At 39.5% G+C, this 72,089-nt stretch overlaps 1 long non-coding RNA gene across 4 annotated transcripts; it reads left to right on the plus strand.

The window, feature by feature from the left end:
* Positions 1–6,532: 6,532 nt before the first annotated feature.
* On the plus strand, positions 6,533–32,244 carry LOC127129851 (uncharacterized). Of its 4 annotated transcripts, none has more exons than XR_007806396.1 (4): positions 6,533–7,089; positions 7,169–7,286; positions 7,484–7,618; positions 32,226–32,244. It is a non-coding gene; the product is annotated as an uncharacterized LOC127129851 (long non-coding RNA). The 4 variants fall into 4 exon arrangements; XR_007806395.1 differs by lacking the exon at positions 32,226–32,244 and adding an exon at positions 9,446–9,464; XR_007806394.1 differs by lacking the exon at positions 32,226–32,244 and adding an exon at positions 7,732–7,838.
* The last annotated feature ends 39,845 nt before the right edge of the window (positions 32,245–72,089 follow it).

Below are 72,089 nucleotides of genomic sequence, written 5' to 3' on the forward strand. Positions count from 1 at the left end.
TGGGAGATGAAATGTACATTTCATCAATCCTCTAAATCCAATGATTTTAATCCAACAAAAGTCAAATCAACCTTGACCAAGGCCCAAACAAATAGTTAAACATCACAGGACCATAAAAACGGCTCAACATAATTTTTACACAATTAATCAATTAAAAATCAATTTAAAAATGCATCAAAATACAAATTAGTTTGTTCAAAACCTAAAACCTCTTCAAAACACCAAATAAATGGCCAAGAGATTTATCCTAGGTCAAACAAGGTCAAAGGACCTTAGACAAAAAAATTCATTATTTTTGAAAAGTCAGAAGTATTTTTGAACAATTAAAAAAATACACAAAATATTTAATTCATGAAAAATATCAAAATTAATCCAAAAAATAATTTTAATTCAGAAAATGAAAGAGAAAATATTTAAATATTTTTGGTGAAAGTCCCATATTTTTTGGATTAAAAATGAAATTATTATGAATTAAACAAAATAAAGTATTTAAATGAAAAATCAGAAAATACAAAAAAAAACAAGGGCCATCAGATCACCCTCATTAATTGAAGTGACAGATCTGATGGCCACACGCGTGCGTTCCATCATGCTCCTTGGTCAATGCAATGAACGCGTGGTAATCAGAATGAACGCTCAAGATTAAAATATTTGAACCAGATCAGATAGCTTGGGACTTGCCAACGCACCACCTGAGCCCTAGCTCCGGTCATCTTCTCCGGTGATCACCACCGGACTGGTCCAACCTCAACTTCATGAAAAATGAGAAACAATTACACTATTTCAAAGAGAAAATGCTCATGAGCTCAAATTTGGCCTCATTTTTCTCCCATTCCAAGTATATAAAAAGATACAGGGATTTGAATTTTGAGGATCATGAACTGAGTTGCTTCGATTTGACCTCAAAGCAACTCAATCTTGTTGCCTACATTGGTAGGACTTCAGCCAACCAAAAATCAACCAAAACAATTGAGAAATAAGGGAGGATCGAAGAAGAGAAGTTTCTGAAATTTCACCTTCGAGTAGCTTCAATTCAACTTGCTCTTGATATGGATTTGCTTCATTCTTCCTCCTTTTGATTACAGTAATCAACTGAGATGGAAAAGGCAATGAATTCTTGGAGTTTGAACTTTAAAACAGAAAGTGAAATTCAAACTCGATTTCAAAGAAATTCTATGGTGTGAGGGTCTGAGTTCTCTTGGAAAAGCTTGGGCAAGGTGTTGATGTTAATTCTGAGGCCATGAACTTGTTTAAATAGGCAAGGGAATTGATTTTTGTACCACTAGAAATTTTGCCAAAATTGGAAACCAAGTTGCATGGATGCATGGGCAATGGTTTGGGCCTAAAGAATGATGCAATCTATCTCCAATTCGTGCACAAAGTGTACTAAAGTCATCACATGGAAGCATACAAAGAAGAATGATCATTTGAATCCAAATCTTGCCAAAACAAACCCAACGAAGGAGCCATGTGCAATTCCCTCAAGGGGAACAACTTTCATGTTGAACACATTTCCATTTCAAGCTTGGATTATGATGCATTTTGAGGTGGAAGTTTGGAAAATCAAACATATTTGAAAAAAAATTAAGTACCAAGTCAAATGTTCACTTCTTCCACCTTGAATAACTTTGGAAAATCAAACATATTTGAAAGTTTTCTAAAGTTGTAGCTCTTTTAAATCCCTTAAATTTGGTCACAAATTTGGCCTCATTTGGATTTGGCATGAAGGAGTTATGCATTTTATAAGTTGAGGAAAATCACTTGTTTAATGGTAATGGTCCAAAATGACCTATAATCTTTCCTCTTGGCACATGCATTTGCAAGTTGAATTTGAACTTCTTCCAAATATAAAAGTTGAAAAGTACATCTTGAATTTGATCATGGAACTTGAATTGATTTCATATCATAAAAATTGAGTAAGTTATGGTCTTTAGAAGTTGACCTCCTAACTAGGCTCCAAACAAAATGACCTATAATCTTTCACCATAAAAAATGACTTTACAAGAAAAACTAGATCTTTACTTAAACATGAAAGTTGTTTGGAATGTAATAAGGAGTAAATTTTAGCTTGGAATAATTTTCATATTACAAAAACTGTAGGAGATAGGGTCTAGGGAACCCCAGTTTTGGCTAGTTGACTTTCTCTGGTCAACCACCATGAACCAACTTGCAAACTTGACATTCTCTTGATATTTGGGACTCATGGAGGATCATATATGTGTAAGATGATGTAATATGAAGTATCCTTTGATATATTTGGTCAAATGTTGAAGAAACTTGTTGAGGAAGTCACACAAGATACCCAGATGAATTAGGGCTTCCAAGGAAAATAAGCTTCAAACTCTTGATGAACTCTTGATCAAAATGATATGTGAAGACAATGGGGATCCATATATTATGTATAGAACCAATGTAAACCAATGTAAACCATATATTGATTGATCTAATTGCATTGATGGAGCATGGGTGAACACACACAATACCTACAAAAGTAACAAACTATACATAGACATATTTTTAGCATTTTGGTTAGTAAATAATAAAAAATAAAGTATGATACAATCAAATGTGCTTGGTGACCTCTCCCAATGCAAACCAATGAATGAGGGGTAAGGAGGATGCCAATATGTGATCCTAAAGCCAATGCAAATGATGAGATAGCACGAGGGATCTTAGGGTCAAAATTCGGGTCTTACAAGACATCACCTGTGTTGAATATGTGACTTCAAACCTTTCCCTCACTAAATATGAAAGCCTTTATCATATACAGAGCCTCCAAACCTAAACAAGGGTTTGATCACACAATCCCAAAACCAAATCCTTTATGGGTTTATATTCTAACCTAAACAACTCCTGATTTGATAAAATGTTCAATTATTGTATAAATAAAAGTCCCTTGGTGAACTTACACCACCTCCCTTCCAGAATTACAACTTCTTACTCACAAAAAAGAACTTTCTTGAAAAGCAATTCGGCTAAAACTCAGTGATAAAAAGTAAAAGAAAAGTTTAGAGAGAGAGAGTGTGAGAGATAGAAAGATATATATATATATATATATATATATATATATATATATATATATAGAGAGAGAGAGAGAGAGAAGTATGAAATGAAACTCGTTCTAGGTGTTTTGAAATGAAGGAAGGGACCTCTATTTATAGGCTAGAGGTTGGCTAAAAAAGGAAATCTTTTTTAATGCGTTTTATGACTTTCCAATTGATTGTCAACATGTCCCAATCAATTTGTTGGCTTCTTTACAATCAATTACTAAGTCAAAGATGGAAAGAAAGTATCTCTAGCTATTACCATTATTAATATGCTATCCTGATCGATAAAGGCATATTTTTTATACCTCCCAACCAGTTGCGATAAAGTGCCAATCATTTGGCAAAGACAAAAAAAATTCCAAATCTTTTCAAATAACTTCCAACTCATTTGACATGACTTTAATAAATTTTTGAAAGTTACTTTTTGATAAAAATCAGTTTAAAAAAATGTTTTTTTGTGTGTATGATTTTAGCTAAGCACCTTTACGAAAACTCCCTTTATGCATTACAAAGATTTTACTTAGGCCACTTAAGGCAGGGCTTCCTTGCACTTCAAGACTTTGTCAGATACTTTCATTTGTGTAGACACTTACTTGAGTTTATTTGAGATGAGGTTTAAGTTAACTTCCATTAGGTTGACATCATCAGATATCTAGTCCAACAAACCTTAATTCTTTTGTTTGCATCTTTAACCGCTTAACTGCTTATGCTTGACTTGCCATCATCAGTTGTTATCAAAGATTTTCATCATAAAAAGTAAAATAGGTGTCCTTGTTAAAAGCATATCACATGCAAAACAATGTTCAATATCTGGGGGAAAACGTTTCCTTGTAGCCAAGTCCGTAAAAACCAGGAGCACAATTCCTCCTTCATCACCACCTCGTATAGGGAAAGAAGACCTAACCTAGTGCAGTAGGAGTGAACATCCCATTTTAAGTAAGATGAAGACTAAAACTTAATAAATGAACTCCTGCAGAAGTGAGAAGACTCGGTAGGGGAGTAACATAAAGTGCGATGGCCTCTAACGTAAGGGGTCTTTATAACTCCCGAAAACCCCACGCTTGAAATTATAAGGAATAAATCAACTATAAATAAATATTTCATATAGGGTATCACACCATCTCCACAAACAATTTTCTCTACAACATTTATTAATATAAAATAAATTCAAACATCAAAGCGGAATTAATCATTAAAATAACTACTCTATCAAATAAGTTCAAACATAACTTTCATTTGAAATTAAACTCATTTAGGGAAATATTCCTTCAACATCAAAGCAACACAAAAATAATAGTTATAACAATTAATCTCTCAACAACAGTGTAGAATAAAATAAGACATAACGTTCATCCACCCAGTGTTATAGGTTAGATCAACGATAATATAATAACACATAAAAACTGGAAAAGAATAATAAGCCTCAACAACGTCTTCGGCCTCTAAAACAACTACACATCTACCTGCTTATCTGTACCCCATGAAGGAGCACAAAACACTAAAAACAAAGGGGTGAGAGTACGCTCAAAATATATAGTGGTGCAAGAGAATGCAAAGGTAGCCTAAAGGCAAACAACCAACTTTCATGCATTCTAATTACATACATCATTACACCAATTACCCAACAACACCCAAAAAACTCATGTGCACAACCTTTATGTAATGTAATATAACAACGACTCAACTCATGCATGTGGTACCAAATCAACGAATGTTCTTCATATGAACCGGGTCTTAACATCTGAACCCCGAGCCCTAACATCTGAGCTCCAATCCCTAATATATGAGCTAGAGACAAGTCAATATTCCCAACATCTGGACTCGTGACTCGTATCTTTCACAATAATGACAACATATGATGCATGTATAATATAATGCAGAACCACCACAACTCAATAACAAAGCTACAATCCACATCTAGCTGTAAACGCACTCATTGACATGGTGATGGGTAGCTCGTCCATAGGGAGACGTTCGTCATCACTCTTTTCCCTCACTCGTCACTCCTATGACGATTGGAGAGGCCTCACGCTTGCCTAGGGACCGTGACGGTCTCCCTATCAGATAGTTGTCGCCCGTCAGCGCCTGAAAGTGCATAGTGACCAGGTCGTCGCGCATGTGATGCCCATCACCCTATTAATAGAAGCATAATTTGTTTTCTGCTATGAATTTCAGTTCATAACTTCGATTTTTCCCACCAGACCCTCAAATCGACCATAAACAACCTCACATACCAATCAATTATTACTCAAATTAATCAACTAATCATAAATTTTAACACTTTATTCAACATATTCATGCCAAACATATGAAAACAACTCATAGCAATATTATGATATTAAACACTTAATTTTCATGGTAAATTAGTATACAAAATTCAAAATAATTACCACAATTACATCATATTATAATAATGATTTTACCCATATCATCAAACATTCAATCAATGGAGTAAAATAGAGAAAAACTAATGGAGATTAAGGACTTTTTCTTATTCATCATGCAATTTACACCATAATTAGAGTAATCCCCCTTACCTTGGATATCTAGCAACAACTATAAGTTCTACGACGATAGTGGTCTTTTACTCTTCCTCAAGCCCTAAGTTTTCTCTCTTACCTTTTCTCCCAAAAAAGACATGTATTGATAACTCTTAGGTTTGTAATTCTTTTTTATTAAAAAAACTAATTTTATCTCCTACTATTTACAGTATGGTCCAACTCCTCTCGTTAATCTCACCACTTCCCTTATTTCTCTCATAACTTATATTTTCCATCAAAACCTTTATTCTCTATTTAATTTAAATATTATTTAATTATCTAGTTATTTAATTAAATAGCTAACAATTTTCTACCAATCCCTAACATATCATAAACATGTCAAAACACTAGTTTATCAATCCAATGCATACAAGATTCATTTAATTAAATAAATAAAGCATAAATAAAATAAAATAAATAATATAAATAAAATAGAGTGTTACAATTCTCCCCCTTATAGAATTTCCGCCCTCGAAAACTACCTGAAGGAAACAGAGTTGAATACGACTCCGTCATCTGACTCTCCAGCTCCCACGTCATGTTGCCTCCAGGAGGTCCTTCCCACATCACCTTCACCAACATAATCGCCTTGCCTGTAAAGTGTTTCACTTCGTGATCCTCTACTCTCAAGGGAGATGCTTCAACAGTCAAGTTCCCTCTAACTTGAACATCGTCCACTTGAAACACATGAGAAGGATCCGGAATATACTTCCTCAGCTGAGACACATGAAAGACACCATGAAGATTCAAAAGAAACGACGGTACACTATAAGAAATTATCCATTTTGCGTCACAATTTGTGACGCTTGTGTAAAAAGTGGCCTAATTCCCTATTTTGTGACACTTGTCACGACAATTAAGTCCAACTGCCTTTAAATTTTTAATACAAATGAATAACTCTTAAAAAAGAAATACAATATACCCATTAAAAAAGTGACTACGACGGCTCAACCCGCCCCCTATTTTGGAATGAGATATTTTATTTTCAATTAGCTCTATTTTTATGTCCAGACCCAAAAACTCATTCTCTGTTGTATAAGAGCATAAATCATTCTCCTTCTGTATGAGTATGAAACCATCTCACTCTCATGAAAATGGAGAATACATACTCACTTGGATTCAGCTGTCACCGCACGTTCTCCATGTCTTTCAATCTTCGGCCACACATTTTTCTTATCTCTCCATCTTCATTCACATATTCTCCTTGTCTATCCATCTTCAGCCAACCCTTCCTTTTATCTCTCCATCTTCGGCCACACCCTTCTCCTTTTCAAAAACACAAATTTGGTTTTCTCATGATTCTAACCATTCTATCACAAAACCCTTAGTGATTATCGTAAACCCTAAAATTTCATCGTTGTTCGAATCGTCACTCATCTCCAATAGATCTCGCTTCTTCAAATATTCATTATAATCATGTTTTGTTTTACAGGTTAAGGAAAGGAGGCAAGAGATTTTATAACTTAGAGAAGGTCTGAAGGAAGCTTAAGGTTCGGATCTAGGTGAGGTGCTCGTTGATTTTTCGAATCTAGAATTTTTATTATTTTTGAATCTATGTTTTTTATGCTATTTTGAATCTAGGTTTTTGGTACTGAAGTAGTGAGGTCATTCTTCAATGTTTCTAACTTCACCGAAGGAAGGATGTTGAACGTGTTTGTCAAAGCTATTATGTTGAATTATCGATTTTGATTTCTATGAGGTTAGCTACTCAATTGTTTCATAACTCTTTAGCTTTTTATGTTACATGTTTGTATTATTTTATTAGCTGTAAAACAAGTTGATACAACTAAATGTTATCCCTTTAATTTGATAATGTAAGGTGTGAAAAAAAGGGTATTCTTTTACATTATTTTAATTATGCTAACTTGTGGGTTTATTTTGTTTTTGTTATATCAGGGAGCATAGTTCTTTAGGGGAAATTTGGTGTTTAATCTCTTTGAGAAACAAGCTGAACCTCTTCCTATTTTTCTTCTTCAGATGCAACATTTTAGTACTCTCCCTAAGATGCCAATTAAAGATATGACACAACAGGTAGAAAGAGACTTTCTAGTGATATACTTATTTTAGGGTCTTCTTTGTTGTATGAAGTTTTAGCATTATTGACTCTGATTTAGATAGTTAAATGATGTATGGAATTTATATAGACTACTCTACATGCTAGAAGGGTTGTATGTTGGAAGACTCTCTCCGACAGCCAATGAGAAAGTATAAGGATTTAACAAGCCATCTATAGTATCAATATTTATGACTATTCGCATCATACCTTATATATTTCTTTGCTGCCTTTTTTTGGAAAATTATAACTATTGTGTCAAATAGGTTGTATAGAATTGTTCATATTTTTCAATGATCAAATTTTGGATTTGATTACAAATTTTGGATTTGATTCACATCCTCCTTAGGTATAAGAGAGAATTGGAATCAATCACTCATGAAACTTCTTTCTTTGTATCATGTGATATTTCAAAATAAAGTTTGATGCTGGTATTATTGTTGATTATTTGTATGTTTGTGGTGTTGATGTTCTATGATAAAAATATGTACTATATGTCATGTTGTTTTTTTAATGTAAGTGTGTCATACCCTAAATTTCACCATGAGTTTTTCACTCGTATCAGCATAGCATGAACCGATCCATTTTGTCGTGCATTTCATTAGTTAAAAAGTACTTATCAGAGTTTATATAAAAAAAGTTAGGAGTTCTGGCATTTTATCTGATCTTGATAATATTCATTCAGTCATATGTTTATTGAGAAGTCGAAAGACTTTATTTCTCTATCTCAGTGCATAATTTATTCTGTTGCATCTCGTTTCAGAGTTTCAAAGGGTGACAATCATGAGTATTATCATTTTCTGAATCTTTGTAGAATTTTCTTTGTGATTAAGAATTAGAAGCAAGTGGTCCAAGAGCAATTCATTTGCATCTGGTTATCTGTTCACGAGTATTAAATCAGCAATTTAGTTCATTCACCAGACATTTGCATTTTATACTTGTTACAACATGAATTTTGTTTTGCATGTATCTTGAAATGTCGCTCGAAATAATTTTTCAGATCTACAGACGTCGAATTGTTTCTCAACTATGTATCAAATTGGCGGGCAAAAAAATTTCAAAATTGAGCTTTCTGACGTCAGTTTTATTGATATATGTTCCATGTAGTTTAACCAGATGCGCTCGTTTTAATTTTTCGACTACTTTTTCATTCGTGTTTTTATCAGTCTGGGCTTTATTCCGGTCAATTTTTATTTTAAAATTTAATTATAACATGTATGTTTCCAAAAAGTTTATTTTGCGCTAATCATTTTTGATGCATTAAAATTTTCTTTCGAACATTTTCGCGTTCGATTTTTATTCATTTTGAGTAATTTTATTTTTATTTTATCATTAAAGTGTTGATAATATTTACATAGAATTTTCTTTATTTTTATTTTGACTTTATTCCAATAATTTAGAATATAATATTTTTATTTGATTTTAGTTTTTAAAATTTTGTTTTACACTAATAAAATCATTAAGGGTAATATTGTAATGCATTCACCAAAACAAACCCATAAGTCCTTAATTGATGCTGAAAGCTGAGTGACCATTTTGAAAAAAAGACAAACCGACAGCGTATGATTTGATTTTTCTCTTTTCCAAAGTAATCACAACCCAAGAAATAGAAAGAGAAGACTGATTGAAAAGAGGATTGTCTGCTAAGAATATCTTCATTGGAGATTCTCTAGATTTGTAAAAGATTGAGACTTGTTATGATTTCTTTTGGGCTAAGCTTTTTATTTTTTTCATCATGATTATCAACTTAATATATTAATAAAAAAAGGAAAAACCATATAGCTAACTCTCATATACTCCTTCAGGCTTCCATTCTTTCCATCACAAAAAAACCACCGAGCTTTTCAAAACTACCACCACCGCGACCCTTCCTTGATCGCTCAGTTCTCCGTCGGCAACCCACTATCAACAACCGTCAACTATTGTTCAACACTCCCTCTGCTCCAAGTTTCGTTCACTGTTCCGACCCTCTTCCACCCTTATTCAAAGTTTCAAAAACCACCAAGCAACTAGGCAAGCTTTTTGCTTCCGTTGCGACTCACCGAAATGATTTAGGCAAACAAATTGGTTGTGGGTTCTGAGCTAGGCAGGGGTATCTTGATAAGGAGCTGACAGAGAGTGCTTAATATCTTCAACGCAACGAATCATCAAAAACATATTTTGAACAACAACGCTACTGCACGTCGGAAACCACTTACCATTCTTCCACACCATCCTAAACCTCAAAAATCAAACAGCAACAGACCGTGAAACTCTCACAAAGAATTTGACGCCATTCCCAGCAATTTCACATCAACAATAACACTTGGAGTTTGGTAACAGTGCAGGTTCGATTTTCTTTTCACATTTCTATCTGTTATTCAATGTTGTATCCTGATTCATACATTAATTGTGTGTCCATTCTATGATTCTGTCATAATATAATGCTGAAAATATGCTTGTACCGTTGTTGCTGCTGCGTTACTTGTGATGCTGAAAATATACTCATTTTGTTTGTACTGTCTCTGTCGTTGCATCATTTGTGGTGCTATAAATACATTTATATTGTATTGTTATTGTCATTCCATTATCTCAATTTATTTCAACACTGTTTTTTAAAGTTTGTTTCAATAATATGTCTTAGTTTTATATTTGAACTTCATTTTGTTTTCTTTATGGAACAATAATAATATGAAGAGTTAATATCATTTGTTAATTATAATTACAATTACAATTACGTAGAATAGCATATTTGTTATAATTTTATTTTAAGTAATTGTTTTCTTCTTTTAGTTGTAAATAGACTATAGTTTAGGGAGTTAAAAAAGGAATACATGTAAGTGAGACTTTTACTGAATGGACAAAAATGTGAGCATTCATATTCATGGTGTGTTGTTTTCTAAATAATACTATTTTTCCCTATATGATAATGATTTAGAAATGAGCTAATTGTTTTCATCTTTTAATTTTAAATAAACTGTAGTTTAGGTAGTTAAAAAGGAATTCATATAGAAATATAATTTTAATTTCTTGAGATGGTTATCTTTTTTCCATGTGAGTTGGTGTCATTGTTGGTAGTTTTTTTTGTCTGGGGCAGTTTAAGACATACTGGAATTTGATAACATGGTCTCTTTGACACTTGACATGAAGATTATATGAATTGTGGTTATAATTTATATTGAGATCAATTCATTCTTACTTTAGAATTCTGGTTTATGTTTAGACATTGTATAGGTCAGAGAGCAGTAACATAAACAACAACATAGGAATCATTGTTCTTTGTAAATATTATATAAAAATAGATTATTACCTCCCAAAAAAAAACTATTGTATGTATGTTCCTGTTTTTTACGGGTATTTGATTACTGTCCGTAGAGCTTGCTGCTCGAGTGTTTGTCACCTTTTCAATTAATTCATTTTTTATTAAAAGATATTTTCTTATTAAAATCAGTTGAGAATATTGAGTTGGACTTTCTTTGTCTCTCGACATCTCGATTATTTGGATGATGGCCGCACTTAGTCTCCCGTTCGAATATTCGTCAATCATATTAAACAACTTTCTAAGCCAAAGTCAAATCAAACACTTGATCTAACGTCAAGTGCTATGCCCCCGCCACATCCCAATTATTTTCATAAGTTAACTTCTGACACTTGATCCAACGTCAAGTCGTCCCCCTGTTTTTAAAAGCTTTTTCACAATAAAAATGGAAGAAACTGATTAAGTTTAGACTTTCTCTATTTCGAAAGTTAGGATACCGCTGTAGAGCTCAATATCCAAACATTCGTCTTCCATATTAACATACAGTAATTACTAGAATTAGGTCATTTCTCTCATAGAAGAAAAAGATTGATTGGGTATCGACCTTCTCTTTCCCGATTATTTGGACATTGCTGTAGAGCTCTCTGTCTAATTAATCGTCTTCCATTAATAAACTTTGACCTAATTTGCCACACATTTTCATAATAAACTTTTGGATGAAAAGAGAGTGATTGGGCTTAGGCCTCTTCCTTTTCGGGCAATCGAGTACTGCAGTAGAGCTCCCTGATTGGATGTCTATCTCAGCTTAAAATCAACTCAAACTCATCAAACTTATTTTCCGCCCTCGTGCGACCCCGAAAACATTTTCAGAAAAGAGTATGCAACATCCATTTTGATGCGAAACAAACAAAGACTTCAGCCTCCAAGAGCGAGCAAGAAGTAAAGGTTTAATCACTCAAATGCGATCCAAGCATCACTCTCTTTAAAAGCAATCCATCTAGTAGTTCTCTTTGGGTAGAACTACGTATGCCTTGAGTTCTTCATAGTACCTGGAGATACGTAGGAGCAAGATTGCGAAATCTTGTCAGGCACATTAATATTAAAAAACCTTAAGTCTTTCCTTTCTTTCTTTCTCTTTCCTCACCCGATAAGTAGAAGTTCACAACGATATCATACTAACACTCTAACACGAAACAAACTAAATGGGTCCCATCGAGTACGATGGATGCAAAGGGTGCTAATACCTTCCTCTTGCATAACCGACTCCCGAACCCGATTTGGTTGCGAAGACCATTTCTTTTTGTTTTTCGTGGGTTTTATCGATGTTTTCCCTTTCCCTCTTTGGGAATAAATAAAGTTCGATGGCGACTCTGTTTTATTTATATTTCGAGCGTTCCCTACGCTTGGGTATTTTTCGTGCCGCGACAGCTGGCGACTCTGCTGGGGATACCAACTTCTCCTAAGCGAGTCAACCCTAATTTAGTTTGTTTTGTGTTTGAGTTTTTGCTTTTATTTGTTTATTTAATTCTTATTTGTTTTATCTATATTTGCCTTTATTATCTATATTTCCAATTACTGTGTTATTGGTATATGGTATCATTGGAACTTTCTGGACTATTGGCATTTGTGTGAGGAAAAGCTTTATACCCGAGCTATGAGAAAAACTTAAGTTAGGATGGTGGTTGTGTAGTATTGACCTACGAGACATCAGACTCGTTAGGTTGATGCAAGAACCCCACTCAGATGAGATCCCTTGAAAGTATTATTGTCTTACGATTTGTCGTTTTGGCGGTGATACTTTCAACCTCGATCTATGATTCTGAGGACCTTTTGTAGAACCCCGAACCTATGGCTTTTAGGACCGATGGTTGTGTAGTGTTAACCTATGAGACTTAGGACTCGTTGGGTTAATACGAAGACCTCACTCAGAATAAATCATTCTTTGAGGATATTATTGTCTTACGAGTAGTCGTTATGACGATAATATTGTCAGGTGTGATCCATGACTCTGGGAACCGTGTCTAGAACTATGAAGTCGATGGTTGTGTAGTATTGACTTGCGAGACTTAGGACTCGTTGGGTTAATACAAAGACCTCACCTAGAATAGATCCTATTTAATATATTATTGTCTTACGATTAGCCGTTCTGGCGATAATATTCTTGAATTGGGTCCATGACTCTAGGAACCGTTTAAACCCTAGAGCCTACCTATGTTTGGTTTTCCTATTCCTGGAACCTTTCCTCCATGAAGTAATTAATCAGAATGTTCCAATGATCACCTACCCAACTGTACATACATAAACATAAAACATTTCATAATCATAACATATATGACATGTGCATATTTTAAAGGGACCTAAAGACTCGTTTGATTGCAGGCATTCAAAAGACATGGGTAGCAATCAGAAAAGTACTTATTCATTCAAGTTCAGAAATCCAAAGTTAGGATTGATTAAGGGGTTGATCTCAGATGTGAAAAAAATCAGGAGGAACAACTTTTGTGTTGAGTATGGTGACCTATTGACTATCATGAACACCGAGGTGGATGCTTGGGCCATTTTCACTTTGGCACAATTCTATGATCCTCCCTTATGGTGTTTCACATTCCAGGACTTCCAGTTGGCGCCAACACTGGAAGAGTTCTCACATATAGCAGACATTGGTATCAAGGATGAAGTCCCGTACACCGGTCTAGGGGAATTTCCTACACATCAACAAATAGGTTCATCTATACATCTAGATAAAGCGAAAGTGAAAGCTAATATTGGACCAAAAGGAGGCACTTTGGGTTTCACTTTGAAGTTCTTAGTGGGAAAAGCTTCAGATTTCAAAAGTAAAGAAGATTGGGTCGCTTTCAATGCTGTGTTAGCCTTGATACTCTATGGGATTGTCTTGTTCCCGAACATTGATGACTTCGTGGACATGACTGCTATACACATTTTCTTGCTCAAGAATCCCATTCCCACCTTGCTTGCAGATGTTTATCACTCCATTCATTGGAGAAATGAGAAGAAGGGGGGATGATCCATTGTTGCGCTCCTTTACTGTATAAATGGTTCTTATCTCACTTACCAAGCGAAGGGCCTTTTGTTCAGAACAAGGATAACCTCAAGTGGTCTCAAAAAATCATGTCTCTCACTGTCAATGACATCACCTGGTACTCTCGTGTTTATGATGATGTGGACATAATCGTCAAATGTGGCAACTTCCATAATGTGCCACTCATAGGAACTCGAGGTTGCATCAATTACAATCCTGAGCTTGCTATGCGGCAACTTGGGTTTCCTATGAATGACAAACCAGAAGACAAGTTATTAGAAGGTTTCTTGCTGGGAGAAGGAGTGAAGGACTTTGATCTGGTGAAGAGGATAGGTCGTGCCTGGACTAAAGTTCGTAGAGAAGGAAAAAGGGAGCGTGGAAAGAAGAATTGTATAACTAGAGGGCCATATACAAGTTGGGTCCAAGCCAGAGCTTCTCAAGACAAACTACCATACCCTTATGAGTCTCCAATGAATACAAATCCTCCAGAACCTACTCACGTCACTATGGAGGAAGCTAAAGAGCTCAAAGTTGTCATCCAAAGTTTGGAAAAAGAGAATGAAGAGCTACGGTTGAACCTTCTCCGAATTACTGAAGAAAGGGATAATCATAAGTGGGAGCTTGGGCGGAAGAAAACACAACTTCAAGAAAATGTGGAAAGGACTGATAAGGAGGAATATAAGAGAAAAATAGTCAAACAGGGGTTAGATCAGGCTGACAGCTGCTTGAATATCGTCAAAAGCCAACTGAAAGAGGCTGAGAGGGATTGTCGTGAGAAAGAGAAATGGTGGAAGCTCGCCACAAAACAAAAGAAGGAGATAAGAGAGACGCTTGAGGCAGAGATAGCCAACCTAAGTGTTTCACTCTTTGAATCAAAAGAAAGGGAAGAACGAGAACGCCGCAGTAAAGAGAGTGTTATGGCTGCTACTCAGGTTACACCTGAAATGTGGAAAGGAAAGTGCCAGGAGGATGAAAATGCTAATGAGTGGGAACGATACTGGAGAGGCCGACATGACTCTTTTCTACAAGAAGGTGAAGATTGGATGAACGCAAGGGAAAATGTGAATGCTAGTTTGGCAGCCTGCGAGGAAACCATCCAGTTTTTACATGAACAAAGAAATGAGTATCGAGACAAGTTTGCCAGTTTGATAGACTTCTGTAATGGCATGTCTACGAATGTGCCTTTGATGCTAAGATTTGCTTTGGAAGACATAGACAATTACAACATCCCTCATTCAGTGACTGAATTTATTTATCTTTGTGAAGACATGATGAAAAGGTTCAAAGGAGAGTTGGAAGATCTCAACAAACAGAAGCCTGCAGTTTGACCTTTTTTTTTATGTTGTACTTTCCTTTATGTTTGAAAGAATATTTTGTACTCAATCCTTGTACTCTATTTTGAATTGAATGAATGAAGGATTTTGAGTTTCTTTTGTACAAAAAAGTTTGGTTCCATTCTTGTTTTATTCCCCGTGATCTCTTTGAATGCTTGCTAAGTTACAAGGAATCTAACGCGGTTCCCTGAAAATAAAATTGAACATAAGCATAAAAGACATTTTTAAATCCATGTGAATTAACATATGCGTCATGCATTTCATTTCTCAAAACAAAAACTCATTCCATTTTTCCTCGTGTCCAGTAGTTCAAGCTGATTCCTCAACGTGCATACGCTACTCGCTCCAACACAAGAAGAATCATGGATGTAGTTAGAGAAGAACAAGCTGTCTTCAGAGAGGAGATAGACTCTGTCAAAAGCAAGATCGAGCAGATCTTTGAGGCTATACAAGATCTGGCTAGAAGGGAAGAAGAGGCTCGTGTTGCCGCTGCTGCAAGGAACGATGCTCTAGTTCAAGGGGTTGCTCTTCAGTCAGGACCTTCAGTTCCTATTCCAAATCCCGTTATCTACGGTCTTCCTCCAGGCTTTGTTCCACCGCCTGAAAGAAATCATATGCCTCCACCTGCGCATACTTCTGGAGTAGCTGATGGAGTCGCTGTGCAAGGACCTCCGATAGTCAATCAAGTAGTCATGCCCCGCATTGATGAAGAGCTCCAGGACGAGTTTGAAATGCAGAATTACAATGGAGCTACTCCAGTGGTCATCCCTACTGCTGCCAAAGATTTTGAGGCTATCTTGATGTATCGTGCTCTGGCTGAAAAGCTAAGAATCTTAGAAGGACATAACTCAACCCGTTTAAGTGCCTTGGAGATGTGTCTAGTCCCAGACGTGGTGATTCCTTCAAAATTCAAAGCGCCTGAATTTGAAAAATACAAAGGACTCACATGTCCTAACATACATTTGAAAATGTATTGCAGAAAAATGGCTGCCTATGCTAGAGATGATAAGCTCATGATCCATTGCTTTCAGGACAGTCTAACTGGGGCATCTTTGGACTGGTACATGCAGTTGGAATGTAGCAACATCCACACTTGGGATGAGTTGGCTGAAGCATTCGCAAAGCAATACAAATATAATACTGACATGGCACCAAACCGTACTCAGCTTCAGAGTATGACCCAGAAAGACAATGAATCTTTTAAAGAATACGCACAACGCTGGAGAGAATTGGCTGCAAGGGTGCACCCGCCGCTGGTTGATCGTGAATTGATTGACATTTTCATGGGAACCTTGCAGGGCCAATATTATGAAAGATTGATCAGTAGTGTGTCCTCAGGATTTTCTGACATGGTGATCGTGGGAGAAAGAGTAGAAGAAGGACTGAAGAGTGGTAAAATCCAGGGAGGTCCCAGCAGTCAACCAATCTTGAAGAAGCCTTTCAACGGATTCAAGAGGAAGGAGGGTGAGACTAGTGCCATTTCTTCACAGAGGGGGAGACCACCATACAAAGCTCCTGCTTCTGTGCCTTATTATCAGTACCCTTACATAGCGATTGCTCAATATCCAACCATGCCTTATCGTCCAATTGCTCCTGTTCCTATTCCATCTCCGGTACCTCACTATCAAGTTCCAGTTCCTCAATATCAAGCTCCACAACCTCAATTCCAGGCTCCACCACCTTAACATCAACAGAGAAATCAACAGAATAATCAACCACGTCCAGTTCAGCAGCAATGACCAAATCAGCAAAGGCCATATCAACAGTACAATAATGTGAATACCACTCATATCCCAATGACTTACACTCAATTGCTACCGTATCTGATTCAGAATGGGACTGTTGTGCCAAGGGCATTACCTCCAATGCCGAAGCCGCATAAGCCTTGGTATGATGAGAATGCTAGATGTGCCTTTCATGCTAATTCAGAGGGTCATACAACAGAGAATTGCAAGGTGTTCAAGCTTCGGGTCCAAGAGTTGATAGATCAGAAAATTTTGTCTTTTGCTGATGTTCCAAATGTGGGGAACAATCCTTTGCCTAAACATGATAGTTCAAGTGTTAATGCTATAGAAAGTTCAACTGATGATGGATTGATAAAGGATGTGTTCAAGTTGAAGACTCTTTTAACAGTGGTCCATGCTAGATTGTGGAAGCAGAATTGATGAATGGAGTACATGATAGTTGTGTGGTGTGTTCGTCCAACCCTGATCAGTGTGGTGAATTCAAAATTTATCTTCAACGTTTGATGGATCAGCGGGTTATTCAGTTCACTAGAGCAAAGATTGATGAGGATGTTGCTGTGATTGTGCATGTGTTTGATCAAGAGAGGCTTCCCAAGCCTTTTGTGGTCCCTTATCAGCGAAGTGTTGACCTAGAGCCAGTGAAGAAGATTGAGCCCATGGTTATCCATGTTCCCGCTCCATTCTCATTTGACAGTACCAAAGCCGTGCCTTGGAACTATGAGCCTGTAGTTTATGTGGGTAACAAACCAGTAATCTTGAAAGAGCCAGATGTGACTAACATCACTGGAGCTAGTGGTGTGACTCGAAGTGGAAGGGTTTTCGCTCCTGAAGTGATCCCAAATAAAGAAAGTGCACCAAGAGTTGAACCAATAAATGGGAAAGAGGTGAATCCTCCAGAAGCAGGAGAAGGCTCATCTAAGAAAGCAGTGACTGTTGAAGAGGATAGATAATTCTTGAAGATCATCAAGAAGAGTGATTACAAGGTCGTAGATCAGCTCAACCAAACTCCTTCAAAAATATCCATTCTTTCTCTACTTATGAGTTCTGAGGCTCATAGGACTGCTCTATTGAAGTTCTTGAACGAAGCTTATGTGGCAGAAGATATCAGTGTTATTCAGTTTGATAATGTGGTTGCTAATCTGAATGCTAGTAGTTGTTTGATGTTCACTGATGATGATTTACCCCCTAATGGACGAGAACATAATATGGCGCTTCATATCTCCATTCAATGTACAGATGTCACATTGCCTCGAGTACTGGTAGATACAGGTTCATCCTTGAACGTGTTACCTAAGACTACCCTGGCACAATTGAATATTGAAGGGGTGCAGATGAGACCCAGTGCTTTGATAGTGAAAGCTTTTGATGGGTCTAAGCGAACAGTTATTGGGGAGATTGACCTCCCAATCCTGATTGGCCCTCAGACTTTCCGTATTACCTTCCAGGTAATGGATATTAGGCCTACCTATAGCTGTCTGTTAGGTAGACCTTGGATCCATGCTGCTGGAGCTGTCACCTCGACACTTCACCAGAAGCTGAAGTTTGTTACTTCTGGTAAGCTGGTATCAGTATCCGGAGAGGAAGATATTTTCGTCAGCCATTTGACTTCTTTCAGATACATTGAAGTAGGTGAAGACATTGTTGAAACTCCTCTCCAAGCCCTTGAAGTGGTCAATGTGGTCCAGACTAAGCCGAAACTTGTTGAAGAACCCAAGGGGGTCATGACCTCATGGAAGAGTGTGAAAGCTGCAATTGAAGCTGGTTGCCCTGGAAGTTGGGGCACAGTGATTGAACTACCAGAGAAGAAAGACAAGTGTGGATTAGGATATCAGCCGTCTATTGAACTTTTCAAAGATCAGAAGATATATCAGGGGAAGGTTCCTAGCATCCAGGAAATATTCTCCAAAGCTGGTTTCCGAAGTGATGATCAAGTGAATGCTCTTGAAGATGAAGATCTAGATTTGTCCAAGATGGTGTTTTATGGACCTCCGGATACCGCTCTCACTAACTGGAAGGCAACAGATGTTCCGGATATAGTTTCTTGTTCAAAGTAATTTACTGTTTTCTAAAACATCCAATGTCATGCCCAAGGCATATGGATAGCTTTGTAGGGCCCATTTTGTGTTAATATTTAAGCCTTATCATCAATACAAAGCACATTTTTTGAGATCCCTGTCTTTCATCTTTTTAATTTTTCTTTTACAAACAAATAAACAATAAAAGAAAAAATGGCAATTTTTATTTCACATCACTTTCATTTTTCAAAATCTTCCTCTAAAAAGAAAAATCATTTCCATGCAGATCATTAATAACAGGATCCATTGAACACGACAATGCTATAATTCCCTATGACTTCGACCTCCCGATTAACCAAGCTGAAGAGGATGGTAAGGAAGACTGCGAACTCCCAGAAGAGTTGACCAGACTTTTGAAACAAGAGGAAAAGATGATTCAGCCTCATCAGGAACCAGTGGATGTGATCAATCTGGGGGACTGAGGAGGATAGAAAGGAGGTCAAGGTCAGAACTGCTTTGAAAAAAAATGTGAAGGAGGAACTAGTAAAGCTACTACATGAATATGTGGATGTGTTTGCTTGGTCATATCAGAAAATGCCAGGACTCGACACCGACATAGTTGTGCACAAGCTGCCGTTGAAGCCGGAATACCCGCCCATCAAGCAGAAGTTGAGAAGAACTCGACCAGACATGGTTGTCAAGATCAGAGAAGAGGTCAAGAAGCAGTTTGATGCAGGTTTTCTAGCTGTTGCAACTTATCCGCAGTGGATTGCTAATATTGTGCCAGTTCCGAAGAAAGATGGAAAAGTTCGAATCTGTGTAGACTACAGAGATCTGAATAAAGCTAGTCCCAAAGATGATTTTCCTTTACCTCACATTGATGTATTGGTAGATAACACAACTCAGTTCTCTGTATTCTCCTTCATGGACGGATTCTCATGATATAATCAGATTAAAATGTCTCCCGAAGATATGGAGAAAACAACTTTCATTACACCATGGGGCACTTTCTGTTATAAGGTAATGCCTTTCGGCCTGAAAAATGCTGGGGCAACCTATCAAAGGGCCATGGTGACTCTTTTCCATGATATGATACATAAGGAGATTGAAGTCTATGTGGATGACATGATTGCCAAGTATCAGACAGAAGAGGAACATGTTATTCATCTGAAGAAGTTATTTGTAAGATTGAGGAAATACAGACTGCGCTTAAACCCTGCTAAATGCACTTTTGGAGTCAGATCTGGAAAGCTTTTAGGATTCATTGTGAGCCAGAGAGGCATAGAAGTTGATCATGACAAAGTCAAAGCTATTCAAGAGATGCTAGCACCTCGGACAGAGAAGCAAGTCCGTGGTTTCTTGGGCAGATTGAACTATATTTCCAGATTCATCTCGCATCTGACAGCCACTTGCGAGCCAATATTCAAGTTGTTAAGAAAAGATCAAGCCGTTAGGTGGAACGATGATTGCCAGAGTGCATTCGATAAAATCAAACAGTATCTGCAAGAACCACCAATCTTAGTGCCACCAGTTCCAGGAAGGCCTCTCATTATGTATTTGACAGTACTCGATGAATCCATAGGATGTGTACTGGGGCAACACGATGAGACGGGTAGGAAAGAGCATGCTATCTACTACCTGAGCAAGAAGTTTACAGAATGTGAAATCAGGTACTCCATGCTAGAAAAGACTTGTTGTGCTTTAGCATGGGCTGCTCGTCGTCTGAGACAATATATGATTTGTCATACAACAATGTTAATATCTAAGATGGATCCCATCAAGTACATCTTCGAGAAACCTGGATTAACTGGAAGAATCGCTCGCTGGCAAATGTTGTTATCAGAATATGACATTCAGTATGTAACTTAGAAGGCCATTAAGGGTAGTGTGTTATCAGAGTACCTTGCGCACCAGCTAGTGGAGGACTATCAATCAATGAGACTCGACTTCCCAGATGAAGACGTCATGTACATAAAAGACTATGAGATTCCAGGCCTAGAAGAAGGACCCGAACCAGGATCGCGGTGGACGCTCGTGTTTGATGGTGCCTCAAATGCATTGGGTAACAGAATTGGGGCTGTTATAACTTCTCCAAAGGATTTTCATCTTCCCTTCACGGCAAGGTTATGTTTCCAATGCACCAATAACATGGCGGAGTATGAAGCATGTATCTTGGGAATTGAAGCAGCTATTGACCTACGAATCAAGATTCTTGAAGTGTATGGGGACTCAACACTTATCATCTATCAAATCAAAGGAGATTGGGAGACCCGCCATCCCAATTTGATCCCATACCGAGAGCATGTCATGAAGCTAATCCCTTACTTTGATGAGATTAATTTCCATCATATTCCTAGGGAGGAGAATCAGCTAGTCGATGCCTTGGCTACCCTGTCATCTATGTTTAAGGTCAAGTGGGCTAACGAATCACCTGCTATTACAATTCAACGTCTAGACGAGCCTGCATATTGCTTGGCAGTTGAAGTAGAAATAGATGGCAAGCCTTGGTTTTATGACATCAAACGATATCTTGAAAAGCACGAGTATCCAAATGATGTATCCATCACAGACAAAAAGACCTTAAGAAAGTTATCGGCCAATTCCTTCCTAAGTGGTGGTGTTCTATATAAAAGAAACTTTGATTTAGTTCTACTCAGATGTATGGATAGACACGAAGTCGACCTACTCATCAAAGAAATCCACGAAGGTTCTTTCGGAATTCATGCAAACGGACATGCAATGGCGAAGAAAATCCTTAGAGCTGGTTACTATTGGTTGACAATGGAAACAGATTGTTACCACTATGCCAGGAAATGCCACAAGTGCCAAATTTATGCTGACAAGATGCACATGCCACCTACTCCTCTGAATGTTTTATCAGCTCCATGGCCATTCTCAATGTGGGGCATAAACATGATTGGTATGATTGAGCCTAAAGCTTCAAATAGACATCAGTTCATTCTGGTTGCCGTTGACTACTTCACTAAGTGGGTAGAAGCAACTTCTTATGCCAATGTGACAAAGCAAGTCGTCACTCGGTTTATCAAGAAAGAGATAATTTGTCGCTACGGAACTCCTAGCAAGATTATCACTGATAATGGATCAAATCTGAATAATAAGATGATGAAGGAGTTGTGCGAGAATTTCAAGATTGAACATCATAACTCGTCACCTTATAGGCCAAAGATGAATGGAGCTGTAGAGGCAGCTAACAAGAATATCAAGAAGATCATTCAGAAGATGGTGAAAACTTATAAAGATTGGCACGAGATGCTACCCTTTGCTTTGCACGGATATCGAACAGCTGTTCACACTTCAACAGGGGCAACCCCTTTCTCACTAGTCTATGGCATGGAGGCTGTGCTACCGATAAAAGTTGAGATCCCCTCGTTGAGAGTCTTGATGGAGACATAATTAGAAGAAGCGGAATGGATTCAAACCAGATTTGACCAGCTCAATCTAATTGAAGAAAAGAGGATGACATCGTTGTGTCATGGTCAATTATATAAGAGGAGGCTCAAGCGGGCATTTGACAAGAAGGTTCGACCTCGAGAGTTTAATGTAGGTGAACTAGTTTTGAAAAAGATAATCTCCCTCCATAAGGATTCACGTGGCAAGTGGATTCCAAACTATGAAGGACCATTTGTGGTGAAGAAAGCTTTCTCTGGTGGAGCTTTAGTTCTCACGAACATGGATGGAGAAGAGTTGACACACCCCGTCAATTCTGATGTAGTCAGAAAGTATTATGCCTAAGAACAAGAGATGGATAATAAAAGCTCGCTAAGTTGAAAACCCGAAAGGGCGACTTAGGCAAAAAAATGAGCATCCCGGTGAGTTGAAAACCCGAAAGGGCGGCTCAGGCAAAAATTAGGGATAAACAAAAAAATTAAGCCCGGTAAGTCGAAAACCCGAAAGGGCGACTTAAGCAAAAAAGGGTAAAATCTCTCGGCGAACTGAAACTCTTAAGGAGCAGTTCGCGCAAAAGTTAGGGAATATCCAAAAGCATAATACTGGAGCAACATAAGTCATCACTGCAACAAAGCTCAGATGGAAGAGAAAAGTCCAATTACCATCTCCAGAAGCAAAGTAATGAGGACTAGAGGACATAGGGGAAAGTAGCAAAGTGGTATTTCGTTGGAAAATCAGTTAAATTTTTGTTGCCATTTACTTGCTTTCTTTCTCTGTAATCTCCTCTTAGAGGGGTTTACATCTTCATGAACACCATGTATGAGTTATTCTTCTCATCAAATAAAATTGTTTAGTTGAACATTGCTTTACCAATTATTTCTGTTTTTCTGCTTAATGTCGCTTTTTATTTTTGATAAAATAAAATTATTAAAATAGTGGAAACAACAAAGCTTTTGAAAACTTTAATTTGTTTTGATTTTGAAAGTATAAAAGGAATTTTTGTTGGTTTACAATAATGCATCTGGTTCACAAGACGTAGGACATTTCCTAGATCATTGTAATCTAAAGCAAGTTTGAAATGGATTTTCTTCCCGATGCAAGAAGTCCTCATTGAAGCCCGCTTGGCGGAAAAGCGGAAATCAGATATTTTGCAACAAAAAATCATCTTCATGGTGACAAAACTATCCAAGACAAGGCGTTGGAGAATCCGAGCTTGATACCCACAAAATGCATAAACTAATATATTCATGCATTCACATTCATTTTGCATATCATGTACAAAAACAGATCATGCATAAACCTCAGCCGGATTCAGCAAACCTCTCAAGAAAGTTCAGTGTAATGCTCAGCAGACCAAGATGCAAGAGGTATTCTCAAGAGTAGAGCAGTTATCTTCTCCAGTACTATAGTATTTTCAGAATACAATCATTGTTGGTAATGATTCTTAAGACGAGTTTCTTCCCCAACAAGGTGATTGATTTTCTTCCGTTGGAACTTTGGTGTAAACAGAATTTCTGCTTGGTTTCCCCAGTAGATATATCCACACAGAGTTTCTCCAACATTGTATTTTCTCCAGCAAAATTTCATGAACTCTCCAGCAAGTCTCTGGGATCTTCTCATTCCCCAAAAAGTCTTCTATCAGCCAAGAGCAGCTGAACATGCAGTTATTCCCCAAAGGAAGCATTTTGTTTATTTCCCAGCATTTTGCATCAACCAAGAGCAGTTGAATGCATTAGTTTCAGCCAAGAGCAGCTGAATACTATTTTATTTTCCAGCAGTTTACTTCAACCAAGAGCAGTTGAATGCATTAGTTTCAACCAGTAGCAGTTGGACACCATTTTATTTTATGCAGTAGTTTCAGCCAAGAGCAGCTGAACACTATTTTTATCTCCCAATTTTGCTTCAACCAAGAGCAGTTGAATGCAATGGTTTCAGTCAAGAGTAGCTGAACACTATTTTATTTTATGCAGTTTTGCTTCAACCAAGAGCAGTTGAATGCAATAGTTCACCCAAGAGTTGTTGAATATGACATCTTTAGCCAAGAGCAGCTGAATATGATCATTTGTTCTCCCAGGAGTGTCTACCGTTAGTCAAGAGCAACTGGACATGATTCTCTCATCCCCAGTCATTTGCATGTCATCTGAGAAATCAAGAGTATTTCTCATTTACATTCATGATTAAGGAATCAAGAGTATTTCTTAATTCATCTGAATTCTCATGATTAAGAAATCAAGAGTATTTCTTAACTCATACATATTTCATTTACATTCATGATTAAGAAATCAAGAGTATTTCTTAACTCATCTGCATGTCATCTGAGAAATCAAGAGCATTTCTCAGTTCATTCACATTCATGATTAAGGAATCAAGAGTATTTCTTAATTCATTTGCATTTCATCTGAGAAAATCAAGAGCATTTCTCAATTCATTTGCATTCATGATTAAGGAATCAAGAGTATTTCTTAATTCATTTGCATTTCATCTGAGAAAATCAAGAGCATTTCTCAATTCATTTGCATTCATGATTAAGGAATCAAGAGTATTTCTTAACTCATCTTCATAGAATTTAGGAAATCAGGAGCATTTCTCATATCATTTATCATCCGATGATTAAGAGATCAAGAGCATTTCTCAATTCATTTGCATTTTCATTCAGCCATATGATGATTAAGAGATCAAGATTTTTTTCTTAATTCATTCATCTCTGAGGAGTCAAGAGTACTTCTTAGCATACATATCATTTTTCATATGATGATTAAGAAATCAAGAGTATTTCTTAATTGATTTTCATTCATGTTTAAGGAGTCAAGAGTACTTCTTAACCTGCATAGCATTTGAGAAATCAGGAGCATTTCTCATATCATTTATCATCCGATGATTAAGAGATCAAGAGTATTTCTCAATTCATCTGCATTTTCATTCAGCCATATGATGTTTAAGAGATCAGGATTTTTTCTTAATTCATTCATCTCTCAGGAGTCAAGAGCACTTCTTAGCATCCATATCATTTGTCATTCATACGGTTGAGAAATCAAGAGTATTTCTCAATTCATTCGCATTCATTTTTAAGGAGTCAAGAGTACTTCTTAACCTTATTTACATGCATATCGCACGGTAATTAGGAAATCAAGAGTATTTCTTAAATCTCGTTGCATTCATTTGCATTATTGTCTGTTGATTAAGAAATCAAGAGTATTTCTTAAACCAAAGTGCATTCGGTCATAATCATAAGCATATCATTCTTCTACATTAGAAGGGAAAAATTTGGGTCTGTTTGGTATTTAAACTATCTTTTACCATGATAATTTGATGACAAGAGTTCTTCATATCCTCCGGTTAAAGATGTTTAAATAGGGGCAGCTGTCATACCCTAAATTTCACCCTGAGTTTTTCACTCGTATCAGCATAGCATGAATCAATCCATTTTGTCGTGCATTTCATTAGTTAAAAAGCACTTATCAGAGTTTATATAAAAAAAGTTAGGAGTTCTTGCATTTTATCTGATCTTGATAATATTCATTCAGTCATATGTTTATTGAGAAGTCAAAAGACTTTATTTCTCTATCTCAGTGCATAATTCATTCTGTTGCATCTCGTTTCAGAGTTTCAAAGGGTGACAATCATGAGTATTATCATTATCTGAATCTTTGTAGAATTTTATTTGTGATTAAGAATTAGAAGTAAGTGGTCCAAGAGCAATTCATTTGCATCTGGTTATCTGTTCACGAGTATTAAATTAGCAATTTAGTTCATTCACCAGACATTTGCATTTTATACTTGTTACAACATGAATTTTGTTTTGCATGTATCTTGAAATGTCGCTCGAAATAATTTTTCAGATCTACAGATGGACTAGTCGAATTGTTTCTCAACTATGTATCAAATTGGCGGGCAAAAAAATTTCAAAATTGATATGTTGGTAGATAATACAGCTAAATTCAAAGTCTTCTCATTTATGGATGGATTTTACGGATATAATCAGATTAAAATGGCACCCGAGAATATGGAGAAGACAACATTCATCACACCTTGGGGAACATTCTGTTATCGAGTGATGCCCTTCGGTTTGAAGAACGCCGGAGCCACGTATCAACGAGCTATGACTACCGTGTTCCATGACATGATGCATAAGGAGATTGAGGTGTACGTTGACGATATGATCGCTAAGTCAAGATCGGAGGTTGAAGCCAAGTTGACTGATGCTGAATGGGTTCAGAGTCGTTATGACCAGCTCAATTTGATAGAGGAGAAGAGATTGACTGCCATGTGCCATGGTCAGTTATATCAGCAGAGAATGAAGAAGGCTTTTGATAAGAAGGTCAAGCCTCGTGTGTTCCGAGAAGGTAACCTTGTGCTCAAGAAAGTCTTGTCTTTCGCGCCCGATTCCAGGGGCAAGTGGACTCCAAACTATGAGGGTCCGTATGTTGTTAAGAGAGCCTTTTCAGGCGGTGCTTTGATACTTACAACTATGGATGGGGAGGATTTCACTCGTCCTATGAATTCAGATGCAGTCAAGAAATACTTCGCCTAAAAATAAAAAACTGAATAGCTCGCTAAGTTGAAAACCTGAAAGGGCGACTTAGGCAAAAATGAGCGTCTCGGTGGATTGAAAACCCGAAAGGGCGATCCAGGCAAAAGTTAGAGACACAAAAAATAATGATATATGTATCCCGCTAGATTGAGTACCTCATCCTGGGGCAATCTAGGAAAAAATTAGGGATTTGGCAAGTAACTGCATCCTGACAAGACCTTGTTCTACAACTGTCGTCCGTCAGAGATTCTTGCTCATTATCGACCAAAGCTTCAAATACATCGGATTCAGAATTGGTGGAGAAATGGTCATTATGTTCAATGTAGCCCTTTTCCAATATATATCGCCAATTTCAAATTTGTAAAGATCTATGGAGTCTTGCCATTCGCAGACTACCATTCTATCAAATAAATTTGAGCCTTTTATCCAATTATTGGCACTCTTATCTGTTTCTATTCAACAAATGTTTTGCATGTTTTGATTAAGAAAATATCATTGTTTTAAACGATCAAATTTTATATAATTTGTTTTTAAACAAAGTGAACATTCACAATGACGAAAGGATACTTAGGAGATCCTCAGTGCTTTCCCAAGGGTGGTACGATCCCCAACAGGGTAAGATTTTTGTCCATATTCCTGGCATGACTGCATCTCCTCCCTCCGGAACCTTTTGTGGTTTATCCTACCAAGTGGATTGCTTGTTGAGAGTCACCTCTCTTCCCTTCAGCAGAGTAGCAATCTTTCTTCCTCAGCAGCTTGGATCTCTTTGGGCAAGAGCGGTATTTGGTGGTTGATCCTGATAAATCCTTTATCTCCTCAGATAGATTCCCCAGTAGAGTTGTTGGTGTGGTGGACCTTGTCTGTGATAACTCTCTTCCCCAGCTGGAATGATTGATGATTCATCCCTTGCAGAGTTCTTTGCTTCCTGGTATCTCTGATCCCCAGCAGATTGGATACTCTCCGGTGAACTTGGCTTTCTCTCTTGAGATGTAGTACCGGGTGGTTAATTCCTGGACCTGGTTGTGTTAGATATGTCTGTCTGTCAGCATACATCATACATAAACCATGCATATTCATGCATAATTATAACATTCAGGTATTCATGTTGCATTCTTTGCCATATATCGTTGTTTGTTGTCTACTGCTATTTGGTGATATACTTCCCCAAGCAGACGTGTGTGTCTGATCTCTCCATATAGAGTCAGCTCCATAAGCAGAAAGCGTCTATCCTTTCTTCCATATTCCCCACTGGTTATATCCTCGTGGATGTTGATTGTTTTTGTTCCTTCCCAACACATATACTGGGATGGTTTTCCCCATTAAGTTATATCCTCACCGGGACAAGTCTTGATTTGGTGTGCCTATCTAGTTTGATCCTAGATCGATCTCTTGAGACTCTTTTCCTGTTTCCCCGTGGTAAATGAATAATCGCTCAATAATTAGTAATTATTATCCCGGCGGAGTCTGTGGTTCTCTACCCTCATACCGGTAGTTGTAAGTCATATTTTTGTGGTCTACTACCCAGTAACCGGTAGTTGTAAACCCCATTTGGTCCCCGTGCAGAGTTAAACCTTGATTGTTGTTCATCCTAACCGATGACGGGTACTCTCTTTTGTGGTTCTCTACCCTCATACTGGTAGATGTAATTCCCTCCTTGTTGGTTATCTTTATACAAAATTCGATATTGACATTCCTTAATTTTTTAGTATACCACCCAGTAACCGGTGATATATCTCTTGGATAATTGCTCTAATTACGCAATTTATCCCCAGTGGGTCATCTCTCGTCTATCTTGTTGTTGTTAGTAACGATTGTTTCTCCCATGAATTGGTCATCATTATATACCTATTTTCGGTATCTCGATGCCTTTTCTTTTTGGTCGATTTATCCTTTATTAACCCAGTAATCGGTTGTGGATAATCGTCCATGCGAGTATATTATCTACGTTCTGACGGTAATAGATAGTATATCTCATGCACTCTTTGGTCGAAGCTTTTGTTCTTCCCCAGTCGAGTAAGATTCATACCCCCTTTACGGAGTCGAATATCCATCCTATCATCGAGTTTGCTTTTAGCCCTCTTTTGGATGATGAGTGTTTTGGGAATATTCCCCAATTCACGCCTTAGTTGGTCACCTATTATATGCCCAGTAACCGGTATCCCTGGTGTTCCCTCCTCTCTGCTCCCTATTATGACTTTTTATCCTCTATGGAGTCAGATTTTCCTGAGTTGAGATATACCTTTTTAGGTCTTCCTCAGATGATTTGGTTGATTGATATCTCTCACCCTTATACCGGTCTTAGATATTCATTCTTCCCGAGCATGTTGTATCTCACCCTCATACCGGCGATCAAATCACATGTCTCCTTGAGCTTATTACCCAGTAACCGGTAATACCTCGTCCTGCTGCTTCCCCAGGAGTGTCCTTTTAGGCATCCCCAGCGAAGTCCCTTAGTGGATTGTTTTCATCCGGATTTTTATCCGAAGTATCCGTTGTGGATAGTTTTTGCTGTATTAGCATATTCCCCAATACATGCACCTTTGAGTCAGCTCGGGTCTTTCCGTTGGATATTTTCCCTTTGGAATTCTGTTCCCCAAGCGTTGAGTCGTGACCTGGTCACGCATTTTATTCCCTCTCCTATCCCCATAAGAGTCCCCAGAGTCTCTGTCCCATTGAGTGTATTTCTCATATGGATTGTCAGTTTCTCCGGATGTCTTTTCTTCTTTGTGGACACATATCCCCACAGAGTTCGTACTATTTGCATACATACATCTGCATCATGAGGTCTCTTAGGGACCAAAACTTGTCTCTTTGTTATTATTTAAGCCCATTCTACCTCGTCGAGACGAAGATTTTAACCTTCACTTCTCCGGCTAGAATGACCTTAAATAGGGGCATCTGTAAGACCCTAATTTTGACCCTAAGATCCCTCATGGCATCATAACATTGCATTTACATAGCCTCAAGGATCATGAGCATCTTGGTTCCCTTTGCCTTTTTTGGGTGGGACTCCTTGTGATTGGTTTGAGATCACCAAACATGCTTGAATTATACATCATTGTTTCTCTTACTTTTGTTTACTAAAAAAAAAAAACGAAAAAAAGAAAAAAAAAAAAGAAAAAAGAAAAAAGAACAAACGAAAAAAAAACGAAAATAAATAAATAAATAAATAAAATATAACAAAAACAATTTTTGGACTTGGGCCTTCTCATTTGAGCCCACAGGTCCACAAAAACCAGGTTATAAATTCAGAGTTTCAGTGAAACAAAAGGATATGCCATTCCTATTACCCTGGCAGGAAAAAGAAAGTGAGAGAAGAGCTAACAGAGTTTAGAGCAACCTCCAGAGGCTGAAGGGAACTCATCGGCAAAGAACCAATTCCCTCTCATATAAACCCTCAGATTGCTCTGCAAACCTCACGGGTGCAACTCAATTTCAATCGATCCTCTCCAATCAGGTATGCCCTATTTCCACTACTTTATACTTTCAACCTGAAATTTTTTGATACCCTTTTAATGTATGTGTTTGACAAGAGGTTTAGGCCTCCTGCCCTTGGTTGCTTTTTGTGAGCTTTTTTTGTGAATTTTAATGGCATGATTCATGTGGTTACATTTTGATTTGGGGGCAACTCTTGACTACCCTATCTTGTTTCTCTAACCTGTTTGTTGAGTTTTTTTGTGAGGGCTCACATGACTCTTGCAGAGATGACCTGGTGTTCCACTTTATTTGTGGGATACCCCCTGGAGGTTTATTCCGATTACCTGTGCTTAATGGCTTGAGATATTTGTTTGTGACTGCTTATTCCAAAGGATGGGAGCTACTTGGATCATCAATATGATCTCAAGAGGGGAACTCCTAATGTGGTTTTATTTTATTTTCCCTTATCTCTTGTATGTTTAGGAATTTAACCCTTCCTTTTTTTCCCCCATTCTAACCCAAGCCAAAACTTTTTGTGCAAACAATAACTTTTGTTTTCAACATTAGAAACCTAAGCCTTATGGTTTTGATTTTCAAAACTTAATTTTCATAACACTTATTATGAATTGAACCTTTTAATCCACTTTAACCATATTTTTGTAAATACTTTTAATTGGTAAATATAACCCATTCAAATACTTTTTGTGGTTTCAATGGCCACCTTCTTAATCAAACCTTTTTTTTTATAACCATTAGCTATTAGGTTTGAGTTATCCTTGAGGTAGATATAATACTCACCTTTATCCTTAGTGATGGACAATGAGTCTTCTATGCTTATTATAGGGTTAACCCGTCACTAGCATGTTGAAGCTATCCTCACATGGTGGATTTGTGGTTTTAGGTTGAGTTTTCTCCCTTTGATAACAAAAGACCTTAAGGTTTTTGGACCAATCAATTCACCAACTTTTTTTTTTGAATTTTTTTACCCCGAACTACGAGGTTTTGATCCTAATCTTTTTTAAGATGGTACGTAGGCAATGGGTTCATCCATTCAAACATAAAATGTAAATAAATTTGTATATTCTTTTCTCATCCCTTCAATCATGTTTAAACAAATAAATTTTCACAAAAAAAAAACAACAACCTTACAACAAATGTGAAAAGGGCTCCCTAGGAGTACCTAGGATGCTTTGGGTGCCTAACACCTTCCCATTTCATAACCAACCCCCTTACCCAGATCTCTGACATTTTTACTAGTTTTTGATTCGATAAAACTTTTAGGTTTTTGTTCGCTTTCTAACCATTCCTTTGGATAAATAGAAGTGCGGTGGCGACTCGACTTTCGCGTTCGATTTTTATTCATTTTGTTATTTTTATTTTATCATTAAAGTGTTGGTAATATTTACATAGAATTTTCTTTATTTTTATTTTGACTTTATTCCAATAATTTAGAATATAATATTTTTATTTGATTTTAGTTTTTAAAATTTTGTTTTACACTAATAAAATCATTAAGGGTAATATTGTAATGCATTCACCAAAACAAACCCATAAGTCCTTAATTGATGCTGAAAGCTGAGTGACCATTTTGAAAAAAAGACAAACCGGCGGCGTAGGATTTGATTTTTCTCTTTTCCAAAGTAATCACAACCCAAGAAATAGAGAGAGAAGACTGATTGAAAAGAGGATTGTCTGCTAAGAATATCTTCATTGGAGATTCTCTAGATTTGTAAAAGATTGAGACTTGTTATGATTTCTTTTGGGCTAAGCTTTTTATTTTTTTCATCATGATTATCAACTTAATATATTAATAAAAAAAGGAAAAACCATGTAGCTAACTCTCATATACTCCTTCAGGCTTCCATTCTTTCCATCACAAAAAAACCACCGAGCTTTTCAAAACTACCACCACCGCGACCCTTCCTTGATCGCTCAGTTCTCCGTCGGCAACCCACTATCAACAACCGTCAACTATTGTTCAACACTCCCTCTGCTCCAAGTTTCGTTCACTGTTCCGACCCTCTTCCACCCTTATTCAAAGTTTCAAAAACCACCAAGCAACTATGCAAGCTTTTTGCTTCCGTTGCGACTCACCGAAATGATTTAGGCAAACAAATTGGTTGTGGGTTCTGAGCTAGGCAGGGGTATCTTGATAAGGAGCTGACAGAGAGTGCTTAATATCTTCAGCACAACGAATCATCAAAAACATATTTTGAACAACAACGCTACTGCACGTCGGAAACCACTTACCATTCTTCCACACCATCCTAAACCTCAAAAATCAAACAGCAACAGACCGTGAAACTCTCATAAAGAATTTGACGCCATTCCCAGTAATTTCACATCAACAATAACACTTGGAGTTTGGTAACAGTGCAGGTTCGATTTTCTTTTCACATTTCTATCTGTTATTCAATGTTGTATCCTGATTCAGACATTAATTGTGTGTCCATTCTATGATTCTGTCATAATATAATGCTGAAAATATGCTTGTACCGTTGTTGCTGCTGCGTTACTTGTGATGCTGAAAATATACTCATTTTGTTTGTACTGTCTCTGTCGTTGCATCATTTGTGGTGCTATAAATACATTTATATTGTATTGTTATTGTCATTCCATTATCTCAATTTATTTCAACACTGTTTTTTAAAGTTTGTTTCAATAATATGTCTTAGTTTTATATTTGAACTTCATTTTGTTTTCTTTATGGAACAATAATAATATGAAGAGTTAATATCATTTGTTAATTATAATTACAATTACAATTACGTAGAATAGCATATTTGTTATAATTTTATTTTAAGTAATTGTTTTCTTCTTTTAGTTGTAAATAGACTATAGTTTAGGGAGTTAAAAAAGGAATACATGTAAGTGAGACTTTTACTGAATGGACAAAAATGTGAGCATTCATATTCATGGTGTGTTGTTTTCTAAATAATACTATTTTTCCCTATATGATAATGATTTAGAAATGAGCTAATTGTTTTCATCTTTTAATTTTAAATAAACTGTAGTTTAGGTAGTTAAAAAGGAATTCATATAGAAATATAATTTTAATTTCTTGAGATGGTTATCTTTTTTCCATGTGAGTTGGTGTCATTGTTGGTAGTTTTTTTTTGTCTGGGGCAGTTTAAGACATACTGGAATTTGATAACATGGTCTCTTTGACACTTGACATGAAGATTATATGAATTGTGGTTATAATTTATATTGAGATCAATTCATTCTTACTTTAGAATTCTGGTTTATGTTTAGACATTGTATAGGTCAGAGAGCAGTAACATAAACAACAACATAGGAATCATTGTTCTTTGTAAATATTATATAAAAATAGATTATTACCTCCCAAAAAAAAACTATTGTATGTATGTTCCTGTTTTTTCCGGGTATTTGATTACTGTCCGTAGAGCTAGCTGCTCGAGTGTTTGTCACCTTTTCAATTAATTCATTTTTTATTAAAAGATATTTTCTTATTAAAATCAGTTGAGAATATTGAGTTGGACTTTCTTTGTCTCTCGACATCTCGATTATTTGGATGATGGCCGCACTTAGTCTCCCGTTCGAATATTCGTCAATCATATTAAACAACTTTCTAAGCCAAAGTCAAATCAAACACTTGATCTAATGTCAAGTGCTATGCCCCCGCCACATCCCAATTATTTTCATAAGTTAACTTCTGACACTTGATCCAACGTCAAGTCGTCCCCCTGTTTTTAAAAGCTTTTCACAATAAAAATCGAAGAAACTGATTAAGTTTTGACTTTCTCTGTTTCGAAAGTTAGGATACTGCTGTAGAGCTTAATATCCAAACATTCGTCTTCCATATTAACATACAGTAATTACTAGAATTAGGTCATTTTTCTCATAGAAGAAAAAGATTGATTGGGTATCGACCTTCGCTTTCCCGATTATTTGGACATTGCTGTAGAGCTCTCTGTCTAATTAATCGTCTTCCATTAATAAACTTTGACCTAATTTGCCACACATTTTCATAATAAACTTTTGGATGAAAAGAGAGTGATTGGGCTTAGGTCTCTTCCTTTTCGGGCAACCGAGTACTGTAGTAGAGCTCCCTGCTTGGATGTCTATCTCAGCTTAAAATCAACTCAAACTCATCAAACTTATTTTCCTCCCTCGTGCAACCCCGAAAACATTTTCAGAAAAGAGTATGCAACATCCATTTTGATGCGAAACAAACAAAGACTTCAGCCTCCAAGAGCGAGCAAGAAGTAAAGGTTTAATCACTCAAATGCGATCCAAGCATCACTCTCTTTAAAAGCAACCCATCTAGTAGTTCTCTTTGGGTAGAACTACGTATGCCTTGAGTTCTTCATAGTACCTGGAGATACGTAGGAGCAGGATTGCGAAATCTTGTCAGGCACATTAATATTAAAAAACCTTAAGTCTTTCCTTTCTTTCTTTCTTTCTCTTTCCTCACCCGATAAGTAGAAGTTCACAACGATATCATGCTAACACTCTAACACGAAACGAACTAAATGGGTCCCATCGAGTACGATGGATGCAAGGGGTGCTAATACCTTCCTCTTGCATAACCGACTCCCGAACCCGATTTGGTTGCGAAGACCATTTCTTTTTGTTTTTCGTGGGTTTTATCGATGTTTCCCCTTTCCCTCTTTGGGAATAAATAAAGTTCGATGGCGACTCTGTTTTATTTATATTTCAAGCGTTCCATACGCTTGGGTATTTTTCGCGCCGCGACAAAGTGTAATACATTAAACATTACTCATGTTATGTGCTCGGTTATATTAGTGAAAAATGGTGTACAACCTGAAGCTAACATAAATATACCCAAACGCATTGCACGCTCGAACATACAACAAAGTCGCCGTCAAACTTTATTTATTCTCGAAGGAAAGGGAAAACATCGATAAAACCCGAGGGAAAGAGATATGTTAGGTAAGGAAGTTGGTTATGAAAGGAGAATGTATTAGCATCCATAACATCCATGGTACTTCATGGGAAACGTTTTAATTGTTCTCACTCAAATGGGTGTGATATATAAAGATTACTCACAAAAGAATGAGGGAAAAGAAAAGAAATAGATAAAAATGCTCGGTGAGGATTGTGGCCCTCATGCCTACTGTCATACGGTGAACTGACTTTTTGTGTTTTGCTTTTAATCGCAATGTCGCGGATAGCAAGAGTCGCCACCGACTTTTCTTTTATCCAATAAGGAAAGGTGGAAAAGAACAGGAAAGACCTTAATTTAGATTTTGGGTTCGGGAGGTACATTATACAAATAGAAGGTGTTAGCACCCTTTGTATCCATGGTTATCCATGGGCTCTTAATTGCTCAATCATTTATGTTTTTCTAGTTTGAAAAAGTGTTTGAGAAATGTGTAGGAAATGTTTTGAAAAGGAGAATTTAACTTTGTAATGATTCTTGTATGAATATATACAAAGTGGTTATCTCGTTTAATTTTGAAAGTTGTTTAGAAAAATATAACTCGGCAATGATTCTAGTACGAATGTATGCCAAGTGGTGATTTTCTAAAAGATGTTGAGGTGTGAAAAGTATTTTAGGTTATGAATGAGCAATTAAGGGTTATACCTGTCCGAGGTCTTTCCGGGCATTTCCTATCCTTATGAGGGTAAAACTGTCCTTACTATTGAGAAGTAAATAGTTTTATCCTTTGGATGTAAGAGGGTCATCGATTGGTCATTGAAGGCAACAGTTGTGAGGATACCTTAGCATTCGAAGGGACTATCATCATTTAATCGTAGGCTATACCGAAGGGTCATCGAGGGACAAAGGCCACATTCGAGGGACTATGATGATTTAACCGAAGGGTCTTTGCTAAGTGTATCCCCATATTCGCGGGGCATGACCGTAATACCGTAATCGCAGGGTAACAAAGAGAGGTCCGAGATCGCATGTTTAACGGCAAAGTTTTACAATTAATTATATAGTCGTAATCAATTAGGTAATTAGGTCCACATTAAAATTGATGAAATCAATACATTAAAATCAGCTAGGTAATTTAGGAGGCATCTCCACATTAAAATCAAGTAATTCAGAATCCATCTCCATAAGGGTATCCCACACATAAGGTGGAATACCTAGCCGGCCGTCTCCTCGGAAATATGTAAGCCTTTACACAATTCAACACACGGGTTAAAGCATCGAGATAAAGTACAATTTGAAAATTGCACCATAAAATAAACACCACAGTCATGAACTCAGGCCAAATGATGCAGAATTATAATGAATATTGATCAGATAAACATAAGGCAGAACAACAAAGAAACAAAACAGCCACTGTCCCGTTCGCCCCTGCTTCGCCTAGCGAAGGCTTAGCGAGGGCTCGCTCCAGGCTCGCTTAGCCATGTGCTAGCGAGCGGCGACGGATTTTGAGTTTGACAGCAGCATGATCTCCGGAACCCTGACCTTCATGGCATTTAATTATAGGAATAGCATGGACAACAAACATTCAGGATATTCAGGCATACTTAAATTCGTACATGAAATCATATTACATATCCGAAAATTTAATCATGATGCCTTATATATGTAAAGATTATCGATTAAAAGCATAAAACATTAGTGATACGCAAACCTGTTTGTAACTGAGCTTGGTATCGAATGGAGTTGGGCGGCGGTAGCTTCGGCGCGGATGAGCGGCCTTCAGGGTTTCTTTACTCGGAATACTCTAAGTTGATCTCCAGGGTTTCTATGCCAGGGTTCCCGTCCGTCTTCCTCTGTTTTTCGTTCCTCCCTCTCCTTTTTCTTTTCATGACTGAACCTTGGCTATTTATAGTGATTGTGATGACCTAATGGGCTCAGAATGAAGCCCAGAAATTCTGCTATTCGCAAGCTTCGCTAGGCGAAGGAGTTGCTCGCCTAGCGAGCCAGCTAGTTTGGGCTTTTACTGGATCTGATGCTTCGCTGGGGCGAGTGTCATAACGAAGTGTTCGCTAGGCGAAGGAATTGCTCGCCTAGCGAGCAAGTTAGTTTGGGCCATTTTCTGGAGTGGGCCTGCTATGAGCTGGGCTTTTGTCCCTTTAAGGTCAGTGCCTTGCAGAATAAGTCGGAGTACTTCGAGAAATGTTTTGCAAGATAAATGGGCAAATTTTGGGGTATGACAGCTGCCCCTGTTCAATATTCTTGAACCGAGAGAGTTAGGACGGTGAGTATGCCGTTCGTGGTCTGGAGGTGGAAGATTATTGAACACTAGAATGCCCCACAATTTTGCACTTGTCAATTAGTCTTGATGGAGATGGGCTTAAAGATGCCATCCAGGAAGTTTGATGATGAGAGTTTCAGATTGTGTCGTACGTTAGACGATATCTGAAGACATGGATGGCACACCGGGTCGTACGTTAGACCATATAGTGAGTCCTCCATTATGCTGTCGATTTTGCTGGGGAATCAGAGTGTGTTATACGCTACTGGGGATAAGGGATCAGAATGGATTATACGCTAGATCGTATCTGAATTGCAGAATGAACCGTCCGTTAGGCTGCATCCGGAGAGGTAAAGATCAGAACGGATCGTACGGTAGATCGTATCTGAGTAGCGGACTGAGTCGTCCATTAGGCTGTATCTGAGATATAAGGGTCAGAATGGATCGTATGCTAGATCGTATCTGAGTAGCGGAAAGAGCCGTCCGTTAGGCTGAATCTGATGATGAAAGGGGTAGTCGTACGCTAGACTACACTTCAGAAATGTACCGTACGCTAGGTAGTATCTGAGGACTTGAAGGTCTAACTAGGTCATAAATTAGACCATATTGGAGTAGTTGAAGGTCAGAATGGATCGTCCGTTAGATCGTATCTGAGAGGAAGGAGTCATATGTTGAGCTGAATCAGAATGAACCGTACGTTAGACTGTATCTGATCGTATTATAAATGGCCGGGATGGGCTTAAAGATACCATCCTTAGGAGGATAATTAACCTGAAAAATAAAGTTAGCTTCATGCCATGTCATGATGCATGAGATGTTTTATGCTTTTGACAATAAATGCAAACAATGTATGCATGCGTATGCTGTGAAATGATGTAATGAATGAATTATGCCTCTGAAAAGTTCTTCCCGAGGACTCTACTGGGGAAATAAATCTCGGTCTTCTGGTTGGAGATACTGGTATCGGTGATCTCTTCTTAGCTGGGGATACTTGATTCTGTCTGAGGGTAGAAATATTTAACAGAAGCCTGGCTGGGGGTGGAAGAGATGACCAATTTGTCTAGTAATGCCAATTGCTTTTGGGGAATAACTGGCTTTGCTGGGGAATAGAATTAGCAACGGATTCATTGGAAAGCATGGTTAGACCTTTTCCTCGATCCTGAAGTCTTGTAGTGATTGCTATTTCTATTTTAGGCATGCAATTTTTTGTAAACCTTGATCATATTCAAATGCATAAATCAATTCAAATTAAATCAATGGACGTTTACGCAAACAAAACAGAAAAGTAAAAACGAAATCATCTTTTTGGAAACAAAATTATATTGATTTGAAAGAGGGCCTATAAACAGGCAATTTGTGTACAAGGAGACAGAAATCCTAATAAGAGGAAATTGTCAGGCAAACAAAGAGAAAGCTATGCAGAAAAAGTCCTATCGATTCTAATTCCACTACTGTCATTATGTCTTCAAGCATCTCATCTCTTGCTGTCGGATGGAAGTGATTGGCTTGTTCAGTCCTTAGAACTTGGATGAAGCTGTCCGAGAACGGGACATAGTCATACGCTTTAATCCCTAATTTTTGCCTGGACCGCCTTTTCAGGTTTTCAGTCCACCAGGATACCCATTTTTGCCCAAGCCGCCTTTTCAGGTTTTCGACTTGCCGGGTGTACATTTTTATATGTTTATCCCTAATTTTTGCCCGAACCCTTTTGGTTCGCCGGGATGCCCTTACTTTTGCCTAGGTACGTCGACCTAGCGGGTCTCTTTTATGCGTAGTATTTTTTAATTATGTCTGCGTTCACGGGATGTGGGAAGTCTTCGCCATTCATCGTAGCAAGTATCATGGCACCTCCTGAGAATACTCTTTTGACCACAAATGGTCCTTCATATGTAGGAGTCCACTTGCCCCTAGGATCACCCTGTGGTAGTATGATACGCTTGATTACCAAGTTACCAGCCTGATATACCTCTGGCTTAACCTTCTTATTGAAAGCTTTGATCATCCGTTTCTGGTACATCTGACCATGACAAACAGCTGCCAACCTCTTCTCATCAATCAAATTTATCTGGTCGAGTCGAGTCCGAATCCATTCATCTTCATCTAAGCCTGCCTCTTTCATGATTCTTAGAGAGGGAATCTGAACTTCCACTGGTAAAACGACTTCCGTTCCGTAGACTAAAGAGAACGGAGTTGCCCCTGTCGAAGTGCGCACTGAAGTGCGATAACCATGGAGAGCAAACGGTAACATCTCGTGCCAGTCTTTGTACGTTATTGTCATCTTTTGTATGATCTTCTTGATATTCTTATTAGCAGCTTCCACGGCGCCGTTCATCTTGGGCCGGTACGGAGAAGAGTTATGGTGTTTTATTTTGAACTGCGTGCAGAGTTCAGTAATCATCTTGTTGTTCAAGTTAGTACCGTTGTCAGTGATAATTCTTTCAGGGATGCCGTATCGACAGATGAGACAATTCTTGATGAACCGTGCCACCGCATTCCTGGTGACAGAAGCAAATGAGGCTGCCTCTACCCACTTTGTAAAGTAATCAATAGCCACGAGGATGAAGCGATGTCCATTAGAAGCCGTAGGTTTGATCTCTCCGATCATATCAATGCCCCACATTGCAAAGGGCCAAGGGGTTGTCAACACGTTCAATGGAGCAGGAGGTACATGTACTTTGTCCGCATAGATCTGGCACTTGTGACAGGTTCTGGAGTGACGGTGGCAATCAGCTTCCATGGTAGACCAATAATACCCTGATCTCAGAATCTTCTTGGCCATCGTATGTCCACTAGAATGAGTCCCAAAAATACCGTCATGTATGTCTTCCATAATCTTTTCTGCTTCCTTTTTATCCACACAGCGAAGCAGAGTCGAATCATGATTGCGTTTGTATAATACTCCATTACTCAGAAAGAATTTAGCGGAGAACTTCCTCAGGAATTTTTTGTCATTGATGGATACCCCTTCAGGGTATTCCTGAGTTTCTAAATATCTTTTCACTTCGTGGAACCAAGGTTTCTCCTCTACTCCCTCAGCGTTAAGTTCATAACAATATGCTGGTTCATCTAGTCGTTCAATGGTGATCCTGGGAGCTTCACTGTCCCATCTGACTCTAAACATAGATGACATGGTGGCCAATGCATCCGCCAACCGATTCTCTTCCCGTGGAATATGTTCAAATGTAATCTCTTCAAAGTATGGGATTAATGTCATCACCCGCTCTCGATAAGGGATGAGATTCGGATGTTTAGTGTCCCATTCTCCTTTGATCTGACTGATTACTAATGCTGAGTCTCCATACACACTCAAGAACTTGATTCGCAGGTCTATAGCAGCCTTGAGTCCCAAAATACATGCTTCATACTCAGCCATATTATTGGTACAATGAAAACATAGTCTAGCAGTGAAAGGTGTATGGTAACCCCCGGGAGAAATAATTACAACCCCAACACCATGGCCCAATGCATTAGAAGATCCATCAAACACCATAGTCCATCGGGATCCCGGTTCGGGTCCTTCATTCGGTCCAGGTTTTTCATGATCAGTAACAAGCATGACATCCTCATCTGGGAACTCAAAATTCATAGATTGGTAATCGTCCACCGCTTGATGAGCCAAATGATCAGCTAGCACGCTTCCTTTGATTGCTTTCTGGGTAGTATACTGGATATCATATTCTGTTAAAATCATCTGCCATCTTGCTATTCTCCCGGAGAGAGCGGGCTTCTCAAACATGTATTTGATAGGATCCATCTTAGAAATCAATAAAGTGGTATGATTCAACATATACTGTCTTAGTCGGCGAGTAGCCCAGGCCAAAGCACAACAAGTTCTCTCGAGCAGTGAGTATCTTGTTTCACAGTCGGTAAACTTTTTGCTAAGGTAGTATATGGCATGCTCTTTTCGACCAGACTCGTCATGTTGCCCCAACACGCACCCCATTGAATTTTCTAACACGGTCAAATACATGATTAGAGGTCTTCCTTCAACCGGTGGTATCAGAATTGGAGGTTCCTGGAGATACTTCTTGATTTTATCAAAAGCCTCTTGACATTCATCATTCCATATCATCTCTTGATTTTTCCTCAATAGCTTGAAGATGGGTTTGCAGGTGGCGGTCAAATGGGAAATAAATCGGGCAATGTAATTCAACCGTCCCAAGAAACCTCTGACTTCTTTATCCATACGAGGAACTGGCATTTCTTGAATAGCTCTCACCTTAGCCGGATCAACCTCAATTCCTTTACCACTGACAATAAAGCCCAAGAGTTTACCGGATCTTACGCCAAAGGTGCATTTGTTCGGGTTCAATCTCAACTTGTACCTCTTCAACCTCTCGAACAGTTTGTATAAATGATCGAGATGTTCTTCTTCAGTATGAGATCTGACTATCATGTCATCCACATATACTTCTATTTCATGATGGATCATATCATGGAACAGAACTACCATAGCACGCTGGTAAGTTGCTCCTGCATTCTTCAAACCGAATGGCATTACTTTATAACAGAAAGTGCCCCATTGCGTCACAAACGTAGTTTTCTCCATGTCCCCAGGTGCCATCTTAATCTGATTATATCCTGAGAAGCCGTCCATGAATGAGAATACCTTGTGTTGAGCGGTGTTGTCTACCAGAACATCAATGTGCGGGAGTGGAAAGTCATCTTTGGGACTCGCTTTATTCAAATCTCGGTAATCTACGCACATTCGCACCTTACCATCCTTCTTCGGCACTGGTACCACATTAGCAACCCATTGAGGATAAGAAGTAACGACTAAAAAACCGGCATTGAATTGTTTCATAACCTCGGCTTTGACTTTCTCAGACATTTCGGGACGCATGCGGCGAACCTTTTGCTTGACAGGACGACAGTCTTCCTTCATTGGCAGACGATGCACTACTATATCAGTATCCAATCCGGGCATGTCTTCATAAGACCAGGCAAAGATCTCTACATAGTCATGTAACATCTGGATCAATCTTTCTTTGACACTGTTTTCCAAGCCTGCTCCTATCTTGACTTCTTTTCTGTCTACTTCAGTACCCAGATTTACAATTTCGATTGACTCTTCGTGTGGCTGTATGGTCCTTTCTTCTTGCAGTAACAGTCTGGCAAGTTCACCAGGGACTTCACAATCTTCCTCACTTCCATCCTCGGCTTGGTAGATCGGATTTTCAAAGTCGTAATGAACAGTAGTAGAACTATTATCAACAGGATCCAGAGTGGGTATGGATCTGCAATTTGTTACGTGAGTGTGTGTAAGAAAGCATAGCTTGTTTGAAAGCTGACAGGAAAGATAAAGAGCGCAATATTTGAATGCAAAAAGTCCATTGATTTATTGAATGTGAATATGCTTTTGAAAATGACAAAACCCTTAACAAATCAGCTATTGTGCCCCGGGCATAGACACAATGCTTTAAGAAGTTCGATTAAAAAACTAAAAAGTTTGCAATACTAAAGAGACAATAACAATTACTCCTGACTAAAGGTAATCGGGATAGTGTCTTCAGCCTTCCAATTATTGAGTCCGTCACCAATTGTTGGGAAAATCCAGCTATCCAGGTCGCAATCGCTATCAGCATCTTCTACAGCATTGATTTGATCTTTGACCATCTTTTCAGAGTTAAATCCCAGACCAGATTTATCAGACTTGTAGGGTACGTTGATCAGTTGACCCCAACCAGTACGACCACCATTTTCGACCACAGCTCGAGCATCTTTCAGAGAAACCATGGCAGGAGGAGCTCGAATAACCTCGGGCACAAGGGGAGTTGGCTTAAGGACAGGACTGGGCGGAGGAACCACTTCAAATGACTGAGACGGAGTCTCGAAGAATTCACCATCCATCTCAACGTATCTGAAAGTATGCACACTACTGACGATATACTCTTCTTCCCCACACACAGTGACGATCTTACCCTCTATTGGATATCTCAGCTTTTGATGGAGAGACGAAGCTACATCACTTGCCTCGTGAATCCAAGGGCGTCCCAGCAAGCAGGAATAGGCAGGACGAATGTTCATTACATGAAAGGTAGTGTCGAAGACTTGAGGCCCTATCTTGATAGGGAGAACCACTTCACCATGGAAAACACTCTTCGCACCATCGTAAGCACGCACCACAATGTCACTAGGCTTCAGTTCAATGTCTTTACAGTCAAGTTTATCGAGCACGGCTTTCGGTAGCACATTTAAAGAAGAGCCATTATCAATCAACACATGAGACAAGGTGATCCCCTTACATTCAATGGAGATATGCAGAGCTTTATTGTGGTTCTTTCCCGCTGGTGTCAGGTCAGCATTGGAAAAACCTAGGCCATCGTCAACAGTGAGATTAGCAACATAGTTTTCGAACTGATCGACGGAGGTCTCCTGAGGTACATGAGCAGTCTTCAAGAATTTTATCAAGGCATGGGCATGAGATTCAGAAGATAACAACAAGGATAACATCGAGATTTTGGAAGGAGTATGCCCTAACTGTTCTACCACATCAAAATCACTCTTGCGGATGAGTTTCAGCACTTCTTCCATTTCTTGTTTGGCAACATCTTCAGTAGTAGCTCCGATCGGTGTCTCTGACTGAGAAGGGTTGACTGGTTCCTTTCCTCGGTTTTCGGGAACTGGAGGTGAGATCTCCGGAGAGAAGATCCTTCCGCTTCGAGTAACTTTACTAGTCCCAACAATGTCATTAGGATTAGCAGAACTACCAACTTGCTTTACACCATGGATGTAAACATCACCTCCATAATTCCACGGAATGGCTTTGCTTGAAGAATACGGTACTGGGCCAGGTGCAGTAATGATTAGGGGAGCTACCTTGGGCTCAGCAGTAATCTTCACGGGTACTCTGGGAGCAGTAATCTTCACCAGAACTTTGGACCTTGCAATCACAGATATTTCTTCAACAGTGTTTCCCACCTTAGGAATCCTTTCAAAGAGAATTGTACGATCATCTATCAGCCGTTGAATACCAATTCTCAACTTCAAGCAATCCTTGGGTCGGGATAGACAGAGATCGCAATTTGCCGCACAACCTGGAAATAAACCAGCTTGCAACAACTTCTTCTTGATGGCCAGGAGAGGAGATGCTAAGTTAGCCACATTAGAAATGTGAGAGTAGTCATCCACAACATTAACAGCCTTGTCATGATTAAGCATAGGTGCAGTGATGACATTAGGAGTCTCCAGAGGCTCAAATTCAATTTCCCCAGCTTCGATCATATCCTGATTCTTATTCTTCAATGACCAGCAATCATTTGTATCATGCCCGGGGCTATCGGAGTGATATGCACACCTGGCATTGGGATTATAACGAGAAGAAGCAGTGTTGGGTTTCGTAGGAGGATCTCTGAGGGTGATCAGATTTGCCTTTAGCATCCCCTGCAGTGCTTGTGCCAAGGTCATATTGATCCTGGTAAACTGCCTTCTTGGCTTGTCTTGTCTGTGTTGGAAGTTTTGAGATGGTGGTGCTGCAATCGTAACCGCTCCAATGGTATGGTCACGATTTTTCTTGTTATGACCCTTTTGACCGTGCACAGCATTTGATTCATTCCTCCCCTGATAGGACCTTTTGCTACTTGCAGAGGTAGCCGCCTGTATCTTTCCACTTCGAATGCCGCTCTCCACTCGTTCCCCTGTCAGTATAAGTTCAGTGAAACCTGATGAAGAACTTCCCAGTAGATGGCTGTAGAATGGGCCAGTCAGTGTGCCCATGAACATGTCCACTAATTCTCGGTCAGTCATAGGGGGTTTGACTCTGCCCGCCAAATCTCTCCATTTCTGAGCATATTCTTTGAAGCTTTCTTTAGATCCCATGGTCATATTCTGCAACTGTAGCCGAGTAGGCGCTAGCTCAGAATTATACTGGTAGTGCTTGTAGAAAGCTGTCGCTAAATCAGTCCAGGTGCGGATGTTAGAACTTTTGAGCTGATAATACCATTCCAACTGAGTGCCAGACAGACTCTCTTGGAAGAAATGGATCCATAACTTCCTGTCAGTGGTATACGGCTGAATCTTCCTCACGTAAGCTCTCAGATGCATCTGAGGACAAGACGCACCATCGTATTTAGTGAAAGTGGGGATCTTGAATTTGCGAGGGATGACCACATCAGAGACCAGTCCCAAACTTTCGAAATCCAGGCCGGTCGCCTTCTGACCCTCCATAGCTAGCATACGTTCTTCCAGCAGCTTGTACTTTCCATCTCTTGGAGAGTACTGTTCCTTCTCATAATCTTCATCGTCATCCTCCTGGCTGAAATCAACATTCTCCTCCTCTGAATCATTCTCCGTCTCCTCTTCTGGACCATTCGGAATTCCCAACTTGACTCCCGCGGCCTGTCTTTTAAGCCTTCTTCCCGGGTTAATGTAACCCACAGGTTTCTGGTCTTTCTTCTTCTCGAGCAAGAGAGCCTTCAGTTCTTCCTGCCCCTTGGATAAGCTCAGCATCATCTCCTGGAATTGAGCATTCTGAGCCTGGAGATCTTTGACAGTTTGTTCGAGAGCCATTTTTCTGTTTGTGAGGAAGACCGTGAGAATATGGTCTTTTGGAATACCTGTTATGCAATGTTATGTCATGCTATGCAATGGATGAAATATTTTCAAGGACTTTTGGAATTTAACTTTGCATAAACCACCCAAAAGAGGGGAACTTTTATTAATAATTTCTTTAATCAATGTTCATTACAAAAAGGACATAATGAAAATACAATGAAAGCTCAAGTCTCCCAGGGACGGCTTCTTTTTGGGCGAAGATATGCATTGAGTCTTCGTTCCTCATTAAGCTGGCTGGTAAGTTCTAACACTTTCTTCCTCTCGGCACAGAACTGGGCTTCAAAAGTATCCCTTTCCTCTCTCAACTGGATCTAGGATCTCTTCAATTCTTCAACATCGGTAGGCATATCTGGATAAGGAATGATATGAGGAGTACCTCCCTCAACTTCTGGTTCAACAATCAGCGGTCCGACTGCAAGATATGGCATGACAAGCTCACGAGCTCTGGCGCGTACCCATCTGAGATAAGGTTCCATAGGAATAGAATTTTTCTGTCCTAAAGTACCTCTTTTCACCATGCCCCAGGCTCGTACAAACCTTTGACGGAGACCTTGAGAGTCGTGGTCATAGTCAAACACAGTGCCTTGAATAATTACTTCATGTGGACCATCTCTTCGAGCATACCCAAACTGACGTAGGGCTAAGGCAGGATTATAAGTAATACCCCCTCTTATCCCCAGGAGTGGTACGTTAGAGAATTCTCCACAACGGTCAATGATGATAACATTTTCTTTGAGATGAGGACACCAACGGATGTCTGAATGGGAGAGCGACATTATCCTTTGAGACCATTTCAAATTCTGATCATTCTTCAAGACTGATTGAGGAAGGTGCGAAATAAACCACCTAGACAATAAGGGTACGCAGCACATGAGAGTCCCTTGCCTTTTCATAGTACGAGTGTGAAGGGAATGCAAAATATCTCCGAGCAAGGTAGGCACAGGGTTATGAGTGAGGAATATCTTAATAGCATTCACGTCTATGAATTGATCTGGATTAGGGAATAACACCAAACCATAGATTAGTAATGCTAGGGCATCTTCGAAAGCATGGACATTCATAACTTTTAGGAATCCTCGGGCCTTATTTATCAGAAATTTGGCAAGTAAGCCCTTAACTCCACTTCTTGTTACCCAATTAGTTTCAATGTCAGACTTTGTCATGTGTAAAGCTGCGGCAACTTCTCCAGACTTCGGAATCTTTTCCAGACCACTGAAAGGTATTTGATCAAGGATAGGTATCCCAAGCAACTTGGAGAATTCTTCTAATGTGGGTACCAACTGATAATCTGGGAAAGTGAAGCAATGATGTTTAGGATCGAAGAACTGGAATAGAACTCTCATCATATCTTCTTTGAAACTAGTGGTAACCAAATTGAGGATAGAACCATGTTTCTTGATGAACTGAGCATGATCGGGAAGTTCTGACACTAATTCCTGGAGTTGAGGAGAGATCGTTACAAAATTGATCCGGATGGTCTTCCTGGAAGCCATAACCTGTTTAACAGGGCAAAGCTAAATCCCTAAGTCCTTGAAATGGTTAGTATAATGCCATGATGTTATGATGTTATGATGTTATGATGTTATAATGTTATGTAAATAACAAGCACAAGCAAGTCACGCAACAATCATTCCTAGGTTTTAAGGCTTGCATGAGCTCCATAGGTAAGTACCCTCCCCACTGAAGTTTGGTTGGTTTAACCTGTCCTAGAATAGTAACCGGGTTCTAGAAGGATCTCAAATCATTGACCTTTCTTTAAGTCCACTTCAGTGCAACACCAAGTGGTTGACCAAAGCTTCCCTAAAGTCCAATCTCAAAGAGTGTAGTATCGAGTATCAACCAACCCCAGTCGGAACCGAAGTCAGTTATCTCACTACTTTCTAATGGCTAGGATGAGTCAATTAGGGTTCTAAAGGTCTGGTTAATGCTTTGATGACACCACGCGAATGCCAAATTTTTCCTCAAGTAAACATGAGGAACATCAGGACATCCAAAGTGTCACATTAACCGTAGCCATCATTTTAACCATTCCAGTATACGCCGGATAGTCGCGATGATCTATTGCTACTTACCTAAGGTACACTAGATCCGGGTGTAGGATCTTTCACTCAAAAATACCCTTAAAAGAAGGAACATTTTAAAACGTAAACGATTTTTTAAGGTGACCTCTCTTTGTAGTCCCCAGCAGAGTCGCCAGTTCTGTCATACGGTGAACTGACTTTTTGTGTTTTGCTTTTAATCGCAATGTCGCGGATAGCAAGAGTCGCCACCGACTTTTCTTTTATCCAATAAGGAAAGGTGGAAAAGAACAGGAAAGACCTTAATTTAGATTTTGGGTTCGGGAGGTACATTATACAAAGGGAAGGTGTTAGCACCCTTTGTATCCATGGTTATCCATGGGCTCTTAATTGCTCAATCATTTATGTTTTTCTAGTTTGAAAAAGTGTTTGAGAAATGTGTAGGAAATGTTTTGAAAAGGAGAATTTAACTTTGTAATGATTCTTGTATGAATATATACAAAGTGGTTATCTCGTTTAATTTTGAAAGTTGTTTAGAAAAATATAACTCGGCAATGATTCTAGTACGAATGTATGCCAAGTGGTGATTTTCTAAAAGATGTTGAGGTGTGAAAAGTATTTTAGGTTATGAATGAGCAATTAAGGGTTATACCTGTCCGAGGTCTTTCCGGGCATTTCCTATCCTTATGAGGGTAAAACTGTCCTTACTATTGAGAAGTAAATAGTTTTATCCTTTGGATGTAAGAGGGTCATCGTAGGGTCATCGATTGGTCATTGAAGGCAACAGTTGTGAGGATACCTTAGCATTCGAAGGGACTATCATCATTTAATCGTAGGCTATACCGAAGGGTCATCGAGGGACAAAGGCCACATTCGAGGGACTATGATGATTTAACCGAAGGGTCTTTGCTAAGTGTATCCCCATATTCGCGGGGCATGACCGTAATACCGTAATCGCAGGGTAACAAAGAGAGGTCCGAGATCGCATGTTTAACGGCAAAGTTTTACAATTAATTATATAGTCGTAATCAATTAGGTAATTAGGTCCACATTAAAATTGATGAAATCAATACATTAAAATCAGCTAGGTAATTTAGGAGGCATCTCCACATTAAAATCAAGTAATTCAGAATCCATCTCCATAAGGGTATCCCACACATAAGGTGGAATACCTAGCCGACCGTCTCCTCAGAAATATGTAAGCCTTTACACAATTCAACACACGGGTTAAAGCATCGAGATAAAGTACAATTTGAAAATTGCACCATAAAATAAACACCACAGTCATGAACTCAGGCCAAATGATGCAGAATTATAATGAATATTGATCAGATAAACATAAGGCAGAACAACAAAGAAACAAAACAGCCACTGTCCCGTTCGCCCCTGCTTCGCCTAGCGAAGGCTTAGCGAGGGCTCGCTCCAGGCTCGCTTAGCGATGTGCTAGCGAGCGGCGACGAATTTTGAGTTTGACAGCAGCATGATCTCCGGAACCCTGACCTTATGGCATTTAATTATAGGAATATCATGGACAAACATTCAGGATATTCAGGCATACTTAAATTCGTACATGAAATCATATTACATATCCGAAAATTTAATCATGATGCCTTATATATGTAAAGATTATCGATTAAAAGCATAAAACATTAGTGATACGCAAACCTGTTTGTAACTGAGCTTGGTATCGAATGGAGTTGGGCGGCGGTAGCTTCGACGCGGATGAGCGGCCTTCAGGGTTTCTTTACTCGGAATACTCTAAGTTGATCTCCAAGGTTTCTATGCCAGGGTTCCCGTCCGTCTTCCTCTGTTTTTCGTTCCTCCCTCTCCTTTTTCTTTTCATGACTGAACCTTGGCTATTTATAGTGATTGTGATGACCTAATGGGCTCAGAATGAAGCCCAGAAATTCTGCTATTCGCAAGCTTCGCTAGGCGAAGGAGTTGCTCGCCTAGCGAGCCAGCTAGTTTGGGCTTTTACTGGATCTGATGCTTCGCTGGGGCGAGTGTCATAACGAAGTGTTCGCTAGGCGAAGGAATTGCTCGCCTAGCGAGCAAGCTAGTTTGGGCCATTTTCTGGAGTGGGCCTGCTATGAGCTGGGCTTTTGTCCCTTTAAGGTCAGTGCCTTGCAGAATAAGTCGGAGTACTTCGAGAAATGTTTTGCAAGATAAATGGGCAAATTTTGGGGTATGACACCTACGTATCCTCATAGTGCAATGAGGAATTCAGAGCTCCGTAGTCTAAAGAACTAGTGGTGGGAGATGAAAAGAAGTGTGATAACAAATATGGTCTAAACCAAAGGATTATTTGATTTGAACTCCAACAAGGGAAGATATCTGAACCCAAGAGTAAACCGGTACGAACCAACAAGTGAGGGGCCTAAGGCATGGTGTCACTATATTGGAATAACTGAAAATAAATGGGATTTCCTGTATATAATTGCAAAGTAAGTAAGGATATGTTCGTCTAAGCAACAAGAGGACTACCAAGACAGACAAACCGGCTCTTAGTTCACAAAGAGATACAGGATGAAGCTCAAAAGATAGTGTATTCAGTTAAAAGAGTAAGATATATCACATGAAGTGAATAAAGGTAAAATATGAATGTAGGTCGTTGTAAGACCCCAATTTTGTCCCTAAGATCCCTCATGGCATCATAGCATTGCATTACATAGCCTCAAGGATCTTTGAGCATCTTGGCTTCCTTTCCCTTTGGGTAGGGATCTCCTGTGAGTAGTTTGAGATCACCAGGCATGCTTGAATTGTATATCATTGCTTTTCTTGTTTTATTCACTAACCAAAAGCACAAAAATATGTCATTTACATTTTTGTTTGCAGCTGAAGCAATCACAGGTCAAGCACTTCAAGAGCATCCTTTGTGCAAGAACTGAGATATTTTCCTTGGTATAAGGACCACATGATCATTACAAAGAGCTTACATGATCTAGGGTTCCATTTTGAAGCCATTTCATCAAGAGATAAAGGCTCAAGTTCATCAAGACATTTCATGGTCATCTGAGGACCAAAAAGTCAACTGTGCAGTCAACTGAGGGCTAAGAGGTGGGGAAATGAGTTGAAACACCTCATTCATGTTCAAATGAGGTCTATTTGTCATTTCAAACATCTATCTTGAAGATTTTGAGGTCATGGCAAAAGTTACTAAAAATGGAAAGTGACTTGTAATTTCAAGTTTCCAAAAATGGCAAGTTTTTAGTCCACTTTCAACTTGACTTGTCAATGTCAAAGAAGCTTCAAATGGATTTTTGGTGAACATGAAAGTTGTAGATCTTTGTCTCCCCTTTCCAAAAAGTCCTATTTCATGTCCATATGATGAATGGTTGAGACGTTATGACCAAATTATCACAAGGTGTGCATGGAAATTCAAAATGGCATAACTTTGGATACAAAGCTCCAATTTGGTCCATTCTTTTTGCAAAATACTCCTCATGACCAATACTTCTCAAAACAAGCCTTGCAATGCATGGAAAGAGTGTGAATACTCATTATTTTCCATATGATCATTTTGGAGGGAATTTCCATAATTCAAATTTGGTTTATGATGCAAGAAAAATAACACTTCCATCATGATTATTGATTGATTTTAAGAGAATTTCAGCCCTTGCATGGTACTGTACACGTGGGACATGGCCATGCTAGCCTCATTTGTAATTTTTCAATTTGATCCACATCTCACTAATCATGTTTAACCAAGGCTTAATTGGGATTTCAACATCATTAGCACACCATATAAAAGCCAAACCCTAACCATAATCACACAATAACAGAATTTCAGATCTCAAATTTTCAAGTTCCCTCCAATTTTTCTCTCATTTCGATTCTTCAATTTCTCCACACAAACACAAAAAATTATTCAAGATTCTCGATCCTCATCCTTCATTGATCAAGAATCAACCTCTATTTTGGACAATTGAGCTGGATTTCGAGCAGATCAAGTGCATCTTCATGGAAATGGAAGTTTGAAATTGAGCTAGATCCAAGTGTTTTCAGTGGATTCTCTTTGCACAAAGCTTCAAGACAGTTGTAGTGGAGTAGATCTGGAGCTCTAGAGCTGTTGATAGCACGATTTCAGCAACCTCCATTTCAAGTAAGTGAAAAAATCGATCCTCTCCTTTTGCTGTTTTCTTGTTATAGTTGTGTAGATCTGGTTGTGTGGAGCATGTAGATGTGTTTAGATTTTGATTTGGCTTAGAATTGAGCATGCTATGTTGAATATAAGTTTTGATCTCAATAATGTTTTGCTTCGATCTGGAAAATCTAGGATGATTTAGGAAGAATGGATATGATATTTGGATTCCTGGTGAGAGAGCGGTTCGAATGATGTGCGCATATTGAATTTCTGGAAAATTTTATGTTGAACTCCGCCGGAGATGGCCGGAGAAGACGACCGGAGCTACAACTCCGGCGTCTGGTTTTGTTTAGGGTTTAGTCCGCGTGGATTCCCGGTGTTGCCTTGCGTGTATGAACCATTGGCTGATATTCTTTTGACCGTGCCACGCTTGCCTTGACTTGCTGAGTGGCGTGATGACTAGATTTAATGAAACGCATCGTTTCATTTTGCTGTGTTGGCTGCCATGTAATAGCTTGCGTGTGTGTTCAATTGGTGGAAACTGCTTTGACTGTGCCACGCTTTCCTTTGACTGCTGACTATGCTTGCCATGTAATAAATGAAACAGTGTGTTTTGGCTTTTAAATGAGGACCGTTTGATTTCTTTTTCGCGCCTGATCGTGTGGTCCTGATTATTTATGGATTGATTTAAATAATTGTTTCCCTCCATTTCTTTTTAATATGTCATTTATTTCACTCATCTTTGAAAATTCATTTAAAATTGAAAAATGCTCTAAATTAACTCCAATTTTTTTTCATAGTTCTGTTTTAATGTCTAGTTTTTTTTTATATTATTTTCATGAATTGTTGTCTGCTGGATTTTTAATGTGTGACTTTTTTGATCTATGCTATGCCATTTTGATATGTTGTATTTATTGCTTTGTGAAATCTTCATTGTTGATCCAATTGATCTGATTTTTTGTATGCTTAATCTTCACTCATGATATGATTTTTGAGCACTGGTTTGAATTTTTTCTCATTTGCTATCATTGTTTTTGACACATGAAGATGTATGTGACAATTTGTGTCACATTTTTGGCATTCAATTTGTGCATTTTTGTTCATCTATCATTTGACATCTTCTGGATCTGATATTTTGCATATTGTTTGTTCATAACATGAGAAACTTACATAAAAAATTTCATAGCCATTGCATGCATTTCTGATTTGATTTGGATTTTCTAATTTGGAAGTTCACTTTGTGCACATTTGCTTGCCTTTGTTTTACATTGATCATTTGAGATATTTGCTTATTGAATTGATGCTGGTCCTTTTGAGGACATTTTGTGACATGTTTGAATATGCATTATATGGAAGATTGAGTTCTGTTTTGATCATTTGATTTGGTTTTGAACTTAGTCTTTGTACTAATGTTTTGTGCATATACTAATTGTGCTTTGTGTTTCAGGTTTGGACATTTAGCATTGATGGTTGATTTGTTCTCACTTTGTGAGATGCAAATGATTTGAGTTCTAACTCTTGTTTGTTTTGTAGGTTATAATTGATGTGCTTGAGCTCATTTGAGTGCTTGAGCATTGTTCATTGAGTTGTGCAACTGTGAATGGTTTTACTGTTTGTCTGTTGTTTTCTGTCTGAGATACTAACTGTTTAGCTTTTGTACAGGTACATTAGTTGCTTGCTTTTAGCTCTTGCTTGAGCTTTGGATTATGGTTGATACACCACTTAGGTAGTTATCTTCTTACTCCATGTAGTCTGGAAGTCCTGTCACCTTTTTGGCAGGCATTTTGCTGGCAAGTCCTCCTTAAGAGGCTCTGTTTGTGATTGTTTACATTTGGGCCAAAGACCTCCAAGTTGAGGCATGTATTACTTGATAAGTCCTCCTAAGTGAAGAGGCAATTGACGGATAAAAGGGATTAGTAGCCAATCCCCCATTATTCAGTGAGTCGTTCATTATGCTCGCACTACGTGCTGATGCTTCTGAACAAGTACCCAAGATCTTTGTCTAGTGTCTGTCAAGTGGAATAAGATCCCACTTTCTAGATCCCCACGCTTTCTTTATCATGAGCTCACCCCGGCCAGGGTTAAGAGCATGAGGTCTCATCCTCATTTCCATTTTGATCAGCTTCACCCTAACTTTCAATGTTAGTGGTTAAGAGCTACAAATTACCCTTGTACAGTTTGGCTTGTTTGTCGAGGTTGATATGACCCCTCTTGACTAAAGCCCACCCCTTGGTTTGAAACCTCTTGTATGTATATAGTGTGTGATGATTGTTTGCGTGTTTGCTTTTGATGTGTTTCTTTTGATATTTGTTTGTTTTGTGGTTAGGAGTCGGATATAAGTCCATGCATTGGCATTCTGTTTCCGTTTTGTTGTTAGGAGTCAGATATAAGTCCATGTATTGGCATTCTGTTTCCGTTTTGTTGTTGGGAGTCAGATATAAGTCCATATATTGGCATTCTGTTTCTATTTTGTTGTCAGGAGTCGGGTGTAAGTCCATGTATTGACATTCTGTTTCCTTTTATTGTTGATCTCTTATGAGACTTGGTTGATTGCTTTTGCTTTGTGCTTTCTTATTCCAAAGGAACTTACTTGGATCATCTCTATGATCTCAAGAGAGGAACTCCTAATGTGGTTTTATTCCATAACCATCACCTTTTGTTTTCTTCATTTCTTCATCCCTAACCCAAACCAAAACCTGTTTGTGCAAACATTTGACTTTGTTTTCAACATTAGAAACCTAAGCCTTAGGTTTTTGATTTTCAAACTTTCTTTTCATAACACTCATTTTGAATTGAATCTTTAAGTCAACTTTGACCATTTTTGTATATACTTCTAATTGGTAAACATAACCCATTCAAATGTTTCTTTTGTGGTTCTATGTCCACTTCTTAATCAAATTTTTCATAACCTTTAGCTATTAGGTTTGAGTTATCTTTATGGTAGATGTAATACTCACCTTTGTCCTTAGTGATGGACAATGAGCCTTCCATGCTTATTATAGGGTTAACCCCTCACTAGCATGTTGAAGATATCCTCGCATGGTGGACTTGTGGTTTTTCAGGTTGAGTTTTCTCCCTTTGATAACAAAAGGCCTTAAGGCTTTTGGACCAATCAATCCACTCATTTGTTTTGAAATTTTTTACCCGAACTACGAGATTTTGATCCTAATATTTTCATAAGAGGGTACGTAGGCAATGGGTTTATCCATCCAAACACAAAATGTAAATAACTTGTATATTCTTTTCTCATCTCTTCAATCATGTTTGCACAAATAATTTCAAATAATAACCTTTGCAACCAAGCGTGAAAAGGGCTCCCTAGGAGTACCTAGGATGTTTTGGGTGCCTAACACCTTCCCATTGCATAACCAATCCCCTTACCCAGATCTCTGTTTCTTTTACTAGTTTTGTTTGTAAAACTTTTAGGTTTTTGTTCGCTTTCTAACCTTTCCTTTGGATAAATAGAAGTGCGGTGGCGACTCGACTTTGTATGATTTATTTTGGATTTAGACAATATCTCCAATGGTAACGAATACACCGCTAAAGAAAAGTGGCGACTCTGCTGGGGAAAATCTCCCTAGTGGGTTTTGCCAACGTTTCACACTTGTTGTATTATATTTGTTTGTGACATATTTTTATGCAATTTGGGATTACTGTATTGTTTGTAATGATTGAATTGCTTGATATATCAATTGCTTGTGTGCTTGGTGATCTTTGTGAGATGAGTTCTATACCCGAACTCGAGTGCACTTAGGATAGGAGAATGGCGTAGTCTTGTCGACTTGTGTGGAGTTATTCCTTAGCAAGTTGACTTGCGAGTCCATTCACTTGGTGGAGGTCATGTTGGGATCAATAATGTCAGACAAGTAAGTTGTGGTTAGACATTACTCTTTCCAATATAGACCTTAGAAGCCAAGGACCTTAGTTTACCAAACCCATCTTGGCCTACTTTTAGGATGTAGTGCGGAGGTCGTTCAAATGTAAGATTTGATACGATTGTTACGCGATACTACACTCATAAGAGTCTCTCTTGAGAATATTTTTGGAATACGAGTAGTCGTTTCTCCAATAATATTCGAAAGATGGGATGATGACTATGGGAACCTCTTGTAGAACATGTTTGGCAGGTTTAAACCCTAGTACACTCCCTTTGGGTGGTTCTTAACCGAGACTTCATGCTCGTGACTTGCAACAAACCCTTGATTCATGGTTGATCCGTTCACATGGCCTTAATATCAACGGAACTTGGGTGTTGATAAGGTGTAAACCATAATCCACCAAAATGGATGATTGATATTAAGGATAATATGATCCATCCCATGACCTTTGTTTGGTGTGCTTTGCTTGATCCTTGAGTGTGATTGTTGCATTCATGCATTCATGCATTCATCTGCACCCATATCATCAATAAATAAAGAAAATTTTCAAGGAACTTAAGGGGTTTATTTGCAAAATTTTCAGACGTGGAAAGACAAAGAAGGAATACAAAGAAGTACAGCTTCAGACAACCCGATTTGAAAGAGTTAAGGAATCTGACATCCTATGTACTAGATCCCTTGGGTTTCAAGGCTCGTTTTGGGAAGCTTCTTCCTCTTCTGACTACTCAGGTGGATGAAGGTCTGATGAGTGTATTGGTGCAGTTTTATGATCCTCTGTACCGTTGCTTCACGTTTCCGGACTTTCAGCTTTTGCCTACTCTTGAGGAGTATGCTTATCTCGTGGGTATGCCTATTCTGGATCAAGTGCCGTTCAGTGGCTTCGAGAGTATTCCTACTTCTCGAGAGATAGCAGACATGTTGCACATAGATGAATCCCTGATTAGTGCTCATATGACTACCAAAGGTGGAATTCAAGGTCTCCCTTCTGAGTTCCTCATTGCTCAAGCTACTGTTTATGGGAAGGCCATGAGTGAGGATGCCTTTGAAGCCATATTTGTACTTCTCATCTATGGATTGGTATTGTTCCCCAACATCGATAAGTTTGTGGATGTGAACGCTATTAGGATCTTCTTTGCTCTTAATCCTGTTCCTACTCTGTTGGGTGATACCTATTTCTCTTTGCATCCGAGGAATGCAAAGGGTGGTGGCGCTATTGTGTGCTGTTTGCCTCTGTTCTATAAGTGGTTTATTTCTCACTTACCTCAGACGGTCGCCTTCAAGGAGAACAAGGGATGTCTACGGTGGTCCACGAGACTTATGTCTCTCACTAATGATGATATCTCTTGGTATAACCGTGTATATGACGGTGTGCAAATTATTGATTCTTGTGGTGAATTCTCCAATGTGCCTCTTCTTGGTACATGTGGTGGGATTAACTACAACCCTGTTTTAGCACGTCGTCAGCTTGGGTTCCCCCTAAAGGATAAACCTAATAACATTCTGTTAGAGGGTGTGTTCTTTCAGGAGGGTAAAGATCCCCAAGGCTTGAAGGGCAGAATGGATCGCGCTTGGCGTAAGGTGCATAAGAAAGGAAGGAATGAGTTGGGTCCTAAGAATTGCATCGCTTTGGAACCTTACACTGCTTGGGTAAGGAAGAGAGCATCTGAGTATCTCATGCCTTACAATTATCCGAGACCTACACCTTTGGTTGTGGCTGGGCCTTCAACCCTCCCTAACCAAGGAGTAGAGGAGTTGAGAGACGAAGACCTATCACGTGCCTGGATCCGTGAAAGGGAAGAGTTGCTTCAGCAGATTAAGGAGAAGGATGCTCTGATTGAGTTCCTCGAGCATCAGGTTATTGATGATCTTGATGATGCATGGACTTCTCTACTTCCTCAGTCTTCCAAGTTCTGGAAAAGGAGGTATGACCGACTCGCCAAGGAAAAGGCAGATATGGAGGAAGCTTACGAGAGAGAGGTGAAAAGGCTTCGCACGTCTGTTCTTCTTGTGTCCCGAGCTTCTAGGGATCCATAGGATGTTTATTTTCCTTTTCTCTTGTATAAGATTGACAATGCTGTACTTCTTTTTCCTGATGATATATGATGAGATATTTCCATATGTGATAAAAGGCTTAATATTTCCAAGATTTGCAAATAAAACCCTAGAGTTCCTTTGAAATAAAAACAAATCATATACACAAGCATTGCATGCATCATATGCATAAGTAGGTTTGTTCTCGGCTTCTGGTCTCGTGGTCTAACTCTGTGCTCTTCATTTATTTTGAAGACAAGCTGACTCACCGGTACTACACCAGAGCCAACTCTTCCAGATTGATGGATCATCTAGAGCAAGAGAACCGTAAACTCAAGGAGGAAGTCGCCAGACTGAGTGCTTTGATGGAATCGTTCCTGGCTGCCCAGAGCCAGTCTTCTCCAACACCTTCAACTCCTCCCTAGAGGACAGTCATCTCTGAGATTGTTTCCTCAACTGTGCCTGCAGCCAGTGCACATTTTGCTCCGACAGCTATGCCAGCCGGGTTTCCGTGGGGGATGCCTCCCAACTTCATGCCTGAGGGCCCTGCTCCAACTTTTTCTTCTATGCCGACATCTAGCCCGGTCCTTGCTGTTCCTCCTCCTGTCGTACATACCATGCCTAGGGTAGACGACACCATCTATCATTCTGAGCCGTCTGAGGGCCCAGATGTCCATGAGAAGATGGATGCTATGAATGATCAATTTCTTGAGCTCCACAAGGAATTGAAAAATCTTCGAGGAAAGGACCTCTTTGGCAAGTCTGCTGCCGAATTATGCTTGGTTCCCAATGTGAAGATTCCGGTGAAATTCAAGGTCCCTGACTTTGAAAAATATAAAGGGAATACTTGTTCTCTCAGCCACCTGGTCATGTATGCTAGGAAGATGTCAACTCAGACTGATAACGACCAGTTGCTCATCCACTATTTTCAGGACAGTTTGTCCGGTGCAGCTCTGAGATGGTATATGAGGCTTGACAGTGTGAACATCCGATCCTTCAACGACCTTGGCGAGGCCTTCGTCAAGCAGTACAAGTATAATGTGGATATCGCTCCCGATAGAGATCAGCTAAGGGCCATGTCCCAGAAGAACAAGGAAACGTTCAAAGAGTACGCCCAGAGGTGGCAAGAGTTGGCAGCTCAGATTGTGCCTCCGCTAGAAGAGAAAGAAATGACTAAGATCTTTCTGAAGACCTTGAGTTCATTCTATTATGAGAGGATGATTGCTAGCGCTCCTTCTGACTTCACCGAGATGGTGAACATGGGGATGCGTCTAGAGGAAGGGGTTAGAGAAGGACGGCTAACCAAGGAAGAAGGCTCTTCTGCCAAACGATATGGGGCGTTTGCGAAGAAGAAAGATGGAGAGGCACATGCTGTGACCTCCCATGTGAAATCTAGAAAATCCTCTGTGAGGAGGAAGACCGTGCGTCCCGCCGGTAATCAGCACCAGGTGGCTCATATAGCACCTGTCTTCAGAGATAATCAACAATATCAACAACATAGCAACAATCATCTCAGCAATATCAGCAACAACATCACCGTCCTCAGCGGCAGGCCTACCAGCCTCGCAACAGTAATCAAGCCAGCACGAGTTATGAGAGGAAGAAGATCACTTTCGATCCTATTCCAATGACATATGCAAAATTATATCCCTCTTTGATAGAGAGGAAATTGATTACTCCGAGAGACCCGCCGGCTGTACCTACTAACCCTCAGTGGTGGTATAAGCCTGAATTGCATTGTGTTTATCACTCTGGTGCTCCCGGCCATGACGTGGAGAATTGTTTTCCGTTGAAGACCAAGGTTCAAGACCTTGTGAGGTGTGGCATTTTGTGCTTTGAGGACGTAGGTCCTAATGTTAAGAAGAACCCATTGCCCGAGAATGGGAAATCTGTCAACATGGTCCAGGGTTGCCCTAGCAAATACAAAGTCAAATATGTCAGCCATATTCGACAGTCGTTGGTCGAGTTGCATCGTTTTTTGTGTGATTACAGTCACTATGAACACGATCGTGACAGGTGTCGAATTTGCTCTGTTAACAGATTGGGTTATCGCCAGGTGCGTAAAGATCTTCAGGAAATGCTGGACGAAGGAGTTATTGAGATCCTTCAGAATAGGAATGTTGACAAAGATGAGCCTGAGGTCAACGTAATTTCCCCAGTGTTTCGGATACCCGAACCTGTTATCATTAAGTACGATGGTAGCAAGCAGAAGGTTTCTCTTTCCCTAATCATCAAGCCTGCCGGTCCTGTGCCGTATTCGTCTGAGAAAGCAATTCCCTTCCGTTACAATGTTGTTGCTGTAGAAGATGGGAAAGAGATGACTTTGTCCTCCTCCTTTGTTGTGAATATTGCTGATGTAAGTGGTTTGACCCGCAGTGGTCATGTGTTTTCTGCACCACCAAAGCCTCAGGTTAAAGCTGATTTTGTTGAGCGCCCGGTTGGGAATGTAGTGAATTCTCCGAATCCGGCACCTGTTGTTAAATCCTCCTCTGTACAAAAATCTCCTGCTTCTGTTGGCCCTAGTGGCAATGTGAATGAAGACTGTGATGAGATGCTGAAGCTCATCAAGAAGAGTGAGTACAATGTTGTAGACCAACTTCTACAAACGCCATCCAAGATATCCGTGTTATCTTTACTTCTGAATTCAGAACCGCACAGAGAGGCTCTGCAGAAAGTTTTGGATGTGGCATATGTAGATCACGATGTCACTATAGAACAGTTTGATAGCATTGTTGCAAACATTACTGCTTGTAACAATTTGAGTTTCTGTGACTCTGATCTCCCTGAGGAGGGAAGAGACCACAACTTGGCTTTACACATATCCATGAATTGCAAAGACGACGCCATGTCCAATGTGCTGGTGGACACTGGGTCATCCCTGAATGTATTGCCAAAATCCACTCTTTCCAGACTGTCTTGTCAAGGGCCTCCCTTGAGGCAGAGTGGAGTTGTTGTGAAAGCTTTTGATGGGTCACGTAAGACTATGATTGGGGAAGTTGATCTCCCTATCAAGATTGGACCAAGTGATTTCCAGATTACCTTCCAGGTTATGGATATCTACCCATCGTACAACTGTCTCCTAGGCAGACCATGGATTCACGAGGCTGGTGCCGTGACATCCACCCTACACCAGAAGCTGAAATTTGTGAAGAATAAGAAACTGGTAGTGGTAGGGGGAGAAAAGGCTCTCCTGGTTAGCTACTTGTCTTCCTTCTCATACATAGATGCTGAGGATGAAGTTGGAACTCCTTTCCAAGCTTTATCTATAGCTGAGCCTGTTGAGAAGAGAACTCCTTCATTTACTTCCTATAAAGATGCGAAGTTGGCCATTGAGTGTGGTGCAATTGCTGGTTTGGGAAAAATGATTGAGTTGGAAGACAACAAGTCCCGGGCTGGCATTGGCTTTTCTTCTGGGGTTTTCAACGAGAAAGGATTATTAAAGAGTGGAGGTTTCATCCATGATGGTCAGGATGAGGAAGTTGTTGCTGTCTTGGAGGAGGATGCAGAGGATTCTGACAATTTTGTCATCCCTGGTGGGGTCTGCAACAATTGGGTCGCTGTGGATGTTCCTACAATTATCCATAAGTCAGAGTAATGATCACTTTGTTTAAAAACCCTTCTCCCATGCCAAAAGGAGAAGTGATGACATTGTTGGTAACATAAATACAATGATATTTTCATTCAATAAATTCATGTTAAATGTTTGTTTTTCCAATTATTTTCCCTTTTTTCTTTTTGCATGAAATTGGTGATCACAAAAAACCCTAAAAAGAGAATAAAATCAATATTTTCATCTGCATAATGATTTTCCTTGTTTGATTTCTAAAAAGCTTTTCATATCCAAAATCATTATGCAGGTTGATTTCTAAACCCATTGAACATAATGATCCAACGCCATCTCCCAATTTTGGGTTCCCTGTATTTGAGGTAGAGGAAGATGATGTTGAAGAGATTCCTGATGAGATTACCCGTCTACTTGAGCATGAAAGGAAGCTCATTCAGCCGCATCTTGAGAATCTGGAAATAGTTAACTTGGGGTCTGAGGATTGTGTGCGAGAAGTGAAGATCGAGGCACTCCTGGAAGAATCTGTCAAGAAGGGGTTGATCGAATTGCTACGAGAATATGTCGATATCTTTGCTTGGTCGTATGAAGACATGCCGGGTCTAGATACAGATATTGTGCAACATTTCCTGCCTTTGAAGCCTGAGTGCGTGCCTGTGAAGCAGAAGCTCAGAAGAACTCATCCTGATATGGCAGTGAAGATCAAAGAGGAAGTTCAGAAGCAAATTGATACGGGGTTTCTGGTGACTTCTACGTATCCTCAATGGATGGCCAATATTGTGCCCGTGCCTAAGAAAGATGGAAAAGTCCGGATGTGTGTGGATTATAGAGATTTGAATAAAGCTAGTCCGAAAGATGATTTCCCTCTGCCACATATTGATATGTTGGTAGACAATACAACTAAGTTCAATATCTTCTCATTTATGGACGGATTTTCCGGATATAATCAGATTAAGATGGCACCCGAGGATATGGAGAAGACAACATTCATCACACCTTGGGGAACATTCTGTTATCGAGTGATGCCCTTCGATTTAAAGAACGCCGGAGCCACGTATCAACGAGCTATGACCACCTTGTTCCATGATATGATGCACAAGGAGATTGAGGTATATGTTGATGATATGATTGCTAAGTCAAGAACGGAAGTTGAACATGTAGAGCACTTGGTGAAGCTTTTTCAGCGTTTGAGGAAGTTCAAGCTCCGTCTGAATCCCAACAAGTGTACATTTGGAGTCCGTTCTGGCAAGTTATTGGGCTTTATTGTCAGCGAAAGAGGTATTGAGGTTGATCCTGCAAAGGTCAAAGCAATACAAGAGATGCCTGCGCCCAAAACTGAGACGCAAGTCCGAGGTTTTCTTGGCCGCTTGAATTATATTTCCAGATTCATATCCCACATGACTGCCACATGTGTGTCGATATTCAAGCTCCTCCGGAAAGATCAGTCTCATGATTGGACCGAGGATTGCCAGAAAGCTTTCGACAATATCAAAGAATATCTGTCTGAGCCTCTGATCCTGTCTCCGCCTGTAGAAGGAAGACCTTTGATCATGTATCTGACAGTTCTTGAAGACTCGATGGGTTGTGTCCTTGGTCAGCAAGACGAATCAGGAAAGAAAGAGTATGCTATTTACTACCTGAGTAAGAAGTTCACTGATTGTGAGTCTCGATACTCAATGCTTGAGAAGACATGCTGTGCTTTGGCTTGGGCTGCTAAGCGTTTACGCCAGTATATGATAAATCATACAACTTGGTTGATATCCAGAATGGATCCAATCAAGTACATATTTGAGAAGCCTTCTTTAACCGGGAGGATTTCCCGTTGGCAGATGTTGTTATCTGAGTATGATATTGAGTATCGAGCTCAGAAAGCTATTAAAGGTAGTATCTTGGCTGACCACTTGGCACATCAGCCGATCGATGATCATCAGTCAGTTCAATATGACTTCCCAGATGAGGAGATTCTGTATTTGAAAATGAAAGATTGCGATGAGCCTACACTCGATGAAGGGCCAGAGCCTGGTTCCCAATGGAGTATGGTGTTTGATGGCGCTGTAAATCAGTACGGAAATGGTATTGGGGCAGTAGTTATTACTCCTCAGGGCACACATATTCCTTTTACAGCAAGGCTAACTTTCAAATGCACGAATAATATGGCTGAGTACGAAGCCTGTATTATGGGATTGGAAGAATGCATTGATCTAAGGATCAAGCATCTTGATGCTTATGGTGATTCGGCCCTCGTTGTCAATCAGATTATGGGTGAATGGGAGACGAATCAGCCTGGTCTTATTCCATACAGAGATTATGCGAGGAGGATTTCAACATTCTTCACTGAGGTTGACTTCCACCATATTCCTCGAGATGATAATCGGATGGCAGATGCTCTTGCTACGCTTGCTTCAATGATTGTGGTTAAATATTGGAATGAAGTTCCCAATATCACTGTGATGCGCTTGGATAGACCATCTCATGTATTTGCAGTTGAAGAAGTAAAGGATGATAAGCCATGGTATTATGACATCAAATGTTTCCTCCAGAACCAGGTTTACCCGCCTGGGGCATCTGTGAAAGATAGGAAGACTTTGAGGAGATTATCAGGCAGTTTCTACCTCAATGGCGAAGTGCTTTATAAGAGAAATTTTGACATGGTTCTGCTCAGATGCGTGGATAGACACGAAGCAGACTTGTTGATGACTGAGGTCCATGAGGGTTCATTTGGTACTCATTCCAATGGACATGCCATGGCTAGAAAGATGCTGAGAGCAGGCTACTATTGGCTGACAATGGAGTCTGACTACTGCAAATACGTGAAGAAATGCCACAAGTGTCAGATCTATGCGGATAAGATTCATATTCCCCCGACACTTCTGAATGTGATTTCATCACCATGGCCTTTCTCCATGTGGGGAATTGACATGATTGGCATGATTGAGCCGAAAGTGTCCAACGGACACATGTTTATTCTCGTCGCAATTGATTACTTCACCAAATGGGTTGAAGCTGCATCATATGCAAGTGTGACCAGGCAGGTGGTTGTGAAGTTTATCAAGAACCAACTCATATGCCGTTATGGTGTGCCAGATAAGATCATTACTGATAATGGATCTAATCTGAATAACAAGATGATGAAAGAGCTGTGTAGCGAGTTCAAGATTGCACAACATAATTCTTCTCCTTACAGACCCAAGATGAATGGGGCTGTTGAAGCTGCTAATAAGAATATCAAGAAAATTATCCAGAAGATGGTTGTCACGTACAAAGATTGGCATGAGATGCTGCCATTTGCTTTGCATGGATATCGTACATCTGTCCGCACTTCAACATGGGCAACCCCTTTCTCTCTTGTTTATGGCATGGAGGTCGTACTCCCAGTAGAGGTGGAGATCCCATCAATGAGAGTCTTGATGGAGGCCAAGTTGACTGATGCTGAATTGGTTCAGATTCGCTATGACCAGTTGAATCTGATTGAAGAGAAGAGATTGACTGCCATGTGTCATGGTCAGTTATATCAACAAAAAATGAAGAAAGATTTTGATAAGAAGGTCAAGCCTCGTGTGTTCCGAGAAGGTGACCTTGTGCTCAAGAAAGTCTTGTCTTTCGCACCCGATTCCAGGGGCAAGTGGACTCCAAACTATGAAGGTCCATATGTTGTTAAGAGAGCCTTTTCAGGTGGTGCTTTGATACTTACAACTATGGATGGGGAGGATTTCACTCGTCCTGTGAATTCAGATGCAGTCAAGAAATACTTCGCCTAGAAATAAAAACAGAATGGCTCGCTAAGTTGAAAACTCGAAAGGGCAGCTTAGGCAAAAATGAGCGTCTCGGTGGATTGAAAACCCGAAAGGGCGATCCAGGCAAAAGTTAGAGACATGAAAAAAAATGAATATTTGCATCCCGCTAGATTGAGTACCTCATCCTGGGGCAATCTAGGCAAAAATTAGGGATTTGGCAAGTAACTGCATCTTGACAAGACTGTGTTCTACAACTGTCATTCCATCATAGATTCTTGTTCATTCGTCGTCAACTGAAGCTTCTAATACATCGAATTCGGAATTGGCGGAGAAATGGTCATTATGTTCAATGTAGCCCTTTTCCAATATATATCACCAATTTCAAACTTGTAAAAGATCTATGGAGTCTTGCCATTTGCAGGCTACCATTCCATCAAATAAATTTGAGCTTTTATCCAATTATTTGCACTCTTATTTGTTTCTACTCAACAAATGTTTTGCATGTTTTAATTGAGAAAATATCATTGTTTTAAATGAACAAATTTTTCACAAATTGTTTTAAACAAAGTGAACACTCACAATGATGAAAGGATACTTAAGGGATTCTCAGTGCTCTCCCAAGGGTGGCATGATTTCCAACAGGGTAAGACATTTGTTCATATTCCTGGCATGACTGTATCCTCTGTCTCTAGAATTTGTTGTGATTTATCTCCCCATCAGAGTGCTTGTTGAGGTTTTTTTTTCACCTCCCCTCCCTTCAGCAGAGCAGTGGTTTTTCCTCCTCAGCAAATGTGTTCTCTTTGGAAGGTTCGGTATTTGGTGGTTAGTCCCCAGAATTCCTTCACTTCCTCGGGTAGATTCCCCAGTAGAGTGGCTCGGGTGGCAGATTCTATTTGTGCATTAAGCTCTTCTCCCCAACTGAGATTTATAGTTCATCCCCAACGGAGTTGTTGGTGTGTTGGATCTTATCTATGATGATGTTATCTTCCTCGGATAGATCCCCAGTGGAGTTGTTGGTGTGTTGGATCTTATCTATGATGATGTTATCCCCTGCAGAGATATTGCTATTTCCTGGCATATCTAATCCCCGGTAGAGTTGTTTGTGTGGCAGATTCTACTTGTGAGATCTTTTCTCCTCAGCAGGTGTGATCTCCTTGGTGAGTTTGGTACTTGGTGTTGGATAACCAGAATCCTTTATCTCTCTTAGATGGATTTCCCTTTAGAGTTGCTTTTGTGGCAGTTTTTGCCTGCACAATGAACTCTTTTCTCCGGCTGTGACCGTTGATTCTTCCGGAGCCGTTTGTGTTTTTCCTCCCGAGCAGAGTGTATGGTAAAGGTATTTTAGCCTCCTTCCTCCTCAGCAGGTGAGATATCTTGGTTCGTTTGACCTTTGGGAGTTCCTGGTTGGTGGTTGTATCCCCACAAAGATCCCTCACCCCCTTGTAGATTTCCTCGGCGGAGTGGTTTCCCCAGTAGAACTTAGTTGCGCCGTGATCCAGTTCACAGTCGGAATGATTGTTGTTCATTCCCCTGCAGAGATTTTTTGATGTTTCTGATATCTCTGATTCCTGTAGAGTTGCTTTTGTGGCAGTTTTTGCCTGTGCAATGATCTCCTTTCCTCAGCTGAGACTGATGATTCATCCCTCAGAGATCTTATGATTTCCTGGTATCTCTGATTCCCCGGCAAGGTCTTTGCTTCTTGGCATCTCGAATCTCCAGTAGATTGGATATTCTCCGGTAATCCTGTCTTTCTCTCTTGAGATGTAGTACCGGGTAGTTGATTCTTGGACCTGTTTGTGTTAGATATGTCTGTTTGTCAGCATTCATCAAACATAAATCACGCATATACATGCATAGTTATAACATTCAGATATTCATGTTGCATTCTTTGCCATATATCGTTGTTTGTTGTCTCCTGCTATTGATATATTTTTCCCCAAGCAGATATCGGTGTCTGATCCTTCCATGTAGAGTCAGCCCCATGTCGTAACCTGAAAAATGGAATGCGAAAAAAAAAACCGGCAAAGAAAGACAGGAGAGTCGCCACCGTGCGTTATTTATCCCAAAGGAGGGAAAGGAAACGCTCTAAGTAAACCTGGAAAAAGGAAAGGACAAGACAGGGTCTCGCAATCAAATCCTGGGTTCGGGAGTCGATTATGCGAAGGGAAGGTATTGGCACCCCTACGCATCCGTAGTACTCTACGGGATCCACTTTTGTAGTTCTTGTCTAAAGGGTGTGGATTTATCTAATGTGTTATTTACTAAAAAAAAGGGGTCAAAAGAAAATGACTCGCACGGATGTCGCATCCACTGCATAAGTATCTCATCTGAATATGAGAATCAGAGTCTTCGTAGCTCGGATACCTAGGGGTTAAGGGTAATTGTGCTCGCTAAGACATCACGTCTTATGCCTACGTATCTCATCTGGAATGAGAATCAGAGCAAGCCGTAGTTCGGCTAACTACGGGGTTATGGATTGGGTTTTGGACGAACGACGTTACTACGCAATCTACCGGATGCTCGACCTTTGGAGACTTACTCGCCTGTAGTAGAAGGAGTTAACGTGTTCTTAGGAGAAGAAAAATCAATGAATTTGTTTGCGTTTTAGGAACACTCAGGCAAAAGGGAAATCCTAGACGAAGGAACCTGCATAAAGTAAACACACAAAACATTGCCTCCTATCGAGGTCTTCCAGCTAAGAAAGCAGTAAAAATACGGGAAAATGTAAAAGTACCACACAGATAAAGATCCGAAGTAACAGTAATTAACGGAACAAGGAACCCTGAGATCCTTCCAAGCTAACATCATCAAAGAAAGTGGGTCAGTACAGGTAATCGGAATGAACCTCCAGGGGGTATCCCACAAATAAGGTGGGAAACCACGCAAGTTATCCCTGCAAAAGTCATGTGAGCCTTTATAAAAACTCAACAAAAGGGTTAGTGAAACACGATAAGCATTTTTTTCATGGATAACAGTATGGTTTCAGAAACCTCAAACCCCGTGGCATACACTTCAAAAATTAAACGATTAAGCATTCAAGGCATTATTTATACATTCATACATAATTATGAACCCGTGGGCAAAAACCTAATGAAATTCATCCATCATACCTCAAACATTCAGAGTATTCAACTTCAAAGCACAAAGGTAATGGGAATAAGGGCAAACCTGATTGGAGAGCTTGATTGAAATTGAGTTGCACCCGTGAGGTTTACAAAACAATCTTTAGGGTTTATGTGAGGCAGAGGTGATTCTGTGCAGTTGAGTTCCCTTCAGGGTTTGGAGGCTGCTCTGAGTTCTCTGTCAGGTTTCTCTCCAGGTTTTGTCCAGGGTTTTGTTCCAAGGAAACCTCAGAGTGTTTTGCTTCTCTTCCTTTTTCTGTCTGTTCTCCCTCTTTTATAACCTGATTTTCATGGCTTTGTGGGCTCAAATGAGAGAGGTCCAAGTCCAAGATTTTTCTTTTATTTATTTATTATTTATTTATTTAATTAATTTTTTTTTTATTTTTTTATATATATATATATATATATATATATTTTCGTTTTTTTTTCGTTTTTTTTAATAAAGTTTCTTGGATCTGATTCTGATTGACATGATGAAATGCAATATGAAATGTTAAATTATCTAAAATTGAATGCATGAATGAGGAGGGCAAATTTTGGGGTGTTATAGCTTCCCCTATTGGATCATCAGCTAACCCGAGTAGGATGAAAGCGAACAGCTTATCAGACAAACAGGGTGAGCTGTGATTGAATACCAAAGACAGACCGAAAATTTGCGCTATGAGAACACCACAAAAATGCTGAAATACACCGCGCTGTTTATTTCTCTTCCAATCCTCTGGCTGAATCTGAATCAGTCTTCTGACTTAATCTGGAGTTTCGATCCTCTGGCTGAATCTGTACTCATTTTAGTCCTCTGGTTGGATGTTAATTTTGATCCTCGGGCTGGATACGATTTTGATCCTCGGGCTGGATATGATTTCAATCTTCTGGCTAGATCTTCTTCGATCTTCTGGCTAGATCTCCTTTGTTTCGATTCTCTGGCTGAATCTATTTTCTTTGATTCTCTAGCTGAATCTACTTCGATCTTCTGGCTAGATCTGAATTGTTTCGATTCTCTGGCTGAATCTATTTCCGATCTTCGGGCTAGACCTGACTTCGATCTTCTGGCTAGATCTTCTTCGATCTTCTGGCTAGATCTTCTTTATTTCGATTCTCTGGCTGAATTTATTTTCTTTGATTCTCTGGCTGAATCTATCTATTTTTCGGTCTTCGGGCTAGACCTGACTTTGATCTTCTGGCTAGATCTGGATTGTTTTGATGATAAATTCCCATCATCAAGATCTCGCATCTGGGGCATGCGCTGGTTGACCCTCTTTCGAAATCTACGGTCTTCATGTTAGATATGCAGCTTCGAGAATATCCCACTTTTGGGCTTCATACATATTCTTCAGGCTAGAACATGTTATAACGACTCTTCGATTAGACTTTGTTTTTTTTAATGCGATCCGCGGGCTGGATCCTCTTGTAAGTTGATTTTCTGTTGAGCCGTCAATCTATTCCTCCAGCTGGCTTGCGGGGGAAATAATGCTCGTAGTCGATTCTCTGGCTGAATCTTCGAAATGACCCTCAGGCTGGATCTCTGGAAAATGATTCTCAGGCTGAATCTTCGAAATGACCCTCATGCTGGATCACACACACACTTGATCCTCTGGCCGAATCTCATGACTTTGGTTGTAAAGTAATTTTTTAGTCTGCTTTGAAGAACCTGTTCATCAGCTTATGTGTATGTTTGATATGCATGCAAATGCAAATGCAAATGTTATGCATGGTGCAAAAGAAAAAAAGAAATCTGCTTGGGGAAGCAACTCTGGTAGGGAGCGGATCGTTGTATCAATCCTTGAATACTCTGTGGGGAACAATCCGTCTGCCGGGACCGGGGAGCCACCGAAAATAAATCGGCCTTTTTTGAAAGGTTGACCTTGCTGGGGAAGTATCAACTATGGAAACTTTGCTTGGCGAGGCTCTGCGAGGAGAGTCTGTGAGGAAAGCACTTCCTGGGGAAATATCGTAGGAATCGACCTTTGCTGGGGATATGAACTTGCTAATCGTCCTCAGGTTGGGGATTAAAACAAATCTGTTAAAAAAAATAATCTGCTGGGGACGAGATGAACACTGGGAACACCACCCTCTTGTCTGTTGGGTATGCGACTACTCCGCTGTTGCTAGGAAGATACAGTTTGGCACTGTCGACTCTACTGGGGATATACAGTCTGGATACTGTCAACTCTACTGGGGAACCTGCTCTGCAGAGGAGAGGCTTTGTCAACCGCTTGGGGGTGAGGATTCATGACTTGGCATCCGGTTCCTGTGACCTGTAACCAAAAAATACACGTATGCCCCGGGGAATTACTCGGTTTGAATTCACCGTCCGGGATTAAGCACGTTCAAAGCAATTTTGATTGTTTTCCTGCGCAAGTCATCTGCAAAAGCCACCATTACATTCAGATGCAATATGTTTCCTCAAGAATTCAGACATCTTTTACAAACAAACTGATAAATGAAAAGTAAAGAGGCTTTTTAACTGAATTATTCGACTTTTGTTGGTTGAAAAATTTATGCCAGGAATAGGCGAGTACATCAGGAAGCTGATCCCTGGAAAGAGGCGATCGCTATAAATTGAACAAGAGAAACTATCCTAATGGCAATGTGGAAACGGGGTCCCACCGAGTTTCGACTCTGTTATGGCTCATATGTCCTCAAGACGCTCTGCTCATCTTGCTTTTTGAAGTGGATGATTAATCGATCTTTTACCTTCGAAGATTGCCGGATTGAATGAAACGGTGATATAACACGGATGAACTCAGATCGCAGTTATTCGCTTATTCCCTAACTTTTGCGTGGACCGCCCTTTTGGGTTTTCAATCCACCGGGATACCCTTTTTTGCCTAAGCCGCCCTTTCGGGTTTTCGACTCACCGGGTGTACATTTTTTTGATTTTTATATCCCTAATTTTTGCCCGAACCTCTTCATTCTTTTTTTGGGTTCGTCGGGATGCCCCTTTTTTGCCTGGACTATTCTTTTTACTGTCCAGCGGGTCTATTTTATGCGAAGTATTTTTTAACTGCGTCTGAGTTGACAGGGGACGGGAAGTCTTCGCCATCCATGGTTGTTAGCATCAGTGCTCCGCCAGAGAAAACTCTTTTAACCACGTATGGACCCTTGTTGTTCGGTGTCCATTTTCCCCTGTGATCTGTGTTGGGAGGAAGAATTCTTTTGAGTACCAATTCACCGACTCGATACTCCCGAGGACGCACTTTCTGATCAAACGCTCTCTTTGTCCGTCTCTGATATAGCTGGCCATGGCATATAGCTGCTAGTCTCTTTTCCTCAACTAGGCTTAGCTGATTGTATCGAGAACGAACCCATTCTGCTTCGTCCGACTTCATTGTTGGTGCAGGGAAAAGTTACTCTGGCACAAGATGGCATATGAACCCCCTTCGGTGTGATCAACACTGCACCAACTCCGCGACCATTGACGTTGACCGCCCCATCAAACATCATAATCCATTTGGATTCAGGGTCAGGCCCCTCCTCCGGGAGTGGTTCCTCGCAATCTTTCGATTTGAGAAACATGATGTCCTCATCAGGAAAGTCGAACCTCATAGGTCGGTAATCATCAATCGGTTGCACGACAAGATAGTCTGACAAGAC

This window comes from Lathyrus oleraceus, chromosome 1 (genome assembly GCF_024323335.1).
Source record: "Lathyrus oleraceus cultivar Zhongwan6 chromosome 1, CAAS_Psat_ZW6_1.0, whole genome shotgun sequence".
Classification (NCBI taxonomy): domain Eukaryota; kingdom Viridiplantae; phylum Streptophyta; class Magnoliopsida; order Fabales; family Fabaceae; genus Lathyrus; species Lathyrus oleraceus.